General features: G+C 36.2%; 1 protein-coding gene across 1 annotated transcript; it reads right to left on the minus strand.

Moving 5' to 3' along the window:
- Positions 1-30,531: 30,531 nt before the first annotated feature.
- Positions 30,532-31,412, minus strand: LOC140862577 (uncharacterized). Its single transcript, XM_073265604.1, has 2 exons — positions 30,888-31,412; positions 30,532-30,762 (listed from the first exon to the last, which is right to left on the minus strand). The coding sequence occupies exons 1-2, from the start codon at positions 31,410-31,412 to the stop codon at positions 30,532-30,534; spliced, it is 756 nt and encodes a 251-aa protein (XP_073121705.1).
- Between the last annotated feature and the right edge of the window lie 40,677 nt (positions 31,413-72,089).

The following is a 72,089-nucleotide window of genomic DNA, read 5'->3' on the forward strand; positions in this document are numbered from 1 at the left end:
GAAGGTGGAAAGTGATGTGGTTGGATGCCGGGATAGCTGGGCCCGGTGACCTTCCCGATAATGTATATGTTATAATGAGCTTATGGATCCAACATCGAGTGTTGGTGAAGTGGCAGCACAGAGATGGAAATCCCATCCCCACGTACATTGGTTTTTTTGATTGATCAATCGTTAAGTATGAGGCCACCGACATGGATACGACCTGTTAAGAATTAAGAAATTAAGACATGCCAATTTATGAAACTTATTAAGTATGATGTTTATGATATAGTATGATGATGATGTTTATGATTAATTTATACATGTTATTATGCATATATTTTTAAGATCATGCACGTATAAATATATTCACGTATTTTATATGATGTGCTTGTGTGTGGTTTCATGTTGTTACATAAGGATAGAACGTGCTGAGCCTCTAGGCTCACTAGATTTAAATGGTGCAGGTGAGCATGAGAATAATGAAGAGAATATGGTCCCGACTGGCGGCGAGGTCGTATGAGCATCCAGACAGCTAGAACCCGTGACCATAGCTCAATTTATGATATTGATGTTTTAAGAGTAAAACAAATATTCCGCACATGTTTTATTATTTTGAGGTTGAGAGTATGCATGGATTTTTATATTTGCCTATTTATGTTCAAGTTGCATGTATTTGTTGAAGAAATTTATTTAAGTATTTAGTAATGGGATTTTTAATGCATGGGATTTTTATCATGATTTAGTAATTAATTTTATGTATTTATTTGCATGTAATATACTTATATATATATTTTTATATAGTGTATATTAAGCTGTGTAAATTTATTTTAAGTATGATATATATATATATATACATGTATGGACATGTATATATGTATACATCACTAACCGAATTCGACGGTCATTGGTGTAGCCTAGAGAATCAAACAACTGATCGATTTCTTCTAACCAGCTTTCACACCCATTGGAATTTTTAGTACTTCTCAGATTTGGTGGGTTAAACGACTGAAACCTCATCAGTAATGTTTCCATCGGTGTCGGAGTGACATCAATTAAATCGGTCGAAATACAATTCTGTTCAATCAGGGTTGTTGTTGATCATTTCCTGCTCAATATTCGTCGAGCAAAGTATCTCATATTCATCAGAATTAGGACAGAATTATCTCAAATTTAATCATTTCGTTTCCATAATCTCGATTCAAGAATTCACTCAATCTCATGAGTATTCGATCCGCATTTATAATGTAACATGCTTTACTATTTAAACAAATAATCATGCTTTCTAATTTAAATCACAAAATCATGTAATTCAAATAATTTCTAAATAATAAATTATGCTCGCATGGAATTCAAATAATCAATAAAGAATTCAATCACATGCGAGAAGAATTAAATCAAGCGGATACCACTTAATGTGAGGACCTTGATTCTAATCAACTAATAAAAATAAATCATTCAAAAATCGACAGAGATTCCGAAAAAAAGGTAGATATTTTTTTAAAGGCATGCACAAACCCCGTGCACCCTCCGTGCATAGGTCCATGCAAAACAAATGCACTAAAAACCCAACTCTCTTTTTTATGTACAGACCCCATGCTCCTTCCGTGCCCGGGTCCGTGCCCATCATTTCAAAAACTTCAAGATACTTCCTCGACCAATTTTCACACGGACCCATGCACTAAGGCATGTCCGGGGTCCGTGCATGAACAAATTCCAACCTAAACAAAATTAAAAGGTACACTGACCCTGGCACGGATGTGGCACGGGGTCCGTGCCCTTGCATAAATTCTGAAAAATAGAACAGGCAGCAGAACATGCCAAATCCAACCATGACTCAAAACTAAAACTACAACATAATGGTCGTCGTTTGAGGTACATGTCCTTTATTCTTTTTTGTTTTATTCATTGAGGAAATTTAATGTACCAAGTTTGGGGGGTTGTTGTCAAATTTTGAAAATTTGTGCTGAACGTTTTGCTTGTTTTGCTTGTTTTTAGATTAGTTATGTTGGTTTTGTTAGGAGTTTCTGTGTTGTGTCAAGCAGATGGATGGCGTTAATTGGAATGAAAATTGTGGTTGCTGATAGCGCTTAGTCGTGTCGCGCCCAAATTAACCCAACTCAGATTAACTAAATAAACATGTAGTAGCGAGAGTAGGGATCGTTCCCACGAGTAAAGTGAAATTTATTTGTGTTCTTAAAAATACTTAAAATAATTAAAAGGGGTTTGTTGGATTTTATAAACTACTATGCAATAACTAAAATAAGGAAGATCAAATAAAGAATGAGACTTGGTATCGGTCGACTACACCCTTGAAATTATTCATTCGATCATCGATTCGCTAAAAATAATTAATTCACATTGAATATTCATCATTGGAAATTTAATTCCTGTTTCACCTTAATTTTAGTTAACTAGACACCAGCGTTCTAAGTTAACCCTTACCCCATAAATTAACTCAATACCAGCGATTAGATTTAAATCCACGGTAGCATTTAAATAAGTAAAACTTATGAATCTAGACAATACATGCACCAGCAGATGTATTTAATCTAGTCAATTTTTGTTCCTACGATTTAACAAATTCAACATCAGAAAATATTAATCATAGTTGCTTCACAAATTAGATTATTCAAACAATTACGGATTTGAATTCTAATTTAGCGGTAGATTGTACGAAAGAATTATCAGGTGATCAATCTAATAATCAAACACACAAGCATGAAATAAATCAGAACAACTCTTGATACTCAAATTGAATTAAACACTAAAAAACTGAATCTCACAAATATAATTGTTGGAGAACGGGGCGCAGATCAATCAAGATTGATACCCGGTGCAGCGGAAGTTTAAAAATTTTATATGGAACGATTCCATAATGGGTATCAAAACTTTACGATTAAATTGTGTGTGTAAAAATTAAATAACAATTATAAATTTTTACCTCCAATCTCGAATCGAGATTATGGACACCAACAGATTTCTCTGCTCTTGTTGTATATCCCTGGAACTGATGGACGAACTGTTCTTCAATCAGGTCCACGAACGGATATTTAATCCCTCTGATAGATTGCACTAGAAAATCTATCAGAAGTTTCTACGAAGAGATTAACGAATTTGATCCGTTAAACCAGACTGTAATTCAAAATTCACAGACTGGATTTTACCGAGCAGAGGGGGAAGGGGGGGCGGCCACTACTGAGAGAAAATCACTAGGTTTTCGAAAATTTGTGACCTGTTGTATGTAATTTATGTACTGCAATAACTTATTTATAATGTAGGCCGCTAACAGCTTAGGGCCCATTAGTCATAAGTTCAAGCCCGACAAGCAAAGCCCGCATGTTCAGAAATTAATATAAAATTCATCATGACTTCGATTGATAAACCGATTTCACCAATGTGCACAGAAACCATTTCTGCACCTTTTAAAGCCAAGATAAATTTTTCTGAATCCGAATTCAGTGGTTTCCAAAAATGCCCATCCCTATGTCATTTTAGGAAATCTCACTCCTCTACTCATAATTAAGAAGTCCAACTTCTTTGTTCATTAAATTTAACTCTTGAAATTTAACTATCTCAACGGGGATTAAAAATCCATTACTCTGTGTGACCCTCAATGGTTCAGGGATACAGCTAGCCGTGGGCTCACAACTCCTTGTGACTCGGAACAACAATTTCCGACTTGCCCATCGAATCATGGTAAGAGCGCCTAGCAACATCGCCCCATGATTCCCTAGGTATCACTGATAGTGCCTGCAAGAACAAATAGATTTTGGTTAGCGTACAGTACGGTCCCTTCATCCATATATCCCGATCGAATCAACAACCATTGGTATATCGAGAGTCGTTCGAGATTCGATAACTATGCAATACATCTTGAAGATCAAATAGTGACATCGCATGTGTTACTAAGAAACCATTTCTTAAAACACATCATGTACTCTGGCCAGAGATTCGTCACACTAATATCTCCTCAGATCGCATAGGATATCCACACTCGCAAGTATGTGGTGAATCCTTGACAACAAAGCATCGACTCCTATATGTGTTGTAACTGTACCCAATCCCGACACCTGATGACCCCAATAGAGTCGGTAAACGAGTCAAAGCACAGTACTAGCATATAGAGTCTCAATGATGTTTCAAGTAATAAGGACTAATGGTGTACAACCAAAACCGCGGACTTTATCAACTCGATAAGTGATAACCACTTGGAAAGTCCGGATAGGGTAGTTCGATCATTCATCATATGAATATCCATTTGCATGCTTCGAACATCTCTATGTTCCCTACCAATGAAACGTGGTACTCTGCATCGCAAATGCTAGTCTCAAACTCGACCGATCCTTATCCTTATTATCGGACGGCTCAATCGACTAGGAACAGTTTAGAATATACAGTGACTATAAGATGTGTTTCATGATAGACATCCCCATGTTCTACCACATCTTACATACACTATAGTATATTCAAGGTCTTTATCAAAACAACAATAGTATATCACAATATAACAATATGAAGAAAGATAAAATCATTGCCATTAATAAAAGTGTAAATTATATTAAACAAAAGATTGTTTATACAAAGAGTCATCAAAGCCCTTAGCCACAAGTTGGCTCACCGGGCACCCACTCTTTCAATCTCCCACTTGCCCTATAGCCAACTAGTCATACTACGTAGACCCATTTCTTCGCGATGTTTGTAAAATAATGGTCCTGGCAAGGGCTTAGTAAGTGGATCAGCGATATTGTCTGCAGAGGCCACTCTTTCGACAGTGATGTCTCCTCTTTCCACAATCTCCCGGATGATGTGGTATTTCCTCAGTACGTGTTTGGATCTTTGATGAGACCTTGGTTCCTTTGCCTGAGCAACGGCACCCGTGTTGTCACAGTACACCGGGACTGGACCAACAACTTCAGGAATGACGCCCAACTCTTGGACGAAATTCCTCATCCAAACGGCCTCTTTAGCAGCAGCTGATGCTGCAATGTATTCTGCCTCAGTGGTGGAATCCGCTGTGGTGTCCTGCTTGGAACTCTTCCAAGAGACAGCACCGCCATTGAGCATGAACACAAATCCAGAGGTTGACTTCGAGTCATCCACGTCACTTTGGAAGCTAGAGTCGGTATAGCCTTCCAATTTTAGTTCTCTTCCTCCATATACCATGAACATATTCTTAGTCCTTCGTAAGTACTTAAGAATGTCCTTCACAGCTTTCCAATGCATTTGACCGGGATTAGCTTGATATCTGCTCGTGACACTCAGAGCAAATGCTACATCCGGTCTGGTAGATATCATCCCATACATGATACTACCTATGGCTGACGCATATGGTACATGTGTCATTTTCTCTATCTCTTCATCCGTCTTGGGACACATAGACTTAGATAGAGAAACTCCATGACACATGGGTAGATGTCCTCTCTTGGACCCATCCATTGAAAACCGTTTCAATATGGTGTCGATGTAGGTTGATTGAGTGAGTCCTATCATTCTCTTAGATCTATCTCTATAGATCTGTATCCCTAGAATATAGGATGCCTCACCCAAATCCTTCATCGAGAATCTACCTGATAACCATATCTTTGTTGACTGCAACATCCCTACGTCATTCCCAATGAGTAGGATGTCATCAACATAAAGTACTAAGAATGTCACAGCATCCTTAACTACTTTCTTGTATACGCATGGTTCCTCCGGGTTCTTGATGAAACCAAAATCCTTTATTGTTTCATCAAATTTCTGGTTCCAACTTCTTGATGCTTGTTTTAGACCATAAATTGATCTCTGAAGCTTGCATACCTTATGCTCGCTTCCCATGGATGTGTACCCCTCAGGCTGCTTCATATAGATTTCTTCCTTAATGTCTCCATTAAGAAAAGCAGTCTTCACATCCATTTGCCATATCTCATAGTCATACCAAACAGCTATGGCAATAAGGATTCTTATGGACTTGAACATTGCAACTGGTGAAAAGGTTTCATCATAGTCAACTCCTTGTCTTGAGTATAACCTTTTGCCACCAATCGCGCCTTGTAGGTCAATACCTTACCATCAGGCCCAAGCTTTCTCTTGTAGATCCATTTACACCCTATTGGAACAATTCCATCGGGAGGATCTACTAAAGACCAAACTTGGTTTGTATGCATCGAATCTATTTCCGACTGCATAGCTTCAAGCCATAAATTTGAATCCGCATCAGAAATTGCTTCCTTGAAGTTTCTTGGATCACATCCAACATTGGGTTCATCTTGATCCCCTTCAAGAAGAAGACCATATCGAATAGGAGGTCTAGAAGTCCTCTCGGATCTTCTAGGTACAGGCGTGTCTATCAATGGTTCCTGAGGTGTAGGATCGTTATTTTGTATTTCGGGTTCTTCTCGAATTTCTTCGAGTTCCATCATCTTTCCTTTCTTATCCAATAAGAACTCCTTCTCCAAGAAGGTGGCATTCCTTGAAACAAACACCTTTGTTTCAGCAGGATAATAGAAATAATATCCGATTGAATTCTTTGGATACCCTACAAAATAACATAAGGTTGATCGACTATCCAACTTATCTCCCACTGTCTGCTTCACGTAAGCAGGACATCCCCAAATCCTCAAGTACGAATACTTAGGAGCTTTGCCATTCCATAACTCGTATGGTGTTTTGTCCACTGCTTTGGTGTGGACGTTCTTCAACAACAATACCGCCGTTTCAAGCGCATAGCCCCAAAACGAAGGTGGAAGCTCAGTGAAGCTCATCATGGATCGAACCATGTCCAACAAAGTTCGATTACGACGCTCCGATACACCATTCAGCTGTGGTGTCATAGGAGGAGTCCACTGAGAGAGAATCCCATTCTCTTTTAGATAGTCCAAAAACTCGGTACTTAAGTATTCTCCACCTCGATCCGATCGAAGTGCTTTAATACTTTTACCTAGCTTGTTTTCTACTTCAGCCTTGAATTCTTTGATTTCAAATGCTCCAGACTTATATTTCATTAAATATAAATACCCATACCTAGAATAATCATCAGTAAAGGTAATGAAGTAGGTGTGGCCATATTGAGTACCAACTCTAAATGGACCACAAACATCTGTATGGATCAAATCCAACAGATTTTGACTACGCTCAGGTTTCCCCTTAAAAGGAGATTTAGTCATTTTTCCTTTCAGGCAGGATTCACAAGTAGGTAGAGAGTTAATATCAGACATATCAAACATGCCCTCTCCCACTAGCTTGTTCATCCTCCTTGAGGAAATATGACCTAGCCTAGCGTGCCAAAGGTTTGCCGAGTTTTGGCTATCGATTTTCCTTTTGTTTTTTGTTGCCAGTTTATCAACATAATTTATTGGAACGTCTTTTAGTTTTAAGTTATATAGATCATTTTCAAGTTGTCTATTTCCAATCAAACATTCATTCTTGTAAATATTGAAAATCCCATTCACAAAATTGCAAGAATAACCATCTCTATCAAGCATAGAAACAGAATTAATGTTTTTAATCAAATCCGGAACAAATAAAACATCTCTCAAAAGTAACTTAAAACCGTTCTGCAAAATTAAATAAATATCTCCTACAGCTTTAGCTTCAACTCTGGAACCATTTCCGAGCCTCAGCTGGGTCTCACCCATTCTAAGCCTGCGACTTCTTGTCATCACCTGCAAATCATTGCAAATGTGAGATCCACATCCGGTATCCAATACCCAAGAAGTAGTATTAAGTGAAACATTTATTTCAATATAGAACATACCCTTCGCAGTTCGCAACTGCTCTAGATATTCCTTGCAGTTACGCTTCCAATGACCGAGCTTCTTGCAGTAATGGCAAACATCCTTGGATTTTTCCATGTTTGAAGCCTTTGTCTTGTACTTCTTCTCGGGTTCGATTTTCTTGGGTGGGGCAGAACGTTTCTTACCCTTTGTACTTGGCCCCTTCTTAGCAGAAGAAGAGGAGCCCACCAAGAAAGCCGGTTTATCCTTCTTTAATGTGGATTCATATGTCACAAGCATATTGACCATCTCTTCAAGGGAGGCCTCTATCTTGTTCATATTGAAATTCACCACAAATCCGTCAAACGAAGAAGGAAGAGATAGAAGTAGTAAGTCCACGTTGAGTTCATGCTCCAACACCAAATCAAGGGTTACCAACTTCTGTATGAGCCAAATCACTCGTACCCCATGATCACGGACCGAAGTCCCTTCACGCATGCGACACGTCATTAGCTCTTTTACAGTAGCGAACCTTTCAGCCCTCGATTGAGCCCCAAAAAGTTCCTTGAGTTGTACATGAATGTCAGCAGCATTCACGATGTCCTCAAATCGCCTCTGGAGTTCATCAGACATCGAGGCTTGCATATAGCATTTGGCCTTGATATCATGGTCCCACCATGTATCAAGTTTGGCTAACTCTTTCGGACTTATGTCAGCTGGTGCTTCCTTCGGAGGAGATTTTTCTAACACGTAGAGCATCTTCTCCGAAGTCAAGACAATCTTCAACTTACGAAACCATTCCGTATAGTTTGCGCCAGTCAATTTATTTTGTTCGAGGATCGAGAATAGTGGATTATGCGAATTCATCTTTATGAAATACTGAAAAGAAACAGACAAATATCAGTGATTGTTTAAGTAATTTACTAAGACATAAAATAGGCGAAATTTATTTTATGAATCTCACTCCCACTATTTTAACGATTTCACTACCCTCTAGTGAAAACGGGAAACTGTTTTCCTTAGTGAGAACATGGAGTCCAATTGACAAACTATGGTCCCGAATAATATCAGCCAACCATAATTTTCAAAAGGTAGAGCCCAATTGCTTCCAAAGCAACCTCCACGTTTTTACCTCATGTACAATAAGGGCCCAATAATATGACGCCGTTTATTGTGACATGTCAAGATGACCCATCAATATTAAGTTGTGATGGACGGTCGCCATGTGGATCCCCCAATAATATGAGCCGATCCCATGGGAGTTCCACCCAACTTACAACATGTGTCGATCCAATGTACAGCTTTCCGACGAACGGGCCCCCCCAATAATATGAGCCGGACCGTATCCGCGGGTAGCATCTCATACATTGATCGTTGATGGAAGGTAGGAACATTTAAACAAATTTAAATTTCCTTTATTTATCTTGATATCAATTTTAAATCATATTTAAAATGAGGGATTTTAATTTTGAAAATTTGTCTCATCATTTTTAAAATTTTGTATGCTTGCCGGATTCACACAATTTTGTCTAAAACATGCATACAACAATAATATCACATATTATATAGGATGATCGATTCCATTTCTAATCGACCCGTGGTTGCCAATCACGAGTCTTAGTCCAATCCTAGGTAATATGCAGTATGCAATGCAATCCTATTACATTTTGCTTCCAATTTACATTTCTTCTGTCTTTATTGTCTGCTGGGCCCACCTCCATCTTCAAATCTTCATCTCCCACTAAATCTAATGTATTTACAATAAATAACAATGGCAAGTAGGGGATACATTTTTAAGGGGTGGGAACGGGCCATAAACCAAGCCCACTTTTATTACATATGACAATTCATATTGGGCCATAAACCAGGCCCATTAATAAATCCAACAACAATAAAAACAAATGTAAATTCCTAACATACACCTACAAAATTGGTCATGGCAATCGATCATCCTTATCCAATAACATTTAATTCAAAATTAATTTATTGGATAACATGCAATGGCAATTTAAATTTAAAAGGATAAAATCATATTTCATATATAAAATCTTATTTTACATACAAAATCATATTTTATCTTTTTATCAAATAAAATCATATTTTATCTATAAAATCCAATTTTATACATAAAATCATATTTTACTCAATATATCCATAAGATCATATATTATCATCAATTGTACCAAAAATAATTAATTTCAAAATTCAATTTAACGGATAAAATATTTAAATTTTCCAAAAATTCAAATTTATCCAAAAATCAATTTTAAAATTTTCGAACTCGAACAATTCGATCCGACGCCTCGTGGACCAATCAAAAACAATCTTCGATCGGACCAAAAATAGAATTTTAACATATTAAAATTTAATTTAAAAATTAAAAAATTAATTTTTCCGCGGGCCGCCCGGGACATTCCCGGGCTGCCCGCGCCCTAAAGGGCTCGGGCCGGGCAGCCCGGCTGGCCCTAGGGCAGCGACGATCGCTGCCCATGGGCAGCGCCGTGCGTTGCCCGGGGCAGCGACGATCGCTGCACCCCCCGGGCAGCGATCCAATCGCTGCCCGGGTTTTTGCCCGAAATTTTTTTTTTTTATTTTTAAATATTTATTTTGTTTCAAAAACCGAGGCTTAAAAAATTTTTGTACAATCGATTAATTTAATCGCTTGATCTGAGCAACCTGGCTCTGATACCATTGTTGGAGAACGGGGCGCAGATCAATCAAGATTGATACCCGGTGCAGCGGAAGTTTAAAAATTTTATATGGAACGATTCCATAATGGGTATCAAAACTTTACGATTAAATTGTGTGTGTAAAAATTAAATAACAATTATAAATTTTTACCTCCAATCTCGAATCGAGATTATGGACACCAACAGATTGCTCTGCTCTTGTTGTATATCCCTGGAACTGATGGACGAACTGTTCTTCAATCAGGTCCACGAACGGATATTTAATCCCTCTGATAGATTGCACTAGAAAATCTATCAGAAGTTTCTACGAAGAGATTAACGAATTTGATCCGTTAAACAGACTGTAATTCAAAATTCACAGACTGGATTTTACGGAGCAGAGGGGGAAGGGGGGGGCGGCCACTAGTGAGAGAAAATCACTAGGTTTTCAAAAATTTGTGACCTGTTGTATGTAATTTCTGTACTGCAATAACTTATTTATAATGTAGGCCGCTAACAGCTTAGGGCCCATTAGTCATAAGTTCAAGCCCGACAAGCAAAGCCCGCATGTTCAGAAATTAATATAAAATTCATCATGACTTCGATTGATAAACCGATTTCACCAATGTGCACAGAAACCATTTCTGCACCTTTTAAAGCCAAGATAAATTTTTCTGAATCCGAATTCAGTGGTTTCCAAAAATGCCCATCCCTATGTCATTTTAGGAAATCTCACTCCTCTACTCATAATTAAGAAGTCCAACTTCTTTGTTCATTAAATTTAACTCTTGAAATTTAACTATCTCAACGGGGATTAAAAATCCATTACTCTGTGTGACCCTCAATGGTTCAGGGATACAGCTAGCCGTGGGCTCACAACTCCTTGTGACTCGGAACAACAATTTCCGACTTGCCCATCGAATCATGGTAAGAGCGCCTAGCAACATCGCCCCATGATTCCCTAGGTATCACTGATAGTGCCTGCAAGAACCAATAGATTTTGGTTAGCGTACAGTACGGTCCCTTCATCCATATATCCCGATCGAATCAACAACCATTGGTATATCGAGAGTCGTTCGAGATTCGATAACTATGCAATACATCTTGAAGATCAAATAGTGACATCGCATGTGTTACTAAGAAACCATTTCTTAAAACACATCATGTACTCTGGCCAGAGATTCGTCACACTAATATCTCCTCAGATCGCATAGGATATCCACACTCGCAAGTATGTGGTGAATCCTTGACAACAAAGCATCGACTCCTATATGTGTTGTAACTGTACCCAATCCCGACACCTGATGACCCCAATAGAGTCGGTAAACGAGTCAAAGCACAGTACTAGCATATAGAGTCTCAATGATGTTTCAAGTAATAAGGACTAATGGTGTACAACCAAAACCGCGGACTTTATCAACTCGATAAGTGATAACCACTTGGAAAGTCCGGATAGGGTAGTTCGATCATTCATCATATGAATATCCATTTGCATGCTTCAAACATCTCTATGTTCCCTACCAATGAAACGTGGTACTCTGCATCGCAAATGCTAGTCTCAAACTCGAGCGATCCTTATCCTTATTATCGGACGGCTCAATCGACTAGGAACAGTTTAGAATATACAGTGACTATAAGATGTGTTTCATGATAGACATCCCCATGTTCTACCACATCTTACATACACTATAGTATATTCAAGGTCTTTATCAAAACAACAATAGTATATCACAATATAACAATATGAAGAAAGATAAAGTCATTGCCATTAATAAAAGTGTAAATTATATTAAACAAAAGATTGTTTATACAAAGAGTCATCAAAGCCCTTAGCCACAAGTTGGCTCACCGGGCACCCACTCTTTCAATAATAAAATCAAGGGTTTTGTCTTCCTTAACCAAGTACAAAAACTAAGAAAGAATTAAATCTAAGAAAAGAGAAGAACTTAGCCGCCCAGCCGTCTCAGAAATCTGCTCATCTGCGTCGATCCCCCCTTTTCTGCGGTCTAAAATATGTATTTATACTGCTTTTAAAATCCCATGAAATAAAGCACGCAAAATAATATTTTAAATTTCCGAAATTCAATTTTTTTAAATCTGCGCCATATCTCGCTCGATCGGACGAAGTTAGCGGATCGAGCGAGAGAATTACGCCAACTCTCCCCGATATTTCAAGTTTCCCGCTCGATCGGGTAAGTTCCGCGGATCGAGCGGACTCTTTTACTCTTAAATCTGTACACAAACAGCACTCGCGCAGCTGCGCTCCTTCCTTGCGCAAACGCGAGTCTGCTCTTTCTTCATTGTTGCGCGATAGCGCATCCAACAGAGCCCTTCACCATCTTATTTGCGCGTTTGCGCTCTCCTATGTGCTAACCACAAGCGCGATTGCGCTCCAAATCTTCAATGCGCATCAGCCTTTATTTCCTTCCTTTCTACAATAAGAGCCCTTCGTTAGAGCGATAGCACTCCTTCAAGGGCACTTCATTAGAGCTGTTGGGTAGAGCTGTTCGTTAACAGCTCTAACGAAGGGCTCTACTTTTCCATCTTCTTTATTTGCTTCTGTTCTTCAATTCTTTTGCACTCCAAACTTTCTTCATAAAATGTTGTTTCCTACACAATAAATCCGGGAGCATGTTATGTAGACATGATGCATAAAATATAAACAAAATACTTAAATCAACTAAATAAATGCATGCTAAACGACAGTAAAACTTCATTAAAATATGCAACTAAAACATACCTATCAAATACCCCCACACTTAATCCTTGCTCACCCTCGAGCAAGTTATGCAAAAACAAAATAAAACGGAACAAACACATAAGCAAGGACGAATAACGCATGTCATAGCCTCAGAGAAAACCACATTCATCTAAAACAAGTTTATAGTTACCCTCAATCATCAATGATACACCTACAGTCGAATGCGAACGTGTGTGTGTCATGTTACCCCAGTTACATGCAACTTCAAAAGAACAAAGCTTCAAGACTATTCGCCAACCTATAACAATTCAGTGCAAGCCTCACCATCAAGAACTCTCCTCCCAACAATCCTTCAACACAGCACAACTTCCTTGAGAATAATTACGCACCGTCGGATTTTGCACCCGACATTTTTTTAAAAGTCCCAATAATTACCCGCATACTTAGCTATAACTAGATAGAAATCGAATTTCAATCCCCTCGTCTATAGCCCAGATGGAACTACAATCCCATTAGGTCCGCAAACTTAGCTATGAAATAGTGAATAGAATTTCATTCACATTCCAAGCCCGGATGGAATCGTGATTTCAAAATGTTTTCAAAAATTATTTTATCCCATTTTACCCGCAGACTTAACCATAAGCAAGGGCATTAGGATTTCAATTCCTTACTTATAGTCCGGATGGAATTAAAGTCTTTTTTTTTTTCAAAAGATTAACCTCATGTAATCCGCATACTTAGCCACCAACAAGATGAATAGGAGTTCAAACATCTCGCTCGCAACCCAGATTGAGTTAATTGGTTTTCAAAAATTTGTTTCTCTTTTTCATAAAACAAAAAATTTTAAGGTGCGCCCAAGAAAGTGTATGTCATATCAAAAAAAATCATCAAGATTCAAGCACTATCATGTTCCACAAACACCTATTGCCATGCAATGGTCCAACAAACATTTACGATATCTAATACATCGCTACACTTCACCGGTTAAACATGCGTGCTTAAGAATATTCAACAATCAACCTATGGTTTCTCATATCCAATCAAGAGTACAATTTTTTTAAAAAATTTCAAAATATTTTCAACTTCATCTTCATAGGCTAGAAAGGCTAGAAATTATCCTTTACTTATGCACACAAAACACACATGAAACAATTTACGAACTATATACAGATACGAAACAAAAACAAATGCAAGGCAAAATACCAAATACTGAATGCACCCCCCCCCCCACACACACACTTATCTAAAGCATTTCCCTCAATGGTCTAGCACTAAAAACACAACACACAACACAAATAACAAAATGATAACGAGATGCAAAATTAAAACAGAACTCCCCTAGTTCAAGTGTTGGCGTTGTCATCCTCTTTGATGTCTGACTGAATAATGGAAGACTCATATTGAAAATTGGACTGCAGATGGGGCGGCTAGGCTCCTGAAAACAAAGAAAATAAAACAAACAAAACAAAACAAAAACAAAAACAAAAACAAAAACAAAAACAAAAAAAAAATAGAAATAAAGGAAAAAGACACTGGGTTGCCTCCCAGCCAGCGCTTTATTTTCAGTCATCGGCTTGACTCTCAGAAGCACTGCTCAAAGAGCGGCTGACACCCAAAATAAATGTCATATGACACCACAAATGGGTCTTGGTTCCATAAGCCCTCAATCTTGGCCAGATATAAACACTTAAAGCTCGTCACCGCAGCAACACTCCATAGCGGCTGGTAAACATGGGAAGAGAACATCTATGCGGGCTCTCGGAAGCCAACATCGTTTGAAACTGGTACTGATGGAAAGGAAGGATCATGGGGATGTGTGTATGATAATACTATCAATGACCTCATATCGATAGACTCTTGAACTTCGTCATACTCAAACTCAAGTGGTAACATATTTCCATCATACGCTATTTCTTCCAGAACATCTTCCGACTGAGGTTCAATAAGAAGAGAAGACTCAAACGCCTCTAAATCTTCAGCATGATTTGATTCGCACTCCCAATCCTGGTTCTCTGAGTCGTCATCATTAAACCAAATTGGGTTGATCACTGCTTGAGTATCTTGCTTCACTTCTTGTTCTTTGTGTTCATGGCAGATTGATCTCTTGATATTCTCCATTTTCTCCACAAGGTGACATCTATAATTTTTCAGATCTTCTACAGTTTCCACAGTCGATGCCACAAGCTTGCTCATGATATCCTCTAGCAGATGTAAGATCAACTTCGAACAACTTCCCTCCTCCTTTTGAAGCTCAAATGGTTGGTCTGTAAAATCCGGGTATTGAGATTGCGAATACTGGTAATAGTCAAACTCTGCCATATCATCCAACAGTTGTCTCATGGTATCATCATCTCGGCAAAATATTGATATACCGGTTGTGAAAGCTCCATCAATTACCCATCTTCTTGTCACTGCATCCAAACCATTAAGAAAATATGTAAGGAGAGAATATTTAGAAAAATCATGATACCGGAAGATGGTTACTAAATCTTTGAATCTCTTCCATGCTGCGTAGAATGGCTCTCCGTGTTGCAGGATAAAACTTGTGAAAACTTTTCGATTTGACATCTCAAAGTATTACACCACAAAAATTCTTGCAAAAACAGAAAAAAAAACGGTGAAAAAAAAATATAAAAACAAAAACACAAATAAAAAAAATATAAAAACAAAAACACAAGCATGAAATAAATCAGAACAACTCTTGATACTCAAATTGAATTAAACACTAAAAAACTGAATCTCACAAATATAATAAATCAAGGGTTTCGTCTTCCTTAACCAAGTACAAAAACTAAGAAAGAATTAAATCTAAGAAAAGAGAAGAACTTAGCCGCCCAGATGAATTTTCTCTGCAGCCGCACGTCTCAGAAATATGCTCCTCTGCGCCGATCCCCCCTTTTCCGCGGTCTAAAATATGTATTTATATTGCTTTTAAAATTCCATGAAATAAAACCCGCAAAATAATATTTTAAATTTCCGAAATTCAATTTTTTTAAATCTGCGCGATATCTCGCTCGATCGGACGAAGTTAGCGGATCGAGCGAGAGAATTATGCCAACTCTCTGCCCCGATATTTCAAGTGTCCCGCTCGATCGGGTAAGTTCTGCGGATCGAGCGGACTCTTTTACTCTTAAATCTGTACACAAACAGCACTCGCGCAGCTGTGCTCCTTCCTTGCGCAAATGCGCGTCTGCTCTTTCTTCATTGTTGCGCGATAGCGCATCCAACAGAGCCCTTCACCATCTTACTTGCGCGTTTGCGCTCTCCTATGCGCTAACCACAAGCGCGATTGCGCTCCAAATCTTCAACGCGCATCAGCCTTTATTTTCTTCCTTTCTAAAATAAGAGCCCTTCGTTAGAGCGATAGCACTCCTTCAAGGGCGCTTCATTAGAGCTGTTGGGTAGAGCTGTTCGTTAACAACTCTAACGAAGCGCTCTACTTTTCCATCTTCTTTATTTGCTTTTGTTCTTCAATTCTTTTGCACTCCAAACTTTCTTCATAAAATGTTGTTTCCTACACAATAAATCCGGGAGCATGTTATGTAGACATGATGCATAAAATATAAACAAAATACTTAAATCAACTAAATAAATGCATGCTAAACGACAGTAAAACTTCATTAAAATATGCAACTAAAACACACCTATCAGTTGCGTTGTGATATGGAGAAATTTATGTGGTTGTGAGTTGGGTTGTTGAATGAATGTTTCAAGAAATCATGAAGGAAGTGGAAAGATGGCCAATGCTGAAATTTTTTTGTTTTGCAACTCAAATCCATGAATCTCTACTTATATGACCAAAATTTTGAACTAATGAAACCAATTAAACTATTGAACTCTTATATACTCTGTGATTTGTGCTTTAATATGAATTTTGAACATACAGACATAGAAATGATTGAGGTGTTGTTTGGATATTTTGGGTTTGTTTTTATTGAACGAATTTTTCTTAGTTGCCCATTTTGAGCCTTCACAGAATTATATGAGTACATGAGGTACATGCTGAGAGTTTGTTGAAAATCATCGTTTACTGTTGATGATTACTTATTTTGCACTGATTGAAATTTGTATGATTTAATTGTGGATTGAGACTTGTCTAGAAATAGTTCGAACACCTCTCTAGGCGAAATACGAGCATAACTGTGATTAGAAATGATTTAGGCAATTTTTTGAAAATCTTTTGTGTCTTTCAAGCTACATATTGATGAATGTTGTCTCTAATACCTTGTTTGAGCTTATTGAAAAATGAATGACATGCGTGCAAACGTGTGATAAACCCCCATTCAGCATCATTTCAAGGTCCTACATTTACTACCTATGAATAGCCTAAACACTATTTCCTACCTTTAAGGGAATAATTTGAATGTTAGAATTTTATGTACTCCTAGTTTATATTTGTGAATATGGAATGGTGTGCTGGAAGAATTGAAGAAAAAAAAAATGTAGTAGTGAAAAGAAACAAAGAAAAAAGTGATGAAAAAGAGTTGAGAAAGTTGAGAAAAGAAAGAAAAAAATTGTTATGGAAAAGAAAAGAATGAAAAAGTCAATGAGGTGAAGAAAAAGTTTGAAATTTGAATGAAAATGAGTGAAAATTAGACATAGAGCATCATTTACTCCTTTTTTTGAATTTTTATTTCTTCATTTGTAGCCATGAGCCAGGCCTTACATTACAAGCCGATTAAGTCCTATTGACCGAGTCACAGTTGCCCAAGATACTAGTGGAGAGGGGTTGCGAGAATTTAGCCTAAAGACTGTTGATTGATACTTTTAATGAATATGAATTTTTTATCGAAACACGCACACACTATTATTCTTTGAATTAACCCGATTGTGAGTGTTTTTTATTTAATTTCCTTAACTTTGATCCTATGCTACCTTGAATGTACTCATGATCTGTGAATGTTTGAATTGAGTTTGGAGAAGAGTATTTTGAAACGTGAGTTGAGGAGTTTATAAGTTTATGAGGTTGAGCTATTTTTCTTGATAAATAATTTTTCAAGTGTAAGTAGGTTAGATGTGATTGGATTTGAAATTTTTTGAAATCAACGCTGAGGCCATTGATCCATATTACTTCTTGATGATTATTGTTGCTTGCATAAGTGTTTTGGAGTGTGTTTTGGTTAGTTTTGTTCGGGACGAACAAAAATTCTAGTTTGGGGTATTTGATAAGTGCATTTTGTGCACTTAATTTGTTTATGATATTACTTGACTTTTGTGAATTATTGGGAGATATTGCGTGAGTTGTTGTTTTTTTTTGTGTTTGTAGGAAATAATGGAGTTGATGAGTTCAAGTGAAAATAAGCCAAAATATTGGAGAAAAAAAAGTGGAAATCAAGACTTGAACAAGAAAAAGAAAATTCTCAAAGTCGAAGTAGAGGCACGCCCGCGCCTGTGAAGTAGCGCGCCCGCGCCATGTATGTAGCGCGCCCGTGCGACGGGATTTTCAGACGTAAGAATTTGATTTTGTAAGGAAACTCGGGTATTTTTGTGGGATTTTTTCTTGAACGATTTGGCGGACATATAAAAGAGAGTTTCTGACCCTAGAAGAGATCATTAGCCGCCACATACATCATAAATAATTTGGAGAGCTTGAATGTGATCTTGGAGAGAAGAACATCAATCAACAAAGATGGGCGTCGATCGACTGGACACAGAAGACCGACTACGGATTTGTTTTTTTCCTTTGAATTATATATTTATTGAATTGATGTTGGTATTTATAAACATGTTTTGTGTTTATTTAAATTTGATTATGAACTAAATTTTTTGGTCTAGAGGTCGGATGGAACCTGGTGTAGAATTTTTTATGATTTTTTGATTTTATTGAATTGAGTTTCTCTAGATTAATTGTGTTTCTAGAATTGAATGTCTTTTCAATTACTTGATCAATAATTGAATTGTAATATTTATTTGAAATCTGGCACTCGACAGAGGCGATTTTGAATAGGACCAATAGAAATTACACTGTTAATTATTTATATAACTCAAAAAAGTGTATAATTTAACAGAACTTTTAGAAGAACATTGTTTTACATAGATCACTGCAAGTAGATTCTTAATAGGGATATTGGAATTGAACTATAGTTGATATATTTTATTCGGAACTCGGGAGAGGTAATAATACACTTAAGTGTTCTTGGTTATTAATTGAAAGAAATTCAAGAAAATAAATTATTTAGGAGTGATTGTTGTCAAAACCAGGTGAAATCTAAACTTCTAGACCGTTTTTTCTCTGATTTAGGAGTGTTCTTTGTGTGCGTGCTATAAAATCCTCTGCTTATTTAAATTTTCTGTAAACCTTTCGATCATTGATTCTCCAAATAAAATTAAGACTATTTTAATTACAAATACTGAATATTTTTATTTTACTCCTCGTAGGAACGATACTTGATTCATCACTTTATTAAAACCTGACATCATGCACTTGCGGGCACAAATATCACAACATTTGAATACATGTATCATTTTGTGAACTTGTGTAATAAATTTGTTGTGACATATACCAAATAGACTTGTGTTGTAACAAGTTGGAGATTTTATACATTTGATATCAACTTTTGGGAGAACTCATATTGAACAAAGATGATGTTTGCATGTCTTAAGTTAAATTATCATGTTATTCTTTCATTGTAAACCTTATTAGATATATGTAGATAGTTGTGTATCACTTGATCAGCAAAAGACAGCAAAAGAACAGAAATCAGAAGTTCGGGCAGAGGTTATCTCGCTCGAGTGCCAGATGGTGCACTCGAGCGAGCCATGGTGGGCTTGCACCTGAGGGCTGCTCGCTCGAGCGCGCGAGCGAGCCAAGATTGGGTCCTCTTAATAAAAATAAATAAATTTTTTTTTTGGTTTGCTTACCTCTTTACTTGAACTTCATTACTATGTTTCATTGACCAATAAGAATTAAGATTAGCACCCGAGGTCCCCACAGTGTTCGATCATGTCTGCAAGTTTCATTCACGTTTTAGTCAAGTTGAGCAAGTTCAAAGACTACCAAAACCTATTTAAGCATTAGAAGTAAGTGGGCTTTTATACCTATATTCTTGATATAAGTCTTTATACATATATCTATTTTTGTGTGAGTTATGAAAAACAAAATAAATTACATATGCTTTTGAAATCTCGATCGACATGATATATATATTCATTTGACTTGATATGTTGCCTTTAATTTGTTGGTTTTTTGATATTAGATATAATATTCGAATCATGTTAGAATTATTTGAAATGCACTTTTAAGAATCGAGTTATAAGTGGCTAAGAAAATTTCCGATGATTTGATTTGATTTGGCCCAGATACGATGGGTTATAATAACCATTCCTTTGCTCTCGCCCCTTAGATGAGTAACATATATGTGACTGATCAGTAGACCATGAAAAATGAGATGATTTTCAGTGCTAAGGTTCCATAATCCGGATTGGAGGAACTTCTTGCCGAAAAAAAAAATTCAGTTGTCTAGAAGTAGCCCTAGTTCAGATAGCTAGACCAGCCGGGAAAATAGATCAATGGGGAGAGAAAGAATCTGATAAGACAAAATAGCTGACTGATGGAATAGATTTGTTGAGACTAATCGGATGCTAGAATGAAATTCAGTTTTGTCCTTGAATGTGTTATGGGACGCAAGTACTCAAATCAAGTTAGCTACAAGCCAACTCCAGTTAGCACAAAGAACGCACATGAAGAAGAGCCAATAGAAGTAGACATGCCTGAAATGCAACATACTAAGCTTATCACCAAAATGAGGAATTTTACTTCATAGATCTCCCACAAAATATCTTGTGTGTTTAGCGTAAACTAATTAGGGGTGGTTTTTTTGTATGCCGTATCAAAAATATTGGTATGAAAAAAATTCATATCGATATCGATACTGAAATTCTGAAATTTTTGTACGAAAAAAATACATATTGATACCGTATAGATACTGAAAATAAATTCGGTATTCCGAAAAAATGTCTGTATATCGAAAAAATTTCGGTACGGTATGCCAAACACTTGGTATTTTGATCCGGTATGCCAGCCCTAAAACTAATTAAGGATGATTCTGGTCAAGAGAAACTTGGTTAAAGGAATTTAGGTTTGAATTATCCAACTATTAAAAAATATGGTTAATGATAAATTTAGAGAAGAATTCAACTATTAGTGATTAATCTAATAGGAATTTTGGTAGGTAATCCTCATAGACAGAATTAAGAAAAGTCCAGATAAAAGAAATATGAAGAGAGGATGAGTTTTTTTTTTTTTTTGGGAACTTGGTAGAATCAAGTAAGATAATTAAATAAATTGAGTTCAACTAGTAGATATATTGCCAATAAGGAAACTTTTTATGGAGATTAAGTGTATCAAAATTATATATATATATATATATATATATATATATATATATATATTGGAGACTAATAAATTATTTTGTATCCGATCTTATTTAAACCCAAAATTAATTTTGATATAATTAATCTCCATAAAAAGTTATATATATATATATATATATATATATATATTCATCTTTCTGAAGCTATTTTTTCCCTTCTCAGCTAACCTATTAAATGGATATATATTCATCTTTCTGAAGCTATTTTTTCCCCTCTCAGCTAACCTATTAAATGGATTTCTCTTTTCATTTTGCCCAAAGGTTTAGACATTGTATCTATACCATATTTTGTATACATTTTTCTTTTTATTTTCTTTCGCCTCCAATTATGCATTTTGAGTAACACTTTTATTTTTTCAAGTCATCATTCATCTTGATACAATAAGTATGTTTGACAATATCGTCTTTTTTAGTTTTTTTGTTTTAGTCTACATAAATCATTTCAGTTTTATCTCTGATATTCATATCAAAATTTGCTACTTTTCGACTTCCATTTTTTTTAAGAATATATTCCTTTTGATTGTTATTATTTTACCCAACCATGTTATTATGATAAACTTTATATGATTATCAGCATCACCTATTTGCTAATATATTTTTTCACTTATAGTCTAGATAACCCAATATTTTTTTATTATTAAATATATTTATCATCCTAATTTTATTTGTTTGATTGGGTTATTCTGGCACTTTGTTTGAGCTACAAAGTTTTGTTGATCTTTATTCAACTAGATTTATCTCCTCACAATTGACTACGTTTTTACGTAGCTGATTTAGTTGTTTAACCGATATGGTTAATTTTTTTATTTTGATAATTCACTTGTCCGAGCTTTTCAAAGTCACTGCCCGTCTATATGATAAATCCATAACGCACTTCTATTAGCCAAATCATTTTACTCAGTTTCCATAATCATATTGGTTATACTAAGTTAAATTAATTTTTATTTCTTTTTTCTATCGTTAATTTGTTTCAGATATCAAAATCCTTGGTTTATGATGAAATAATCATAAATACAATCAATATTCTATTCTTATTATTCCGTGATGGAAAATATATTCAATTCCCTTCCTTCATTGTCACTTCTGGAAAACTAAGATTCGAAAGTTTAGGGTAGAATCCATTAATATTTTAAGCGATATTAGGAAACTAGGCTACATATTAGAATTATAAGTTGTATGTCAATTCTGAATTTACAAACTAGGTAATTCATGGTCTTATTTAGTTTAAGTTAAGACCATAGTCTTCCAATAGAAGAGGTGTAGCACCTAAAATCCAATCTACTAAATCGCATGCATTAAATTAAATAAATATTATGATTATTATTTTTACGTTTAATCGATTTAAATTCGTTATTTGAATTATGTGTTAATAAAATATTATTTAATTATTCAAATGATGTTAATCGTCCAACTTATTTATTTTAAATAACTTAAGTTTAGCGGTTAGTCACTTTAAATTATTTTAAATGTCTAGCTTATTTATTTAAATCTTCTTTTAATTGTTCAAATCATTTTAAAAGTTTTTATTCCGCTTTTGTATTTATTTAAATTACTTTTAAACGTTATTCTAGTATGTTTAAAATTATTTTAATTGCTCTGTTTATTATTTAAAAATTTTATTTATCGATGCGACATCAAAATATTTAAAGTGTTGATTTTAATTTCTAAGTTAGTGTTTAAATTCCTTTAGATTCCTATTTGTTTAATTATTAAGTTAATTATCCTTGAGATTCTTGAGTCCAGTGACTTTCGGTTCCGGCATACGGCGATGATGGGTTTTGGGAAAAGTTCTACTTTTAGCTAGAATTTATTTACGCATAAAAACAATAATAAAACTCAAAATTTCTGCTTTTAATTCTCAGCGATGAATAGAGAAACACAAAATCATCAATGAGAAGGTTGATGTTTATTGCATTGTGATAGAATCCTTAATAAATCCACTCCTTTACTAAACTGTCATGGACATATGAAAAATAGCAAAACTGAAAAATAGCAGTATCCAAAAATTAAAATATTACGAGATGAGAGATTCAGCAATTTAGAAATTAAGAAATAAAAGTTAAATCTCAACATAAACATTTGATTTTTTTTTATGCTGCAAAATTCTCAAATAGATGGAATCCTTTTTTGTGCTCTCTCCTTCAGAATTTTAAGTTTAGGAGGTAGGACAATCATATAACCAATATCAGCATGTATATTCCATTTATTAGACAACGAAATAGGGTGAAATGTTACTTTTATGTCAAAGTTCATGTAATTGTCATGTAATAATATTGCAAGCACAATTCATACATGTACATATATAGGGATGTGGGTCGAGTTCGGTAAGTTTTGGTTGAGTCGAGTGCCAGATATGTCAGGTAGCAAATTTAGCTACCCGAATCCGATTTGAAAATATCTCGTAACCGAAATTGTTGGGTAGTTTCCCCCGACAGCGGGTACCCGAAAATTGAAGTTTGTATTTTAAAAAAAAACTATTTTTTAATCTGAAACATCACAAATCGTTTTCTCCATATTCCACAAAATATATCATGTCTGAATTCAGTTATAAAACCTACATTTATAGCACGTCACTTGCACAAATGAATCCAAAAAGTAAAAGAAATGGGGGAGCGGTAGTGGAATGCTTTTGAGTTTTGAGAAAAGAAATGACAATGACAACACCCAAGCTTGGTATAGATTGCTCATGTCCAGCCGTTCACGAGGGTGATGAACACTGAACAAGAGTCGAAACCCTATGCCACATAGAGTGAGAAAAAGAGTGGAGCAGAAGAAGTAGGATGAGTGGAAACACTCAAAACCCATCAAATGTTATTGCTTATTGGGTTGGGTTGTCCGATTTAATGGTATATTGGGCCGGGCTTTGTGGGAATATCTAACAGTAGACCCAAAACCCACCAAATATTTTTTTTTTTAAAAAAATAAAAGTTGGATACCCGATATCCGATTGGGTACAAGAAAAATACCCGACACCAACCCCACTTTCAATATGTATCGGTTTGGTCGGGTCAAGTACCCACTACCCCGACCCCGCGGGAATTATAGATGTGTTTTTTTGGATAATTATAGATAAGTGTTAGAAATTAGTTTATTCTGATATATGGGTTAATTATGTATATTTGAATAGTACCGTAAAAAACAATTTATGTATATTTGAATAGTATAACGACAATTTCCCACATTGTTAAGGAAATTAAACCTTGTGTTTTTAGGTAGCTAGGTTGATTAACTATCTATTATGAAACCATATTAGATATAGGTGTTTTATAAATAGTTTGTGTTTATTTTAAATTAAAATTTTTAAATATGATATAATGACTTAAAATATATAATTTGTTGATACATTAAACATGATGAATGACAACAATAAAATAATTAAAACATAATAATGTTATATTTATGAGACAATATAAATATTTATAGTTCTCTTACCATAACACCTAAAAAAGTATTGCTTGAATGTTGAAACATGAATTTTGGAGCGTGGTATTTCCCAAGTTAATGATCTTTCAATATCTATCATGGGGTTATAAATGAGAATTCCGAAAAATATTACCCGCAGGCTGGATCAAATTCGATTGCCTTCATTGTTTTGGTCATGTGAGGTCTTCAAAATAGCATCAAATCTGTATTATTTGTTCATATACGTACGTAATTATATTATAATCGTATTCAACTTAGTACGTAATATAGAAATAAACTAATATAGGGGAAAGTGTCATTAAATTTTTTTTTAATTCTATAAAATTTGACAGAGTTTTTCCATATTTTCGACTATCCAAAAACCACAAGAAGAAGTTTAAAATGGATTACAACCTAATATTCTTCCTAATAGCACATATTATACACACAATAAATGTAAAACTAACCACCATTCCATCATGACAAGAAAATCCATTATATTTCACCCTAGCCTTAAATCCGACATTCATTCAACGTGACAATAAAAATATATGTAAACACAACTTTAAAACGCAAATCCATATTGATAGGATCGCTGGGGTGTTTAGAAGCGAGGTTTGAATAAACACTCACAACAAATTCTCCTCTAAGGTAATTTTGATTGGGTTAGCAACTGAAGTGAAATATTCTCGAGTGTCAATATAAGTTTGGCTAACAAAATAAGTACGGAAAGAAGAATAAATGATAGAATTAGAACAATATGAAATGAATGGGTAACTGAAAAATCAACACAAAAGTGTTTCTAGATGTTCGGAGAATGTAATAACTCCTACGTCACCCCTTCTTCCTCTCAGGAAGGATTTCACTAGAAAGATTTGAATTTTACAAACTCTTTGATAAATCTCAGTTCAATTTGGACTTAAAACACTGTCAAATTGAAACTCCTAGTACACTCAACTAAATGAAGAATGGTATACAAACTGCTTCAAAATACAATGATTTAAAAAGTAAATTCTATTTCAATGTGATCCTCAATGATCAGATACAAATCTTTGTAAAATGTGATTTGAGTACTTCATCATTTTAGCTTGAATTAAATCTTGAATGCAAAATAATAACAGTAGTTCGAGAATTCAAGAGGGCTTTCAGAACTGATCTCCAGTTCTATTTATAGGATTAGATCTACAATGGTCACATTCTTCAAAAAATATCTGTTACTAAAAAGGTAGTAATTTATTCTTCTTTTGTCCACGTCATCATTTCCTGACTAAAGTTACAATGCAGTGCACTTGATACTGCAGGCGACATTAGATTACGGAAAATTTTATCCACTTATCTAGCTAACACTCTGATCTAAACTGAATGTCCTTAACAGAATGCTGGTTGGACCTTGATTAATGAATTCATCAAATATTCTTTAAATAATTCAGTCGAGTTCAAATTCAGTTTGAAGCTTGTCCAGTTCGGGTAATTTGTCTAGTTCGAATAAATTTAGTTTAGATCATGGATAAATTTAGTTCAGTTCAGTTTGGATAGTTCAGTTTTTGCCTTAAAATATTGTTAACACTAAGGATGCACTTAGTAGATGTGATTGGATAAATAAAAAATATGGTGGGTAGGTGGATTATTTATGGGATTGTATAGATAATTATAGATGATGATAAAAATTAAATCTGTTTGGTATGTTTTTTATTTTAGTGATAAAAAAAGTGTAAATGTTATTAGATGACAAAAATACCCTGTCCTTCAACTCCAAATTACCATCCGCCCACATCTCGTTCTTTCAAGAACTCTATCCACATTGCCACATCTGTCTGTTGGTTCTTCTTCCTTGGGCAGCTCTAGGTCAAATCTTCGATCCGGGAGAGGTAAATTTTTTCCTTGTACCTAATTTTTTTCATGTAAATTCCAGATCTAATTTGTGTTCTAGAAAATTTTTGTAATATCTTCATTTACTCTTCAGCCCTTCAAATTCATGAGAAAAGTGTGGTTGAACTTTGTGATGCCAAGTGAAATATCTCTGTCAAAGTTCTGGATAGTAGGTTTTTCAGTGCGATTACCTCCGAATTCGACCATGGTGAAGTTTACCCATCTCTTGTTTATGCCTTCAAAACATGATATTTGGGATTTCTGATTTTTACAACTACTTTCTTGTTAATTACAATAATCACTCGTTTGAAAATAGGCAATTAATTTATAAAAAGTCAATTTGAAACCAAAAAGGGGTACTCTACGATGATGATATCATTACTTATCTAATCACCACTTCATAAATCTCTTATTGTAGCCTAGAGCATATGTTGTTTATGCAGGGGAAAAATCGGGAGTGTACGACCAATGGTCCGAAGCAAGTGCACAAGTTACCGGCGTCCCGAACACTTGTCACAAAGGATTCGACAGTAAGTGTGACGCCCGGGGCTGAAGAGGCAGGGATTGATCGCCGGTGCCAAGAGGTTGCACGGACAATGAGCGGCTCCTGGTAGGCTTCTAGGCGGAGGAAAACATGAATGAACCGATCCCGTGCCGGAATGAGAGGGGATTCTGAGACTATGTAGGTATGAGACTACATAGTTGAGGAGGGTTTAAAAGATTTCATATGTACTGCTCATATCAAGAAGGTGCATCTTCTTTTCGGAAGCTCATCACATAAGAACTCCAAAGTTAAGCGTACTTGACTTGGAGCAATTATAGGATGGGTGACCCCCTGGGAAGTTTTCCAGGGTGCGTGTGAGTGAGAACATAAGCACGCTGAAAAGACCCATCTTGATACAGTGGGGAGTTACAAATGGTATCAGAGCCGACCTCTCTTAGTACGGTATGGTTCGGGGACGAACCAAGCGGAAGCTGGTGGGCATGTGACGCCCGGGGCTGAAGTGACAGGGAGTGATCACCGGTGCCAAGAGGTTGCACGAACAATGAGCGGCTCCTGGTAGGCTTCTAGGCGGAGGGAGACATGAATGAACCGATTCCGTGCCGGAATGAGAGGGGATTCTGAGACTATGTAGGTATGGGACTACATAGTTGAGGAGGGTTTAAAAGATTTCATATGTACTGCTCATATCAAGAAGGTACATCTTCTTTTCGGAAGCTCATCACATAAGAACTCCAAAGTTAAGCGTGCTTGACTTGGGGCAATTATAGGATGGGTTACCCCCTGAGAAGTTTTCCAGGGTGCGTGTGAGTGAGAACATAAGCACGCTGAAAAGACCCGTCTTGATACAGTGAGGCGTTACAAATGGTATCAGAGCCGACCTCTCTTAGTACGGTATGGTTCGGGGACAAACCAAGCGGAAGCTGGTCGGCATGTGACGCCCGGGGCTGAAGAGGCAGGGAGTGATCACCGGTGCCAAGAGGTTGCACGGACAATGAGCGGCTCCTAGTAGGCTTCTAGGCGGAGGGAGACATGAATGAACCGATCCCGTGCCGGAATGAGAGGGGATTCTGAGACTATGTAGGTATGGGACTACATAGTTGAGGAGGGTTTAAAAGATTTCATATGTACTGCTCATATCAAGAAGGTACATCTTTTTTTCGGAAGCTCATCACATAAGAACTCCAAAGTTAAGCGTGCTTGACTTGGGGCAATTATAGGATGGGTGATCCCCTGGGAAGTTTTCTAGGGTGCGTGTGAGTGAGGACATAATCATGCTAAAAAGACCCGTCTTGATACAGTGGGGAGTTACAGTAAGAGAGAGGTAGAGGATGCGTTTGAGTCCTTCCGAAAGATTTAGTTTGATTCTCCTCCTTCTCAACAGCATCAAGGTTCCACGTCCACTCCATCTCCAGGTTCTAATGATGATGTGCTCCGAAGTAGGAAATTAGCTCGATTACTTCAGGAGAAATCTGATCTAGCTCGTGAAATTGCAAGTAGATCATTCAAAATGGAGAAGTTATGCGCCGAGATCAGAGCAATATTGCAAGAAATGCAGGGAAATTAGATAAATTAGATTCTTGTAGTGCTCGTCTGTTGCGTTTTGCGTGGTTACGACTATATTATTAGTACTTGTTTCCTAACATTCTTTATATTGATCTTTTCACTTTCGATGTATTAGGTTCTTATGTGATTTATCCTATGAAGCGTAATATAAGTTTACCATCTACTAAATATTGTGTTTTCCATACACTTTCGGTCTATTAGGTTCTTAAGTTTGCATGTATCTATTGGAGCTTCCGTATTATTATCCTCCAAATTATTTCGAGTTTATGATCATGTTTGATAGTTTGAAGAGGGGAATGAATGGAGAAAGTGCATTTCACAGGTAACAAATTTTAGGAATTAAGTCTCTCTTTCCACACTAACAATTATTTCATGGTCACAATGAAGTTGTAACTGTTTGGTATTATTATATTTCGAGTCATTTAATTCTACTCAACTACCAAATTTAGTATGCGCCTATGTCAAAGAAGATTTGTATATCTTAAGAACCTGTTCATCCTCAGAAATCTTCTTTTCAACACTGTTTGATAGACTTGTATTAAATTCTAGTATTTAGGTTGTAAAAAAATATATTTCATTCTCTTTAAATACTCTGTTGTGCCTCAGTTGTCTACTGCTATAAATTAAATTCCATCTGTGTGCTTCTATTTTGTGTTCTGGTTTCAGCTACATGTCTGTGCATATGAAAATGGGTTCTGAAGAGGCTGTCACAAGCCAATATCATGTACCAGTGCTTGATATTTGCTCTGATGATGAAATATAGGTGATCGAAGTTGTTGGGAACTCTAGCCAACAAAAGAATTCTGTAAGTATGCTGCAATCTCCATCAAGAGAACAGAAATGTGTTAAGAAATGTAAGGTCTTTCATCCTAACAATGCTGCATATGATGAAGTTAAGGAGGAAAGTAGCACTTGCAAACGCAAACTTGAATATCACGGCCTGGAAAAACAGAAGAAACTGGATAAAGATGAAGATCCATCAGTAATTGTGATCGTGCTTGACACTATCGAAGAAATTAGTGGCTAAGTTCTGTGACGTTTATGCATAAAAATCTCTTGCCCCACCTTTTTGAACTTGTGTCAGTGTACTAGATATTACACAAACTTTTGGGATACATTATGTGGGGCAGGGGTTATATTATAATACTTGTCGTCTGAAAAGATGTGTTATAGCTTGTTTGTATTTGTACGTGCAAGTTGTGTGTTATTGTGTACTACTATTTTATATGTTATGAAAAGTTGTGTTTGTTTTATAAATATGATAGGCGTATTGTTTTACCAAAAAGTTGATGCACTAGTAACTCTTCGTTAATGGTATGAGCGACATGTCGTCATCCCCACTTGAAGTTCTCTTGTTAAACTTAATATTATATACATAAGTATTCTAGTAAAAAGTTTATGTCCATGCACGATCAGATTAAATGATGCATCTTCTATTTTGTAAGGGGTAATAAGTTTATGTCCATGCACGAGCACAGTCAGTGATGCATCTTCTAATTTGGTAAAAAGTTTATGTCCATGCACGATCACATGAACTCAAATTCCCAACTCAATCTAATCCGCATGCCACATGTATGGAAACTACAAGCTACGATTCTTTTTCTTTTAAACCAAGGAACAAATTCATGTATCAAGAGACAGAAACTTCACGAATACTTGAATGAGGAAAGATTGAATTCTGCCAGGGGTACAACCCAAATACATAGTTCAACCATGGTGTGGTTGAGACTTTTTCAACAAGCAAGCAATGATCTACATATGATTTAGCACGACACTAACCTCTAGGAACCATGAAAGAGTTGTCTCGATTCAATGCATCTCTTAAGACACTCGCATCTGCTGTTGAGCCCTCCCAACTAGTGAGAGCGTATACAAAGTTCATGTTGAGGTCGCATACATCCATCACGTTAACCGCAATAGTACCCTTTCTGGTTTTATATCTTGTCCTATACCGAGCAGGTACGTGTACTGAGATATGTGTTCCATATAACGCCCCAAGGCATCCCTGAAATTACTCGAAAATAAATATCACATCATTATCATATATGTAGAGTATTTACTAGAGTTTAGAAAAATAACATAAATCCTACCAGGCTCATGTTGTGCATGTATAATGAAAAGTGTCAATACCTTGAACCATTTCCAGTTCTCATCGGTGCAAGTCTCTTCAACAGGGACAGGCTTAACTAGCAGCAGTGGATGCAACTTCACAAGTGCTCGCATTACTTCGTGGAAATGTGCACTAATTGTTTGTCCACTACGAATGTAGTCATGTCCAATAACACAGTTCTTTTTATGATGAGCAAGAATTGACAAGAACATAGCTACTTTCTTTTCAACCCATACATATCTCAAGTCCACTAGTCCGCCAACATTAATTAGTAAAAAACAAAGGCGTCCAAATTCATTGCGGTTCATTCTTAAGTTCACTACACATTGAACATATCCTACTTCAATTGTCCTATGCAAGTGGTTAAGTTGGGCATTTAATCTCCCGATCATGGTGTACGTTGCAGCTGCTGGACGATTGAATTGTCGCGGCTTGTCCAAATATCTCATACGTTGTCGGATTAAAAGACTTAACTTTAGAAAATTCCGGCATAGCATTTGTAACACCATGACAACGAGAATAATGTTTTTACGTTTTCTGCCCATCTTTATAATGAGTACATGAGGAAAAGTTTAGAAAGGACTTACCCCATAAAATTAAAAATAGTGGTTAAATTTTTTATCTACGAATGACTAATTAAAACGCAGAGATGAAGCAAATAAATCTAGCTACTGTAACTCAGTAATTATATGCAACAATGGACATACAATTTCTACTATCAAACACCTTCATACAAGGTGTAACACGACACTGGACTATATCCATCTTCAACATAGCACGTATAAAAAAATCAATATACAATTTTTGTATAATAATACATCAAGAGCGTTGATTTTCTAACCTTGATTTACCTGGTGTTAAACTCCACGAAATCAAAACAAACAATAATGACCCAGTCAAGATCCCATACAAATAACCGAAGTGGGTGACATGAATGAAACATAAAAATCCTCGAAACATGACTAGCCTAATGTTTTGTAATATATCGGACACTAAATTTTTGTTCTTTTGGAACACAATTGCTCAAAGAAAAATTATTCACATACCCAAAACAAGAGAGTGAAGAAATAGTCCCAGATCTATGGTATGTGTGGGGACCTCGGGTTGCTAATCTAATTTTAGGGCAATAAACGATTAATTAACAAGTAATCAAACAATACATGACTAATAAACCAAGAGCTAAATTTTTTTTTTTTAAATTTCGGAGCCTCGCTCGATCGGTCAAACTTCACCGATCGAGCGAGCTAAAAAAATCAAGCTCTCGGGTCTGCATCCATATTGGCCTCGCTCGATCGATGAACTTCTGCCGATCGAGCGGCCAAGAAAAATGGATTTCTCTGCTTGCAAAATACAGGCCTCGCTCGATCGGTGAAGTTCACCCGATCGAGCGGGCACCCTGTCCAGAAAATAAAAATGCAACTTTGCTGTACAATTTGATTCCAAATCTCATACCAACTTCATATAAACTACTCAACATGATTCTAGATATTTTACATGCATTCAAACTAATATCAAGTGATCTAGAATACATGAATTCTCAAGTATAAATCAATACTTGGCAAAAACAACATATACAAAAGTTCTTGCTTTCTAACATGTTTACCAAATCATAAATACATGTCACCTGCTTAAAACCTGAGTCACCACATGCTATGTCTCTTCTTAAGCTATCCAAGCCAACTCTAGCTTGATCTTGCCCCAACCTGATGCAATGCACACATACAAACAAAGCAACAGCCGGATAACTCCGGTGAGAATAAATCTCAGTATGAAAGACATGCATCTTCATCAGTTAAACATATAATTCATTCATATCATGAACGTTACATAATAACATAACATGCTAGCATTTATAAACGCATATTCTAAAACATAGAAATCTCTAGGTTAATGCATAAATGCAATGCATGTGCCAAGGAATAGGCTATCAAATCAGATATCAATAAATCGTAGTTTTGGGATCCCGGGGAAATAAAATCTTTAACCGACCACCGACTCTCCCAATCGAGGTGGTGTTAAATCTCTCAATTCCCCTGACTTTGGTGCAACTATAGTGAGTCATCTAGCTCTGGAAACATAAATATATATTCCGTGCCATGAGTCATCTGACTCTGGAAGTAAATCTACATTCCATGCCACTCACTACAGTTCTCCAAACGTCATCTGCACTCTAGGCCATTCTGCCCTCTGTGCTTTTCAGGCTAGAGTTCAAGATGAATGCAACATGTTCTGTATGCATTAAATATACATAAGCTAAAATAACATCTTGAACACATCAATCATATCATCATATGAGCATATAATCACTCAACGATACTGACAAATCTGTAAGTATCACATATAATACATAACCATGTTCAATACAGAAAATACTATAAATCAAAGAAGACAAGTAAACATTTACATAAATATTCTGGGAATTCAAGAAGATAGCTATCTTGAATAATCTATCCCATCTATGTAAATGTAAACAATAACATATATTAAAACATGCATGTATGTGATTTTAGGCAACTCGATAATCAGAAACAATCTCGAGTTATTCTGCCCATCCTATTAATGTCTATTCATACCTGTATTCTGATTAAAAAATCTGCCACTCTGTCAATTCTTGATCAACTACAAGCTATCCAAATCTGTCATCAACTGCTGCTCATTTCAATCTTTGCTAATTGAAGGTGTTCTTGATTCAATCTTAAACACTTCAATTCAATTCATTAGAACTCAAACTCGTCGATTCGACTTCGATAATCTTCAATTCAAATCTGAAATAGATTATAACATATCTAAACATCAATTTCCAATCTGAATCGATGATTCTCTAGAGCTTATTCAGTTCAAATCTTGCTAAGACAATCAGAATTCAAACCGACGTCGCAACTATTCGAGTCCGATAAATCTTTCGATTCAAATATCATCATATCTACATTCTAAACTCAATCTCATATTCAATTCATCCACAATAAACTTGAAGATGAGCTCTAGACATTTAGAATGTATATCAATTCAAAATCTTGAATCAACGGTGTAACGGATCAAAACCGGAAATTCCAACAGCATAAACATCATCTTGTTAATCATTTAAGCTCAATATCATCACCAATTCATCCACTTATACACGTGACCAGCAGCTCTTAAAAATTCAGATTGTACAAAATTCTTCAATAATTCAAAAACATGTCCAAACGACGATATTTTCTCGATCCGTCTTAGATATGCTATCGTCGTATATACTAGAACACGTTTATACAATCAAATCATAATTCTAACAACATCATAAAATTCAAACATGGTACAACTTCGTAAAACTTACGTCAAAACGTAGCACTCGGAGCCGTGATCGTAAATATATGCTCAATCAAAAATTCTACCGGGCGGATCAAAAGATATCGAAACTTAAAAAATCGAAAATGGCTTTGGAACCCTTTTTTCCCCCCTTCTCTCATTTCTGGACTGCGAATCTGATGCCTTCCCCTTCTTTACACGTTTTTAAGGCCAAGTTGAAAGGCAAATTGCACTTTGGTCCCTGAACTTTGGCCTAATTGCAATTCAGTCCCCAAACAAGCGATTTAATTCAATTTCAATCCTAAATAATTTAAGAATATTAGAATTTAATTCTAAACTCTAAATATTCTCAAATTAAATATTCTCGGATTAAAATTAAATCATTTTGGACCTTATCGCAATTTAGTCCTTGAATTGCTCAATATTTGCAAATGGGTCCTTGCTCGGATTTCATCCTCAAATTAAATCCTTGATATTTATAATCTTGGAATTTACATATTAAATTCCATAAATATCAATTCAAATATTTTTTAATCTTTTAATTTAATAATTCCGAATATTAAAATCTTAAAATCCTAAAATCCAAAAATTAAATATTTCTGACCCGTAATTGAAATCTCAAATTTCTTAACTTCTTCAAATAAATATTTTCTCATCTTCGGAATTTAAATTTCAAATCCCGTAATTAAAAACTTAATATTTTTGGGCCTTACAATTCCTCCCCTCTAAGAAATGATTTCGTCCTCGAAATCGCATTCGATCTTACTGCTGATTCTCGTAAGCGTATAGCTAACTGAAGTAATACTTACTTCAATTCTGTGAGCTTTAGATATCTATTTTGATATCTTCTCTTCTATCGTATCTTAATCTTCTTTCTGATTGCTTCTGCAATCATATCAATTCTTATTAACATATAATCACGGAGTCAACTTATATCTAAGTTGCTCTTTCTCGTGATCTAACTCTGCACCAGTTAGTCTGTCTTGCTTATAATCTTATTGACTTCGGTTGTATCTGAATTGAATGCATATACATATTCTAGCTGATATTCTTCAGCCAATGCATATGGATAACAATTCATCTATCTGACAATTCGAGTATTAATCAATAAGCTAGATCAATTACTCATCAGAATCAATTCTGAAATTTCTTTCTGAACCGAATGATGACTGGGAAAATAACTTCTTGACTGATCATTCTGTTCAGGCTTCAAAATCTATATCTGTTGCTCATTTTCTCATTCTGTCTATGCTGTTCTGTTCTTATTCTGTTCAAAGCAATCTTCACATTCTTTATCATTTCTTGACTCATATCTGGTCTGATAGCTGTTATTTCTGAAATATTTTTTCAATATAAAGACAATTTTGTGTTTCTGATCAATCAATCATCAAAATACTGTCTTTATATCTATCAAATAGCTGTCACAGGAATCATAGTAATCACATGGCAAAGAATCAATCAACTAGTACCGAATCTAGTACTATCGTTCTGAGCATATCCTCGGAAATCTGGATAATCACATCTGATAGTCCACTAATCAGAGGATGGTATAATGAAATCTCATACAACCAAACACTCAGAACATCTGATAATCAATGCCACAATCTAGAAAACAAATCTAAAGTCTCTATCTCGCTAATAGATTTCAATAATTCCTGTAATCTGATCATCTTGCTAAATGCATAACCAGTATCGCTTTATGTTTGTATCATGTCTAATACAACATATTCGTGAATCTGTCGATATCTACTACAATCTAAATTGCAAAATCATGACGATTCGAATAGATTCGAACTAAAGTCTTTTACAACGTTGATCTTCTTTCAACTCTTATGTAACTAATCTGTTACATAAACCACTTGCGTTCTTCTTTTCTGCTTCTTTTACTGGAATTTTAGTATTGGTACTGTCAATTCTGTCGTATCTATTTTCAGTTCTTCTTCCAATACTAATTTCCAAGTACTGACTACGTGTAAGTCATACATGTTTAGACAACTGAATGGATATTCAATCTGTTGTCATATACCTCTTTCAGAATCTGATATTCCATATCTAGAATATCTGGCATAATCAAATGATTATTCACCGCAAAAATTCATTTTTTGTGCTTTGCTATCTTATCTCATATCTTAATCTAGCGTTCTCAATCAATATTCTATTGCTTGATCTTAGATCAATGTTACTTTTATCGTTCCAAACCAATCGAGTTTAGCTTGGATCGTAACAATTCTGATCGTTTAAGTATCTATCAAGCATAAATATTCAACAAGTACAGATCTGTACCCAATAAATCCATCAATTATCTAAAACCCATAAATCTTGCTTCTAGTCTGAATCTGCATTTCTATCAGTTACGAGCCAAATACATCAAGTTACACTGAATAAACACATCAAATAATCAATAATTCTCAAATTTCAAATCAAAGGAACTCGCTCAAGGAAATGTCAGTCAAAATCAAATATTCTGAATGACAGCGAGTGAATCAAAGTAGACTCTAGCAAAGAATAAGAGTCAATCAACATCAATCGAGGTCAAATAACACAACCTCTGAATCGATATCAAGAAATTCAAGAATCATGATTTCTATGATGTAATAGCTTTAGCAAAATTGAAGAAAAAGCTCCACTGTAACTGATTTTTCTTATTCTCTATTGATATGAGTTCATTTATTAATTCTTAATTCTCAGCTGACAATATTCGAATATACTCTTTTCGACTTAACTTATTGTCATAGAATTAATCATCATTTCGATACTACATAACTCGTTTTTACTCAATCTTCTAGCTGTTTCTGAAGTTCTTCAGTTTAAGTAATGCTCTTCTATACAAGTTGTCATAATACCATTGTACTAGACACCACTCTATATAGAACTGCATTCATGTCGTAGAAAGGTCGAAATATGTCATTAAACTATTTCTGTACATTCTAACCACTGACATAGCTGTCAATTCTAGGTTAATTTTGTACTAGTTCAATATATCGACTAGACGTCTACTGACATTCTTCCACGGTCAAACGTGATATAACCAGTACCGAAATAACAAAATCTACTTTCTGAAACTCATATCATAAATTGCTAGTCATGTCTATTTCTTTATCAGTGCACGACTTCAATCAACTGGTAACTGATACTCAGTTATTGCATTAATCTCTATAATGCATTCTAGCTTAATATCTCACATCTGATATCATCACATTCAATCTGATTTCCTCAATTCTGTATTTCATCTTCTATGACTAATCTTACAAATGTATTCCATCTACTCAAAGGCAAAATTTCAGCAAATACGATTAATACAGGCTCATCAGATACATATTATCGCATAGCAAATCACTGATATATAAATGTATGCTATGCAATCAATATATAAGCGGTTAACTAGAATTAACTCACTTACCTGTAATATTCTTATCTGATACAACTTGAGCCTCATTTTCTGTACTTGCTTATCGCTTATGACATTATCTGTCATTCAAATTTTCTCTTGATCTGTTTCAGCTGGGGAAGTTATGCTTACATGTCTTCATCTGCTGGCGTTTAGACTAAATCAATCTTTGCTGTTATTGTCACTATCGCTTGCTTCATAGCTATACTATTATGCAAGTTGTAGTGGAGGTGATGATCATAGGTTTTCATAATTACAGAGGCGTGAATAAAAATTCAACTCTGCCTCGTACTACCTGTTCATAATTTCGTTCTTCCATTACTGTCTTGAAATCAACTTATGCTTCTAGTATGCAAAGTCTACTGTTCTATCTTCTTTAGCATATACGGAAAGAAACAATTCTGTTTACTTACCTGCCAAACAATTTCAGTACTTCTTCTGGCAACTTCACCAACTTCTTTCTAAGTCCTGAAGTTGATATAAAATCAAGATGATTCTATGTTCATCTGAATATTCTTCTCTTGAACAACTGATCCAGCTCTTCAAATCAACTCCTTTCTAGACATAGCATATTCTGTATCTTTCTGAGTTGATGATTCATAGCTTTGGAGTTTTTCAACTCACATACTCCTCAGTGCATTCGGCTCAAAAACTTACCTCAACACTGTTCTGTTCTGTCTACGATTCTGTTTTGTTTGAGGTTCTCATGCTATCTACATAATCTGTCTTATTCGATAACAGAAGCAATATATATGGCAGAGATTATAACATACAATGTCAGTATAACATACATATAATCTCATGCTTCTGAATAGAACACATGCTTGCAAATTCTCATGTTTTTCAATTAATACATGCTCGCAACGAATTCATTTATTCTAATGAATTCAAGAAATCAGGCATACATATCAACATATAAGCATGTAATTCTATTAGTAAAGCAAGCAGTGGTAATCAATACTCATCATCGCATACAATGCTGTAAAGCAAGTAAAGCATACTCATGCAATAATATAAATGCATGCGACTCAATCTACCCAGCTCAACTTCTATCTTAGTCCAAGAATTTACGCTCTGATACCACCTGTTATGGGGACCTAGGGTTGCTAATCTCATTTTAGGGCAATAAATGATTAATTAACAAGTAATCAAACAATACATGACTAATAAACCAAGAGCTAAATTTTTTTTTTTTTTAAATTTCGGAGCCTCGCTCGATCGGTCAAACTTCACCGATCGAGCGAGCTAAAAAAATCAAGCTCTCGGGTCTGCATCCATATTGGCCTCGCTCGATCGGTGAACTTCTGCCGATCGAGCGGCCAAGAAAAATGGATTTCTCTGCTTGCAAAATACAGGCCTCGCTCGATCGGTGAAGTTCACCCGATCGAGCGGGCACCCTGTCCAGAAAATAAAAATGCAACTTTGCTGTACAATTTGATTTCAAATCTCATACCAACTTCATATAAACTTCTCAACATGATTCTAGATAATTTACATGCATTCAAACTAATATCAAGTGATCTAGAATACATGAATTCTCAAGTATAAATCAATACTTGGCAAAAACAACATATACAAAGGTTCTTGCTTTCTAACATGTTTACCAAATCATAAATACATGTCATCTGCATAAAACCCAAGTCACCACATGCTATGTCTCTTCTTAAGCTATCCAAGCCAACTCTAGCTTGATCTTGCCCCAACCTGATGCAATGCACACATACAAACAAAGCAACAGCCGGATAACTCCGGTGAGAATAAATCTCAATATGAAAGACATGCATCTTCATCAGTTAAACATATAATTCATTCATATCATGAACGTTACATAATAACATAACATGATAGCATTTATAAACGCATATTCTAAACCATAGAAATCTCTAGGTTAATGCATAAATGCAATGCATGTGTCAAGGAATAGGCTATCAAATCTGATATCAATAAATCATAGTTCTGGGATCCCGGGGAAATAAAATCTTTAACCGACCATCGACTCTCCCAATCGAGGTGGTGTTAAATCTCTCAATTTCCCTGACTTTGGTGCAACTATAGTGAGTCATCTAGCTCTGGAAACATAAATCTATATTCCGTGCCATGAGTCATCTGACTCTGGAAGTAAATCTACATTTCATGCCACTCACTACAGTTCTCCAAACGTCATCTGCACTCTAGGCCATTCTGCCCTCTGTGCTTTTCAGGCTAGAGTTCAAGATGAATGCAACATGTTCTGTATGCATTAAATATACATAAGCTAAAATAACATCTTGAACACATCAATCATATCATCATATGAGCATATAATCACTCAACGATACTGACAAATCTGTAAGTATCACATATAATACATAACCATGTTCAATACAGAAAATACTATAAATCAAAGAAGACAAGTAAACATTTACATAAATATTCTGGGAATTCAAGAAGATAGCTATCTTGAATAATCTATCCCATCTATGTAAATGTAAACAATAACATATATTAAAACATGCATGTATGTGATTTTAGGCAACTCGATAATCAGAAACAATCTCGAGTTATTCTGCCCATCCTATTAATGTCTATTCATACCTGTATTCTGATTAAAAAATCTGCCACTCTGTCAATTCTTGATCAACTACAAGCTATCCAAATCTGTCATCAACTGCTGCTCATTTCAATCTTTGCTAATTGAAGGTGTTCTTGATTCAATCTTAAACACTTCAATTCAATTCATTAGAACTCGAACTCGTCGATTCGACTTTGATAATCTTCAATTCAAATCTGAAATAGATTATAACATATCTAAACATCAATTTCCAATCTGAATCGATGATTCTTTAGAGCTTATTCAGTTCAAATCTTGCTAAGACAATCAGAATTCAAACCGACGTCGCAACTATTCGAGTCCGATAAATCTTTCGATTCAAATATCATCATATCTACATTCTAAACTCAATCTCATATTCAATTCATCCACAATAAACTTGAAGATGAGCTCTAGATATTTAGAATGCATATCAATTCAAAATCTTGAACCAACTTCGTAACGGATCAAAACCGGAAATTCCAACAGCATAAACATAATCTTGTTAATCATTTAAGCTGATAAGTGTATTTTATACACTTAATTTATATATGATTTTAATTATTAATTGTTTGTTTCGAGCAGATTTATGTGGGTGTTTTGTTGTTTTTGTGATTGTAGGAAATTATCGAGATTTTGTGAATTATGAAATTTTGAGGAGAAAAATATGAAGTTTAGAAGAGAAAGGAAAAGAAAAGAAGAAAGAAGAAAAGAAAAGAAAAGAAACGTACAGACAAAGAAGAGGAATAGTGATGGGCTTCTCTATTGGGCCTAAGTATAGCGCTTGATGAAGTGCTAAAGAATGGAAGAGAAAGAGCTAACGCGCAAGACACACATGAAGGCGAAAAGATTGAGAACAGTATCTTATACGCGGGCTCGTGATTTCTGGACAGGCGTTTGTCGCGAAGTCTGAGTTTGGAAATTTTAATCGGAAGGAAATTTTATAATTTCTTGGGCTTTTGAGTGGGCTTTGTGAGACACTATAAAAGGGAATTTTTCATCTGATTATGCGGGAGAGCCGCCACAACAATTACACAGGAATCAGAGATTTGATCGTGACTTTTATATTATTCTGGAGCTTCATCGTGAAGAACGAAGACGGAGTTTGATCGACCGGACACGGCGTCGACGACGGATTTGTTTCTTATCTTTTATTTTATTCTGAATATGTTTGAATTTATGAATTATTTTTTTATTCAGAATTTTATTATGAACTAAATTTTTAGAGTCTAGAGGTCGGATGGAACCTGGTGTAGACGCTTTCATGAATTTTTGATTTTATTGAAATGGATTTCTTCTAGATTAATTGTTTTTTTCTAGAATTGATTGTCTTTTCAATTATCTGATCAATAATTGATTTGTAATATTTATTTGAAATCTGGCACTCGGGAGAGGAGATTTTGAATAGGACCAATAAAAAATACACTGTTAATTATTTATATCGCTCGGGAGAGTGTATAATTTTAACAGAGCTTTTAAAGAGAAAATAGTTTTGAATTGATCACTGCAAGTAGATTCTTAATAGGGATATTGGAATTGAATTGTAGTTGACATACTTTATTCGGCACTCGGGAGAGGGAATAATACACGTAAGTGTTCTTGGCTATTAATTATTTGAAATTCATGAAGATTAATTAATTAGGATTGATTGTTGTTGAAACCAGGTGAAATCTATACCTCTAGACCATTTTTCTCTGATTGAGTTTAATCTGATAGTTGTGTGCATGCTATCTAAAAACATTCTGAGTATTTATTTTTATTGCAAAATTCTTGATTATTGGTTTTCTAGATAAAGTTTAGACTATTTTAATTACAAGTACTGATTATTTTCATTTTACTCCCTGTGGGATCGATATCTGATTTAATCACTATATTAAAACTTGACACTCGTACACTTGCGAGGAAATTTCACAACAAGTTTTTGGCGCCGTTGCCGGGGAGTAAATTTTGATTATTTTTTAGTCTTGTTACCAATTAGTCTAGATTTTAATTTAGAGTTTTTTTTTATTTTATTTTTTACGTTACTAATTAATTTCTTCTTATCTTTTAATTGCAGTTTATGCGACGATCTCAAAGTGCTAATTCTCTACTGTTTGATCCGGTGATCGAGCGCACTGCACGTGCTTTAAGACGAGCTAGAAGAGAAGAAATTGAAAGAATGGCTGAACAAGAAGAAAATCAAGCTCCCCTAGTGCCAATTAGAGATCATTTCAGACCGACGATCCAGGCTCACTATTCTGGAATCGCTCGAGGAACTATCAATGCAAACAATTTTGAGCTGAAGCCTGCATTGATCAACATGGTTCAATCGAACCAATTTAATGGGAGTGCCACAGCTGATCCTCATCTGCATCTCAGGACCTTCTTAGAAATTACTGATACGGTAAAATTTAACGGGGTTCCTGAAGATATTATTCGCTTACGCTTGTTTCCGTTTTCTCTCAGGGATCAAGCCAGAAGTTGGTTGCAATCACTGCCGCTTGGAAGCATCACTACATGGGAGGGGATGGCAGAAAAATTTCTTGCGAAATATTTTCCACCTGCCAAAACCACCCAACTGAAGATTGAGATCAGTACCTTCCAGCAGATGGACACTGAACAGTTATACGAGGCGTGGGAAAGGTATAAAGAATTATTAAGACGTTGTCCTAACCACAATTTTGCAGATTGGGAACAGATCGAGTGGTTTTACAACGGACTGAATGCGCCTACAAGGATGAATGTCGATTCTGCTGCTGGAGGTACTATATTTGCGAAGGATCATGTTCAGGCTTATGATATGTTAGAGCAGATGACGGTCAATAGCTTTCAATGTCCATCTGAGCGTATGGGAGTCAAAAAGCCAGCTGGACGGTATGCAGTGGATCCTCTCACGTCCATCACTGCTCAATTATCGGCACTGACTATACAGGTAGCTGCATTGAATAAAGTGAGTGCTGCAGAACCAGCAGGTGTGCGGAGTGCTATGGATGAATCTCACTATCATGAACAAGCCCAGTACATCAATCAAAGAGGTTATGGAGCTTTCAGAGGTAATCCTGTCCCTAATACTTACAATCCTAGCTTTCGAAATCATGAAGATTTTTCTTATGCTAACAATACTAATAAGTGTGATGGTAAGTTGTCTTTGGAGGATGTGGTTAGTACCTTTGTGCAGGAATCAGGTAAGAGGATGGCAAGAACTGATTCTCGCCTTGACAGCTTGGAGACGCACATGACCAACATGGGTGCTGTGTTGCAATCCATGGAAACCAGCATAGGGCAGTTGGCGAACGCACTGAAGGACAACAACCGCGGCCAGTTCCCTAGCAATACTGAGGTAAATCCCAAGGAGCAGTGCAATGCCATAGAGTTGAGGAGTAGAAAAGAAATTGGAGTCCAAGAACCTGCTATGAAAGAGGAGAAAGTCGAGAAAAAAGAGAAGGAGCCTAAACTGGAGCCGAAACCGATGTACAAGCCTCCACTTCCCTACCCGCAAAGGTTCAAGAAGAAAGCATTGGACGAGCAATTTTCCAAGTTCTTGGAGATTTTTAAGAATATTCACATCAACATTCCCTTTGCTGAAGCTTTGGAGCAAATGCCGAATTATGCGAAGTTCATCAAGGAGATGATGTCCAAGAAAAAGAGACTGCTAAAAAACGAGGTGGTCAATTTGACTGAAGAGTGCAGTGTGGTGCTGCAAAAGAAGATGCCACAAAAGCTTAAGGATCCAGAGAGTTTTACTATTCCTTGTTCTATTGGCTCTTCTTATTTTAATAATGCACTTTGTGATTTAGGGGCCAGTATTAATTTAATGCCATTATCTATTTACAGGGCCTTGGCATTGGGAGACATGAAATCAACTAAGATTTCATTGCAATTGGCGGATAGAAGCATTAAATATCCACTAGGAATTGTTGAAGATGTTCTAGTCAAGGTGGATAAATTCATCTTTCCAGCGGATTTTATGGTATTGGATATAGAAGCAGATCATGGTGCTCCCCTGATATTGGGGAGACCTTTCTTGGCCACTGCTGATGCCAAGATAGAAGTGAAGAAGGGTGCGTTGTCGATGGGTGTGGAAGGCGAGAGAGTGATTTTCAACTTATTCATGAAGACATCTAATCCATCCATCGAAGACTTATGCTTAATTGAACCGGTTGTGAAGTTGGAGAGATGTCAAAGAGCTGATTTTGCAGTTGATTCATCGAAGGAGAAAGCGCCAAATTTACTACCAAAGAAAGTCACGAAGAACAAGAAAGCAAAATTTAAAAGACGGTTCATGGAATTTATTTAGCGAGTGAAAGAGAAAGGGAAGAATTAATCCGGTGAAAGTCGGGCTGACGACTATAAACCAAGCGCTTTTTGGGAGGCAACCCAAAATCTTTATTTTTTGCTTTAATTTTTCATTTTAGTTAATTAGTTAATTTTAGTTTTTTTTTTAAATGCATATTATTTGAGAATTTTGGAGGCCTGATATTACAAAAATTTTAAATTTTTCAGGATTTTGACTTGTGGCAGCGGCTTATGCGCGCTTGCCCAAGATTTGAGGCGCCCGCTCAAGATTTTGGAGTTGATAACAGAGGCTCATGCGCGCCCGCCTGACCTCTACGCATAATTAAGTGCACAACACATGAGCTATCACGCTCACCATTCGCGCATAACTCAGCACTATCGCGCATCACCTTCCGCGCTCCCTTCTTGCGCTATCGCCCTTCCCATTAGCACCTCCCATAGCGCGAACGCGCTTCACATTTACCATCAGCGCTAGAACAAAGCGCCATCGCGCTCCAAGTTCCCCATTCAGCGCCTCTTCATGCGCTAATCTCCTACCACTACAGCGCAAGTAATCTGCACCACAATCCAAGCGCTAACCACCCCACCATCAGCGCTAGAAAATGCGCTATCGCGCAACGGAAGCTCCCATCTGCGCCCTTCATAGCGCTATCGCGCGTTCATTTCTCCCTTCAGCGCATCTCCAGTCTCTCCAGCTGCGCAGCTATCTAAAGCTATCGCGCTCCCATATTTCCCATCAGCGCAGCTCCATGGCCATACAGCTACTGGATCACGCACCAAACCACTCCAGCTGATACTCCTCCTTGCGAACATAACCTCTTCAACGCAACCTCCTCTTGAGCAAACGAATTTTCAGCAGCAATACCATGCATGATCGTGTTTTACCAGCTGCTCCGTACATGCGATAGTGCACTTCCAACATCGTGCTATGTGTTTTTTTTTTTTTTAGCTATCTTGCTTGCTATGATTTTACTTTTGAGTGTTATATTGTGCAGGTATTATTTTCAGGTTCATTTGGATGTTCACGTGGTGCTTCTCAACCATTTTAACCATGGCATTGTGGCTATGAAACTATTGTACATGAATATGATTTTGGTTACATCGAGTACTGATGCTCGGTGTTGAAGGTACGATTCTTGTGTCCCTTGTTATTTTTATTGTTTTAATCATTAGGGACAATGATTACATTAAGTTTGGGGGGATGAATCATTTTTTGCAATGATTTAGTTGATTAGTTGAGTTTTATAGTGTGCTTCATAGAAAAAATTTTTGTTGTTTTTGTTGAGTTGAGTTGAAAAGGAGTCAAGAAAGATGTGGATGCATGGATGATGGAAAATATTTTTTGTGCTATCACTGAAATCTATGATTGTCTACCTATCTGACAAATATTTTTGAAAAAATGGAACCAATTGGATGAACAATTTCCTATATACTCTGTGATTAATATTGAATCTGATTTTTGAGACATACAGACATAGATATGATTGAGGCATTGTTTGAAATTTTTGGGCCTAATTTTCATTGAATTTATCCTTAGTTGCCCATTTGAGCTTACACTTGTATAAGTACATTGAGGTACAAAATTCTGAATTTGTTGTGAAAATCATCTTTAACTGCTGATGATTATTTTTTTTTCTTCACTGATTGAATTTGTATGATTTAATTGTGGATTGAGACTTGTCTAGAACTAGTTCGAACACTCTTCGAGGCGAAATACGGGCAAAACTGAGATTAGGAATGATTTAGGCGATTTTTCTGAATTCGTTTGAGCCTTTCAAGCTACCTTGTAATGAATTTTATCCCTAGTACCTTGTTTGAGCTTTATTTGAAAATCGAATGGCATGTGTGTAAACGTGTGATTAAGCCCCCATTCGTCATTATTTCAAGGTCCTACATTGACTACCTAATTAGCCTAAATACTATTTCCTACCTTTAAGGGAGTAATTTTAATGCTAAAATGTTGTATGCTCCTAGCTTTATTTGTGAAAAAAGGATTGGTGTTGTGGATGAATTGAAAAGATGAAAAAAAAAGGTAGTAGAAAAAAGAGTTGAAAAATGTGGTTGAAAAAGTTGTGAAAGAAAGAAAAAATTTGTGAGAGAGTTGTGAAAAAGTTGAGAAATGAAATGAAGGAAGAAAGAATGTGAAATTGTGAATGAAAAAGGAGTTAAAGTTAGATTGAGCATGAATATGAATTACTCCCTATTTTGAATTCTTTTCCTTCATTTGTAGCCATGAGCCAGGCCTTACATTATGAGCCAATTAAGTCCTATTGACCGAGTCTCAGTTGCCCAATATACTAGTGGAGAAGAGTTGCGAGAATCTAGCATATGGATTGTTGATTGATGCTTTTAATGATTATGAATTTTGATCGAAAAACGCCCACACTATTATTCGTTGCATTTACCTGATTGTGAGCGTTTTTTATAATTATCCTATTTTTGATCCCTAGCTACCTTGAAAAGTCCTCATGATCTATGAATATTTGAATTGAACTTGGAGAATAGTGTTTTGAATTTGAGTTGCGGAGATTGTGAGTTTATGCGGTTATTATTTTGTGATTGGCTAAAACTTTCAAGTGTTAGTAGGTGTGACATGATTGGAATTGAAAATTCTTTGAAATCATTGTCGAGGCCATTGCTACATAATATTTCTTGACTATTCTTGTTGGTTTGATAGAATGAGTTTTTGGAATTTATTTGTTTTGCTCGGGACTAGCAAAAGTCTAAGTTTGGGAGTATTTGATAAGTGTATTTTATACACTTAATTTATATATGATTTTAATTATTAATTATTTGTTTCGAGCAGATTTATGTGGGTATTTTGTTGTTTTTGTGATTGTAGGAAATTATCGAGATTTTGTGAATTATGAAATTTTGAGGAGAAAAATAAGAAGTTTAGAAGAGAAAGGAAAAGAAAAGAAGAAAGAAGAAAAGAAAAGAAAAGAAAAGAAATGTACAGACAAAGAAGAGGAATAGTGATGGGCTTCTCTATTGGGCCTAAGTATAGAGCTTGATGAAGCGCTAAAGAATGGAAGAGAAAGAGCTAACGCGCAAGACACACATGAAGGCGAAAAGATTGAGAACAGTATCTTATACGCGGGCGCGTGATTTCTGGAGCGGGCGTTTGTCGCGAAGTCTGAGTTTGGAAATTTTAATCGGAAGGAAATTTTTATAATTTCTTGGGCTTTTGAGTGGGCTTTGTGAGACACTATAAAAGGGAATTTTTCATCTGATTATGGGGGAGAGCCGCCACAACAATTACACTGGAATCAGAGATTTGATCGTGACTTTTATATTATTCTGGAGCTTCATCGTGAAGAACGAAGACGGAGTTTGATCGACCGGACACGGCGTCGACGACGGATTTGTTTCTTATCTTTTATTTTATTCTGAATATGTTTGAATTTATGAATTATTGTTTTTTTCAGAATTTTATTATGAACTAAATTTTTAGAGTCTAGAGGTCGGATGGAACCTGGTGTAGACGCTTTCATGAATTTTTGATTTTATTGAAATGGATTTCTTCTAGATTAATTGTTTTTTTCTAGAATTGATTGTCTTTTCAATTATCTGATCAATAATTGATTTGTAATATTTATTTGAAATCTGGCACTCGGGAGAGGAGATTTTGAATAGGACCAATAAAAAATACACTGTTAATTATTTATATCGCTCGGGAGAGTGTATAATTTTAACAGAGCTTTTAAAGAGAACATAGTTTTGAATTGATCACTGCAAATAGATTCTTAATAGGGATATTGGAATTGAATTGTAGTTGACATACTTTATTCGGCACTCGGGAGAGGGAATAATACACGTAAGTGTTCTTGGCTATTAATTATTTGAAATTCATGAAGATTAATTAATTAGGATTGATTGTTGTTGAAACCAGGTGAAATCTATACCTCTAGACCATTTTTCTCTGATTGAGTTTAATCTGATAGTTGTGTGCATGCTATCTAAAAACATTCTGAGTATTTATTTTTATTGCAAAATTCTTGATTATTGGTTTTTTAGATAAAGTTTAGACTATTTTAATTACAAGTACTGATTATTTTCATTTTACTCCCTGTGGGATCGATATCTGATTTAATCACTATATTAAAACTTGACACTCGTACACTTGCGAGGAAATTTCACAACATAAGCTCAATATCATCACCAATTCATCCACTTATACACGTGACCAACAGCTCTTAAAAATTCTGATTGTATAAAATTCTTCAATAATTCAAAAACATGTCCAAACGACGATCTTTTCTCGATCCGTCTTAGATATGCTATCGTCGTATATACTAGAATACGTTTATACAATCAAATCATAATTCTAACAACATCATAAAATTCAAACATGGTACAACTTCGTAAAAATTAAGTCAAAACGTAGCACTCGGAGCCGTGATCGTAAATATATGCTCAATCGGAAATTCTACCGGGCGGATCAAAAGATATCGAAACTTAAAGAATCGAAAATGGCTTTGGAACCCTTTTTTCCCCCTTCTCTCGTTTCTGGACTGGGCGCGGAGAAAATCATGAGAGCAAGAATGAACTGGGCCAGCCCAGTTCATTACAAAAAAGGGCGCCCTTTTTTGTAATGAACTGGGCTGGCCCAGTTCATTCTTGCTCTCATGATCTTCTCCTCCCTGGTGGGGAGTTTTTTCCCTCTCCAGGATTCGAACCTTGCACTCCAGGTCATAAATGCAATGTTTTCTCAATCCTGATACCATTGAGCTAATGGTATCAAAGACTGGCCTCTCCCAGTACGGTGTGGTTCGGGGATGAACCAAGCGGAAGCTGGTGGGCATGTGACACCCGGAGCCAAAAAGTCCTAGGGCGGTACATGGTCCGCAATATGGGTGGTTAATACCTGAAAGATGGAAACCCCACCAAAGAATGGGCGACGGGTGACATGAATGAACCTTTCCCACACCTAAATGAGAGGTACAAAAGATTTGATATGTACAACTCATATCAAAAAGGTGCATCTTCTTTTCGGAAGCACATCACATAAGAACTCCAAAGTTAAGCGTGCTTGACTTGAGGAAATTATAGGATGGGTGACCCCTGGGAAGTTTCTCAGGGTGCGTGTGAGTGAGGACAAAAGCACGCTGAAAAGACCCGTCTTGATACAGTGGGGCGTTATAGGGAATCTGATGCCTTCCCCTTCTTTACACATTTTTAAGGCCAAGTTGCAAGGCAAATTGCACTTTGGTCCCTGAACTTTGGCCTAATTGCAATTTAGTCCCCGAACAAGCGATTTAATTCAATTTCAATCCTAAATAATTTAAGAATATTAGAATTTAATTCTAAACTCTAAATATTCTCAAATTAAATATTCTCGGATTAAAATTAAATCATTTTGGACCTTATCGCATTTTAGTCCTTGAATTGCTGAATATTTGCAAATGGGTCCTTGCTCGGATTTCATCCTCAAATTAAATCCTTGATATTTATAATCTTGGAATTTACATCTTAAATTCCATAAATATCAATTCAAATATTTTTTAATCTTTTAATTTAAGAATGCCGGATATTAAAATCTTAAAATCCTAAAATCCGAAAATTAAATATTTCTGACCCGAAATTGAAATCTCAAATTTCTTAACTTCTTCAAATAAATATTTTATCATCTTCGGAATTTAAATTTCAAATCCCGTAATTAAAAACTTAATATTATTGGGCCTTACAGTATGAGAACGAACGATAAAGTACACAAGTCCCCCACGACAAATTATTCAATACCTCAAAGAAGAGTGTGAAGAAATCGTTCAAGATGTACACCTTCAGAAAGCCATCGATATTTCTTTGCACTGTCAGAAATGAGATTGAATTTTGTTTCTTGAATGGGGTGTTGTTGATGTAGTAGGTGAGGGCTGAAATGGTAATTTGACCATACTTGTCCTGAGTACTGTACAATTCGGGAGAAATTATACTAGCTTGCAAATGGGTTTTTTTTTTCCTACCATTTCAAGCTGGTACAGTGATTTATGCCGGGCCCGTAGTTATCCATGTTGTACCCAAAAAACGAGTCAAACATGTGATTATTTTATAATCACACGATTTCGATCCTACCAAACACAGCCTAAAACTTAATTGATCAAACAATTTATCCCTTTTTTATGTTTGACAAAATCATACATACTCATTATATTAGGCATATAACTTACCGAATTGATTTGAACTCAACAATATAAAACTTATGATAAACTGATAAAATATAGATTGAATTTCTGATAGATATATAGATTAACAAAAATATCTGATAAAAACTGAATTGTTTGTGTAGCGAACCAACCCGGATCCACTACTAATCAAAGTTAAAAGCTTAAATAAGCATGCAATAAAATTTAATCAGAGATAAATTGTGGAAACTTAATTAATTCTGGACCGACAGAATACAACCGGATAAAAATCAGTATACAACCCAATTGAAATAATTTAATAACCTATCTACTACTCCTGCAGCTCTTGCTTGGTCATCACCGAAACCCCAAATCTTGTTACAACACCTGTAACTTTCCCGTTGAATGGGGTGTCCAGAAAACACAGAAAACACTGGACGTGAGCGTTAGAGCTCAATACGCTAGTACGGATAAACATACACATGTGATGCGTGCAATATGAATATGTCTGGGTATCCGTATCTGGGATATAAAATCCAAACTGCTCAGACTGTCGCCTAGGATATGAGCAGTACCGACCGGGGAATTAAACCACTGGGTACATGCACTCAATCCTAACTGGACGTGGATCTAGAATGTCCATAGATCACTAGAGTCGGCGCTACCCGTCGGTCGGCAGGACTCTCAGTGTCACAACATCCTAACAAGGGCTGAGCGACCCTACACTGGCTCATCTCAAAGAGACACATGCTCAATATGATATGCACATGCAATATAATATTGCAAGGCAGTAACATGAAATAATGACACATAAATGCAACACATAAGCATGCATACCCGCTGGCAATCTCAGTCAGTACTTACGTACCTTACTAAGGCAGTCCTAGCAGCATCCATCTAGGTTTCAAGCCTACCATCCAGTACTACAATTCAAAATACCCATGCATAATCTATTATTATGTTCTAAAATACTTAACTATGCTATTAAATAATACCTAGTTTTTTTAGAGATCCAAAGTTATTCCTGTGTCCGTCATCAGCCCGCTGATGGCGATAGCCCCCAAAACTTAGGCATAGCTCCTATACTATCTCCGTAGCGCTCCGCCACTCCCGAACCTCCACTTAGGACGCCTAGAAAGCCATAAAATGCCTAAAAGAAGCTAGGAACGAGAGAGAGAGAGAGAGAAGAGGGAAATGAGCGAGTTTGAAATGACCCTCGACATCCCTATATATAGACAGCGATCGGAACCTCCGATTGCAAGATCGGAGCTTCCGATCATATAGAAACTTCCGATTCATGCTTCCGATCTGTCTCCGCAAATGACATGTCGATCAATAGCTAGCTGCCGACAGTCCGATCGGAACTTCCAATCATGTTCGGAGCTTCCGATCTTATAGACGTAATTTCTTACATAATATTTCGAATAGCAGGCATTTGGTGACGATCGGAGCTTCCGATTGCAGTTCAGAGCTTCCAAACTAGAACAATGGCTCCAATCTGTTCGGACCTTCCGAACCCTATTCGGAGCTTCCGATCTGCTCGATTATCAAAGCTCTTACTGGACCAATTTTTATCATTCTGAGTTCATTTCTCAACTCTTTAAACCCATTAGAAAATCCCTAATCATGTTTTACATTTCTTAAAAATGATTACTTAATTAATTACCACTTAATTGTTAATTCTGGATACGGGTCACTACAGTTTGATACAAGTATAGATTGTGTAGATAAAATAATCTCTCAAAATATTTTGTCTATCCTTTTTTTGTACATAGAAAGTAGAACTTATAAACTGAAACTCTTATCTTCTTTCATTACTGTGATGGCTTTGTCCATGACCTCTTTGGCTCGGACTAGGTCCTTTCTGACTTTGTCTTGGACCTCTCTGACTGCTTTGGACTTGACCTCTATCTTCCTTATAATCTTTTTGGCTTCTTGACATTGGTTTCCCCTTGTGGCTTACTTCTCCCTTTTTGTCAACATCAGTGGTCTCTACATATCGTTTTAGAATGTGAACAAATGATGTCATCTGGATGGAAATAGTGTCAATATTGATAGATAGATAAATAGATTGGAATGAACATAGTTAATATTTGAAGATATATTTGAATGGACTGCATCAACCTTCTATGACAAAGCATCATGTGAACTGGACAAATGAGCTGTTGAGGCCAAGTTCTTTTTCATTGAATCTAGTGAAGTGAATGTGTAGCGACCCTACCCGGATCTACTACCAAATCAGAGTTTAATAAAGTGCATTGACCGCGTTAATTTGTGTGAATAAATTCAACTGGCAAGCGTACCAGGTCAAGTAATAATATAGTGGACAAAGGTCCAAGCGTCGAACCCACAGGGACATTATAAAAATGATTACCAAAATATATTTATTTCTACCTAATCTAGACTAATTAAAAGGATGATTTCAGATTTTTAACTAACAAATAAAATTGCAAATAAAATTAAAAAAACTAAAACGGAGCTGGAAAATTTGGATTTAACTCAAATTTGGTAAAAGTTCGATCAAGGACTCACGTAGGTACCAGAAAATTCATGTAACAAGCAGTCGATTTAAGACATCAGACTTAATCTTAATTCACAGGAATTTTCCTAATTTGTTCAAAGGACTATTTTTAGAACAATCAAACCTATTCAAATATTGATGAAATAATCTTTCGTAATTCTAATCAAATTTGAATGCATAACGAACTGTGAAAATTCAGTAAACACCTAAATCGCATAATGAAACCGAATTCTATTTCTAGTCAGTTTTACACTATGTTGAAAATCAAAGTGATCAAATTCGAAACCTCCTCTGTCGACTTGGAATCGATTAACAAGCAAACAAATAACTGGCCAAGAAATTTGTAAGACAAATATAAATTCGATAATCAATAAAATCAATCAAGTCTGAAAATCTCAAATAAACAAACGAGTTTTATACATAAATTATCTGGCCCAATCACGTGGCCTTGATCGAAAAAGAAAACTACTCAAGAATCAAATTCATAATTCAAACAAAGTTTTAATCATGAATTTGAAAATAAAAATAAGAAAAGAAGAAGAAACGAGAAATCTTCTCTCCCAAATTGTAGTAGCCTCCGTCTCTGAAAATCTGGAACTGAAACCCTTATTCTGATGATTAGATTGGTATTTATATGCCCAAGGGTCTTCAAAATTTAGTATCCTTCCCGAGCAAGAATTTCCTTTTTAAAAAACTCTGCACGCGTATCTCACTCGAGCGAGCATAGGGTCTCGCTCGAGCGAGCCATCTTCTGCCCGAAGGTGATTTTCCACATCTTGCTCACTCGAGCGAGCATAGCCTCTCGCTCTAGCGAGCAACATTCTGTCTCGGATGCTTTTTTGGATGTCTCGCTCGCTCGAGCGAGCATAGACTCTCGCTCGAGCGAGCAAATTTTTCTGCACCGCGCGATGAGTTTGAAAAATTCATATCTTGATTTCTAGCCGTCGGATCGAGCTGAAATTTGGACAGCAGCTTTAAAACATCATGAAATTTATTCTGAATGGTGGAGATCGGATTTGGATCTCTCTAAAATTAAATATGAATTTTTGATCAAGGCTGCTCCGTAATTCACTCTTCAAAAATCCATTTTCCTACAAAATTAACTGGAGTAGTGAAATACACACATGTACTAAAACATATAAAAACACATAAAAACAATATGAATGCACACAAAAATATAAATAAAAATATCACAAACTAATGCATACAAAATGCACTTATCAACACCCCCAAACTTAAACCTTGCTCGCCCTCGAGCAAGACATACCAAAACAAGATGCAAACAAAAACATAAGTTAGGACGAGTCAAGAATGTGCAAAACCTCTGAGAAGTTCAATCACAAAACAAAATCATCGACATGCTCTCAACTTTTCATCGTACACCTTTGGTTTAACGTGAACGTGTGTATGTGAAATGTCATTCCAGTTTCATGCAACTTAGACCATATTCGTCTCAAATTTGCTTAGCGACCTATGACAATTTAGTGCAAGTTTCACTCTTCAAGTGCCCATTTCTTCCAACGACCTCTAGACATACCCACCTCCCTTGAGATAATGAATTACACACCTTCGGATTTTGCACCCGGTATTGCTTTAGCCCCAATAATTACCCGCTGACTTAGCTATAACTGGCTAGGATACGAAAAATCATTCTATTTTTTCTTTCTAATCCCCTCGTCTATAGCCCGGATGGAGCATCAATCCCATTTAACCCGCATACTTAGCCTTAAATTTAATTTTTTATAGGATTTTAATCCTTTCAAGGCCCGGATGAAATTGTATACAAATGTTTTTTTTCTAGGTACGCCCAAGATCATAAGTGTAAACTAGAGCCTCATCAAAATTCATAGAACACAATCAAGATCCACAAACCACATATTGCCGTGCAATGGTCAAACTGACAGAAACTTCATCAAATATTTTGCTACAATTCACTGGTCTAACATTAGTACTAAAAATATTCATGGTTCAACCTACAGTTTCTCATGTCAAGTCAAGAGCAAAATTTTTCAAAAATAAATTTTTTTCAACATAAACTTCATCATCATTGGCTATTACGACTCATCCCACTCATGCAAGACAACACAAACAAACAAAAATAAACAATATGAAAACAAACATGAAACATGACAGATGCAAAACAAACACACAAATGCAAAACTAGTCTACCCCCCATACTTATCCAAAGCATTGCCCTCAATGCTCCAGAACAATGAACAGAATGCAAACAAACACACAATGCAATGAAAAACAAAAACACAAAGAAAACAAAAATAAAACTCCCCTGGTTTTTGATTCATTCTCTTCCTTCTTGACATAATCCTTCGGGACGGTATCAGCATTCTAGAATATCGGCAGGCACGACCAACTGGCATGGGAAAAAAAACAAAACTCAAATATAAACAAAAAAACAAAATAAAAAACAAAAGCAAAAACACTGGGTTGCCTCCCAGTCAGCGCTAAATTTATAGTCTATAGCCCGACTATACTCCTCTCTTGAGTGGCAAAATTCAAGGTGGTTTATCCATCGTTTGTGAAAAACTCGAATCAGTCCTGCACTTGCATGCTACATCATTAAAAATTTTATGCATTTGACCAATTCCTGCAGACAACTGCAGTTGCTGACATGCATCAATTTCAACACCAATCCCATCAATCAAACGAATAGCAGAACAAGCTTTCAAACTTGGGCTCTCAGTAGCCGACTTAGACATAGTAAAAACTACTTGTTCATCGTTCATTCTCAACACCAACTCTCCTCTCTCAACATCAATCAACGCACTACTAGCAGCAAGAAAAGGGCGTCCTAGAATAAATGGAACCTCTGAATCCTCTTCCATGTCAAGGATAACAAAGTCTACAGGATAAATTAAATTATCTATCTTGACTAGGACATTCTCTACAATCCCTCTCGGATATTTAATAGAACCATCAGCAAATTTGAGAGATATAGCAGCAGGTTCAATATTTTCTATTCCTAGTTTTCGAGCAATAGAATATGGCATTAAATTTATACTCGATCCTAGATCACACAGCACATTATCAAAAGACAGACTTCCAATATGACAGGGTATAGAAAAACTCCCTGGATATTGAGATTTGATTGGAAGCTTCTTCTGCATCACCGCCGAGCACTCCTCATTCAGTGTAACCTGTGTTAGATCATTCAATTTCTTCTTGTTTTTCAGCAGGTCTTTCAGAAACTTTGCATATCTCGGCATCTGAGCTAAAGCATCTGCAAAAGGTATGTGAATATGTAGTTTCTTGAAAATTTCAAGAAACTTTTTAAATTGTGAATCAAATAACAATTGCTTAGCTCTATGGGGGAAAGGTAGAGTAGATATATCAAAATTATCATTAACTTCAAATTTTGAAGTCTTACCTTTCTTACCTGCCTTGGAGTAATTTTTAGCACGCACATCCTCTTGAACTTCAGGATTTTTCGTCCTTTTGGTGGTCTGCTCCTCAGGTTTGTCAGTTTGTGATCTCGTCACTACCATAATCACATTCACGCCTTTGGGATTGAGCTCAGTGTTGCTCGGTAGGGATCCATCAGGACGAGTTGACAATTGAGAAGCGATTTGACTCATCTGACTTTCCAACCTCTGCATCATAGCTTCTTGATTTTGTAAGCGAGCCTCAGTACCCGCAACATATTTCATCATTATTTCCTCGAAGCTCGGCTTCTTCTCCTCTTTCTTGGGCTGCCAGTTCTGATTATAATTGTTGTTGTAGGAGTTGTACGGTTGTCATCCTTGATTTCCTGTAAAGTTAGCCGTTTCAACTTCAAACAAATTTTGCTCATCTTGCAGATTCCCTTGAACTGGCGCTGTTTTCATGAGTGCGACTTGGTGTGTGAGAGCGTCGATCTTTGCATTCAGAGCCATTAGAGCATCGACCTCTAGAACTCCGGATTTCTTTTCTTTCTTCACATCCGGCCACCCAATATTGCTCTCTGCCATATTGCTGATGATCTCCCATGCAGTTGCAGGCGTTTTCCTGAACAAGCATCCATTAGCAGTAGCATCCAGCATTGATCGAACCGACTGATCGGCTCCATTATAGAATGTTTGGGTCTGCTGGCTTTGAGTAAGATTATGCTGAGGACATGTCCTCAACATCTTTTTGAACCTGGTCCATGCCGCATGTAGAGATTCTCCCTCCTTTTGCTTGAATGATATAATATCAGAGAACAACTTAGCCATCTTCGTAAGAGGGAAGTATTTCTTTAGGAATTCTTGGACAAGCTCCGTCCAAGTAGTAATAGAACCAGTCGGCAGGTCATCAAGCCACTCCAAGGCTTCGCACTGCAAAGAGAAGGGGAATAACCGCAGTCTCACTGCATCCGATGTTACCCCATTAACTTTGAACGTGTCGCAGATCGACAGAAAATGCTCCAGATGAGCGTAGGGGTATTCCATAGACGTACCCCCAAATCTAGCTTGTAATTGGATCAGCTGAATTGTAGAGGGATTCAGTTCAAAATTGTTCGCCTCAACAGCGGGGCGAACGATGCTAGATCCATAACCTTCAACTGGCGGCCTAATAATATCCCAAACAGTACGATTGTCCACCATCTATCCTAGCACCTGAAAGTTACAAAGAAAAGAGAGGAATTCAGAATTTAATAAAAAAAAATTAAAATAAAGTCTAATCTCAAGAGAAACAAAAATTCTGATATCAAAACAGTCCCCGGCAACGGCGTCAAAAACTTGACCGCGTTAATCGGTGTGAATAAATTCAACTGGCAAGCGTACCAGGTCAAGTAATAATATAATGGACAAAGGTCCAAGTTTCGAACCCACAGGGACTGTATAAAAATGATTACCAAAATATATTTATTTCTACCTAATCTAGACTAATTAAAAGGATGATTTCAGATTTTTAACTAACAAATAAAATTGCAAATAAAATTAAATAAACTAAAACAGAGCTGGAAAATTTGGATTTAACTCAAATTTGGTAAAAGTTCGATCAAGGACTCACGTAGGTACCAGACAATTCATGTAACAAGCAGTCGATCTAAGACATCAGACTTAATCTTAATTCACAGGAATTTTCCTAATTTGTTCAAAGGACTATTTCTAGAACAATCAAACCTATTCAAATATTGATGAACAAATCTTTCGTAATTCTAATCAAATTTGAATGCATAACGAACTGTGAAAATTCAGTAAACACCTAAACCGCATAATGAAACCGAATTCTATTTCTAGTCAGTTTTACACTATGTTGAAAATCAAAGTGATCGAATTCGAAACCTCCTCTGTCGACTTGGAATCGATTAACAAGAAAACAAATAACTGGCCAAGAAATTTGTAAGACAAATATAAATTCGATAATCAATAAAATCAATCAAGTCTGAAAATCTCAAATAAACAAAAATTTTTATACATAAATTGTCTGGCCCAATCACGTGGCCTTGATCGAAAAAGAAAACTACTCAAGAATCAAATTCATAATTCAAACAAAGTTTTAATCATGAATTTGAAAATAAAAATAAGAAAAGAAGAAGAAACGAGAAATCTTCTTTCCCAAATTGTAGTAGTCGCCGTCTCTGAAAATCTGGATCTGAAACCCTTATTCTGATGATTAGATTGATATTTATATACCCAAGGGTCTTCAAAAGTTAGTATCCTTCCCGAGCAAGAATTTCCTTTTTAAAAAACTCTGCACGCGTATCTCGCTCGAGCGATCCATCTTCTGCCCGAAGGTGATTTTCCACATCTTGCTCGCTCGAGCGAGCATAGCCTCTCGCTCGAGCGAGCAACATTCTGTCTCGGATGCTTTTTTGTACGTCTCGCTCGCTCGAGCGAGCATAGACTCTCGCTCGAGCGAGCAAATTTTTCTACACCGCGCGATGATTTTGAAAAATTCTTATTTTAATTTATAGCCGTTGGATCAAGCTAAAATTTGTAAAGCAGATTTAAAACATCATGAACTTCATTCTGAACGGTGAGATCGGATTTGGATCTATTTAAAATTAAATATTATTTTTCGATCAAGGCTTCTCCGTAATTCACTCTTCAAAAATCCATTTTTCTACAAAATTAATCGGAGTAGTGAAATACACACATGTACTAAAACATATAAAAACACATAAAAACAATATGAATGCACACAAAAATATATATAAAAATATCGCAAACTAATGCATATAAAATGCACTTATCAACACCCCCATACTTAAACCTTGCTCGCCCTCGAGCAAGACATACAAAAACAAGATGCAAACAAAAACATAAGTTAGAACGAGTCAAGAATGTGCAAAACCTCTGAGAAGTTCAATCACAAAACAAAATCGTCGACATGCTCTCAACTTTTCATCGTACACCTTCGGTTTAACGTGAACGTGTGTGTGTGAAATGTCTTTCCAGTTTCATGCAACTTAGACCGAATTCATCTCAAATCTGCTTAGCGACCTATGAAAATTTAGTTCAAGTTTCACTCTTCAAGTGACCATTCCTTCCAACGACCTCTAGACATACCCACCTCCCTTGAGATAATGAATTACACACCTCCGGATTTTGCACCCGGTATTGCTTTAGCCCCTATAATTACCAGCTGACTTAGCTATAACAGCCTAGGATACGAAAAATCATTCTATTTTTTCTTTCTAATCCCCTCGTCTATAGCCCGGATGGAGCATCAATCCCATTTAACCCGCATACTTAGCCTTAAATTTAATTTTTTTTTATAGGATTTTAATCCTTTCAAGGCCCGGATGGAATTGTATAAAAATTTTTTTTTCTAGGTGCGCCCAAGATCATAAGTGTAAACTAGAGCCTCATCAAAATTCATAGAACACAATCAAGATCCACAGCCACCTATTGCCGTGCAATGGTCAAACAAACAGAAACTTCATCAAATCTTTCGCTACAATTCACTGGTCTAACATTAGTGCTTAAAAATATTTACGGTTCAACCTACAGTTTCTCATGTCAAGTCAAGAGCAAAATTTTTCAAAAATAAATTTTTTTCAACATAAATTTTATCATCATTGGCTATTATGACTCATCCCACTTATGCAAGACAACACAAACAAACAAAAATAAACAATATGAAAACAAACATAAAACATGACAGATGCAAAACAAACACAAATGCAAAACTAGTCTACCCCCCATACTTATCCAAAGCATTGCCCTCAATGCTCCAGAACAATGAACAGAATGCAAACAAACACACAATGCAATGAAAAACAAAAACACAAAGAAAACAAAAATAACACTCCCCTGGTTTTCGATTCATTCTCTTCCTTCTTGACAGAATCCTTCGGGACGGTATCAGCATTCTAGAATATCGGCAGGCACGACCAACTGGCATGGGACAAAAAAAAACTCAAATAAAAACAAAAAAACAAAATAAAAAACAAAATCAAAAACACTGGGTTGCCTCCCAGTCAGCGCTAAATTTATAGTCTATAGCCCGACTATACTCCTCTCTTGAGTGGCGAAATTCAAGGTGGTTTATCCATCGTCTGTGAAAAACTCGAATCAGTCCTGCACTTGCATGCTACATCATTAAAAATTTTATGCATTTGACCAATTCCTGCAGACAACTGCACTTGCTGACATGCATCAATTTCAACACCAATCCTATCAATCAAACGAATAGCAGGTAGCTGGAGTGATTAAACCCACACGTCGGACACTTGGGTCTGCATTTTCTTGACTGTGATGACGGGGTTCCCTTTGCTTGACTGCTTGTCATCAGGTAGCTGGAATTCTTGGTCCTCTTGAACTGTTGGCCATGTGGTTGTTGTGGACTAGGCATGGGACACTTGAGCTTACTCTCATCCTTACAACTTTTTATGTAATTTTCAGCCTTGATGGCATCCCCCCATCAAATTCTCAAAACTGTTGGTTTCAATAAGGACAAGGGAAGATTGAACTCGGCTGTTCAATCTTTTCTGGAATTGATGTATCTTCAAAACTTTATCTGCCATGATTGTTGGACAGTAAGTTCCCAAAGCATGGAACTTGGATGAATATTCCACCACAGACATCCGGTTTCCAAACTAAGCTTTCAAACTCGGACATCTTTTGCACTCGAATGGCAGGGAAATACTGTTTCAAGAATGATTTACGAAATCTTTGCCAAATGATAGTTCACGTTTCTAACATGGCTAGTGCAACTCCTTCCCACCATTTGGATGTTTTACCCACCAAGAAAGGTGTAATGACTTCCACCTTGAACTCTTGTGGAACCTCAAACAGTCGGAGATGATTTTCTATCTCCTTCATCCAGTTCTACCCAACCTTTGGATCATAACTTCCATCAAAGTTCGGAACTCTAGCCATTCTAAGGGACTCATAATGCTGCTTTGTCCCATTGTTTTGTGCTGGAGACGGTGTTGGTTGTAGAGAGGATCTTGGTCATTTCTGTTTGGACGGTCTGTCATTTCTTACAAAGGGACAAATGTCTATGGGTATAGCTCAAATAGAAACAAAACTTTGGAAAAAAATGGTCAAGTAATAGATCAAAATGTAAATATGAAATCAATGGATACAAATTATTGTTTATTTCAAACCCAAGCACAACTACAACAACTGAATTCCAAAAATTGTAAAGGAATTATATATGAGACAAGACTTATTACAAAGGGTTGAGTTTCAAGGGTCAAGCTATATAAAATCAAGCAATGGAATACGAGTTTCTAAGGTTCAATTTGCAGAATAGAAACAAAACTTAGAAAACAAGATGATTATGAAATTGTTCAAACTCAAGTATGAAATCAATGGATAACAAATAAATTGTTGTTGATCTCAAACAAAAAGTGCAGTCACAACTTGTTAGGATCGAGTATGTGTGGAGAGAGAGGGGGGGGGGGAGGTGAATACACACTTATAATATTTCAAAATCTTTTTCAAAAAATTTCGTGAGCAGTCTTAATAGTGTTAACTATCAAGACTATTTCCGTTATTCTCAAAAGCAGTTTGGACTACTAGAAAAGTGCGAATAAACAGTCTAAGTGCCTTTGAAATATCTATATATATAAGAATGAAAATAACTTGTGCAGATAAGATAAATGAGAAAGATATTATGGAAGTTCGAAGAAAACTTATTCTATGTCTCCCCTTCTTCCACTTAGGAAGAAATTCAATAGAAGACTTTGGTTTATACACTCCTTTGTATACAAACCACTTCAATCGTATGACTTATCTTTTGCCTAGATCAAAATTCCTAGTACACCACAAAACAGGGAAAATTGTTTTTTAGTAATGTATGTTTGTCACTTTGCGATTTTGGTCCTCTATATTTTTAGATTTTAGTTTTAGTCCGCTATCTTTATTGTTTTGGCAATTTTAGTCTTTTTTTTTATATGGTTCTGATGTGGCAGCAATGCAGTGCTGATGTGGAGCTGACGTGTATAGTGCCAAATAAGCATTTTCGAAAAAAATGATTGAAATTGCCAAAAATCAAAACATACAGAACTAAAACTGAAATATGAAAACATAGAGGACCGAAATCTCAAAGTGACAAACATACAAGACCAAAATTCCAGTTTTCCCCCACAAAATAAGACACAAAGTCTTAACAACAACAAGTGAAACAAATATAAGCTTTAAATGAATCCGTAGATTCAATCTATTGAGCAACTCTTCTTCAACACTTCGTGAATGAGCAGTTGAGATTGTCTTGATGCCCTTGATGATCCTTTGCAATGATCTGATAATTAGCTTGTATATTTAGGCTTGGTGAGCAAATGATATATGTGAATTCAAAGTGCTCCGAGAGATAGCTTTTTTGTGTTCTTTGTATTTCTTTACTAACTCTTCACCGAAGCTTTTTATCTCTTATTTATAGTCATCTTTTGCAATGTTCTTCTTGATGACTTAGATCTTTCTCTCTGAACTTTCATGTTATCATTTCGATAACCTTTATAAATTTTTTCTAAATGCGAAACGAGATCCAAGATAGATGAGAATCAATCCTTGCGGCTTATTAATGTGGTTAATAAATTCTCTCTTGGAAATCTTCAAATATAACGAATAGTATTCTTGAGCTGACGAGAAACCTTTAATTCTTTGAGCATTTCAAAAAATCAGATGAGCAGTTCAGGTAGTTCAAGGATTTGTGCAGTTCAAACTTTGAGCAGTTCGAACAGTTATCTGAGCAGTTCAGGAAGTTTGAAGATACTTTTGAGCAGTTCAAGCACTTTTACTTGTTTTACAAGATTTGGCTGTTCAATTTGTGATCATTAAAATTAAGGGTCCAACAATTTCTCCCTTTTTGGTGTTGACAAAACCTGTGAACTCCTTCTAAGAAATTAAAAGATAAAATAGTTTTGATAACAACATATAAAAGCAGTTAAAAAATAATTATACAGATTATCAAACAGTTATAACATCAAGTAGTTTTATATCAAAATAAATAATTTTGAAACCATGAAGCTTTTCTTTTTTCGGAACTACTTCCAGCTTTCTTTTGCTCAGCCTTTTTATTAGATTCTTTCTCTTAAGCCTTTTTCCTTGATTCCTCTTCCCCTTTTTTGAAATCACCCTTCTGTAATTGAAGAATAATCTCATGCAATTGAGTACCAAAATTTGCTTCCATATGAATTATTCTGGCCTCAATTAGTTTCTTGGATTGATGAATTTGAGAAGATAAATCGGCAGCAGTAAGAGCTGTTTGTTTTGCAGCATTGTCAATCTTATATTTACTGTCAATTTCCATAGAAGTCAAATTGGTCAAGTATTTTAGAATTGTTCTTCGAAAATTTTCCATGGCATATGAATAAGAAGCATTTTTGGTTTTTGTCTCTTTGACCAAAATTCTGATGGACTCCAATTGAGAGTATACTACATGATTTGACGTTGGGATATCTTCAGGTAAAGATTCAGATTCTGTAAAAAATTTATGAGAAAGCAATTGTTTTCCTGTCAAGATAGGAACCTTATCTTGCTTTTCTGCAGATTCAAGTTTTTCTGATTAGGAAGAAGATAACAACGCTTTATCCATCAAAGGAGGTATCAGAACCTGTTGTTCTGATGTCTCTGGATTTTTTGATTGTAGAGACTTAGGAGTGGATTTAAGCATTGGAGAAGGATCTCAGACAATTTCAAGTACTGGAGATTGAATAATCAAGGAGTCATCAACCATCTTGGTTGAACTAGATGGAGATTTTTCTGTTTGCTATGTAGTAGAAAAAAGAATATCTTCCTCTGTATGCATCTCCTTATTGTCAACATTCTTCTCAGGAAGTTCCAGTTCTAACAAAGATTGAACAAATTCATCAACAGAGTTTAGTGAAACCTCTAGAATAGGAAGTTCAGCAGCTGATGCACCAACAGTGAGATTTTCAACAGTTGGAATGTCACTCGTTGAAAAAATTTCTTCAACAATTATACCAGATGAAATATTTTCTTAATCAACATACTCTGGAATGGATTGTGGAGCAATTGATGATTTGAGATCATCATCATGTGTTGGTTGAGCTGTATCTGAGTCAGTTTCCTCAGAATAAAAAATCCCTTCTTCAAATTTTTTCATCATTTCTGTTCCTTCATCGTAAACAGCATGAAGATGTTATCCAATCTTCAATGATGGTAGATGCAAATCCTTCCTCTTCATTTGAATGACCATAGAAAGATGATGAGCATCCATTTTCAATTGAGAAATCACAGCTGCATCATCAGGAGAAGTTGGAGCAGTTGGAACAAAATTTCCCTTTTTTCTTTGGATTACATTCCTTAAAAAACTTTCGCGGAGTTGTTGGTGAAACGACCCAAAAACTACTGCTAAATTTTTTTAAATATACCTTATATTTTAATATTATTTAATTATCTAATTGTGAAATTTTTATGCATGATATTTTTATTATGATTTAGTGATTAATTTTATGCATTTATTTGCATGTAATATATTTATATATATTTATATAGTATATATTAATGTCTGCAAATTTATTTTAAGTATATATATATATATATATATATTAATACAACTCACTGTATCAAGACGAAACGTTTCAGCGTGCTTATATCCTCACTCATACGCACCCTGAGAAACTTCCCAAGGGGTCACCCATCCTATAATTTTCCCAAGTCAAACACGTTTAACTGTGGAGTTCTTATGTGATGAGCTACAGAAAAGAAGATGCACTTTCTTGATATGAGTAGTACATATGAAATCTTTTAAACTCTCCTCAAATATGCAGTTCCATACCTACACAGTCTCAGAATCCCTCTCATTCCGCTAGGATCGGTTCATTCATGTCTCCCTCCACCTAGAAGAAGCCTACCAGGAGCCGCTCATTGTCCGTGAAACCTCTTGGCACCGGCAATCACTTCCCGCCTCCTCAGCCCTGGGTGTAACATGCCCACCAGCTTCGCTTGGTTCGTCCCCGAACCATACCGTACTAAGAGAGTTCGTCTCTGATACCATTTGTAACAACCCGCTGTATCAATACGGGTCTTTCCAACGTGCTTATGTCCTCACTCACACGCACCCTGAGAAACTTTCCAGGGGGTCACCCATCCTATAATTTCCCCAAGTCAAGCACGCTTAACTTTGGAGTTCTTATGTGATAAGCTCCCAAAAAGAAGATGCACCTTCTTGATATGAGTAGTACATATGAAATATTTTAAACTCTCCTCAACTATGCAGTCTCATACCTACAAAGTCTAAGAATCCCTCTCATTCCGGCAAGATCGGTTCATTCATGTCTCCCTCCGCCTAAAAGCCTACCAGGAGCCGCTCGTTGTCCGTGTAAACTCTTGGCACCGGCGATCACTCCCCGCCTCCTCAGCCCCGGGCGTCACAGTTGGAGAATGAAATCTTTTCTAGTCATAGCCTCAGCTATGCTCTGAGTTTCAGCCCAAGTGAGAAATAAATCTTCTAGCTTGCTTAGACGGCTAAAAAGCCTTTCTTTTTGAATGGTAGAAAATATAGTATTTTTCTTGTGATTTACCCACTGATAAAAAATAAGTATCCTCTTCTCAACAGTTCGATCCACTAAGGAAACGGTAAGATCAATAACTGATTGTATTGCAGAGAATTTTGTAGGAGTCACATCAACTTTTTATTTTCCCTTTCCTTTGAGTTCTGGAAGACTGGAAGTCAAAGTAGTGATGTTGGACTCAACAATATTAATCCCTGAGAGATTTTCATTTGCAGGAATTGGAGCAAGTCAATCGAAGAGGTTCTCGATTAGGCTTGACCAGTTTCAACCTTTTATAAGCTAAATTCTTGTGTACTGGTTTAACACTAATTGAATCAACAATAGCAACCTTGTCAAGAACATCAAGAGTGAAGCAGTCTTAGGAGATTTTTGTTATGAAAAGACAGAAATGAGAGGAGTTTCATCTGAAATGGTCTCATCATCGGAATCAAGCACAACTAGTTTTCTATTAACTAGTCCCTTTTGCTTTTTAATAGACTTGGATTGTAGTAGCCCGGTTCCATTTTACAAGTTTAAGGGATTTAAATGTGATTAAAGAATTTTAATATGATAACACGAACCAAGGATTTGGGTTCAGAATGCCCGAAAATTTGTTAATGAGCTTCTTGGGCTCGGGTAGATTGAAGGATCCGAACTAAGTTCGGAGGGTCCGAACTAGAACAGTTTAGAGGGTCCGAACCAGGACAGTTCGGAGGCATGATCAGAGTTTGGAGGAGGGTAAGATCGGACGATCCGATCTAGGGATCGGATGGTCCGAACTCTCCCAGGACAAATGTAAAAAGAAATTCAACAGGTGTATCTGACGTAAGAGATCGGACGATCCAAAGAGGGATCAGACCGTCCGAACTTGTATGCATGCGACGTGGAAGTCATGTATAGATCGGACCAGTCGAACCGGGGATCAGACTGTCCGATCGAGGCCTATAAATAGGGGTCGAGTTTGCCTCATTTGAAATCATTCAATTTCTCTCTTCTCCCATTATGCTTTTATTTTAAGGACTTAGGGACTCTTTTTTTAAGATTTGGAGTAGGAAATAATATTTTATATAACGGGCAGTTTTCGTAGTAGCGGCCAGGCGGCGGAGCTCTGGCGAGGTTCCAGGGGTCGTAGCTAGGCTATGCCCAGGCTCTGGGGCATGTGACATCAGCGGGCTGACGACGGACAAATGTATGGCTCTGGTTTCTTATAGTAAATTGGGAGTAGGCTTTAGTTTAAATAATAATTTTAGAGCATGTAGGCGATGTTTGGCATGCTAGTTAATACATGGTATTTATGTATTGTAGTGCTGCATGGTAAGCTTGGACCTAGAGGGGAGCTTCTAAAATCTGCCTTAGTAAGGTACATAAGTATTATTCGTGATATCGAGATTGAGTATGCATGTATTATGTGTTTGCATGGATTATGTGATTGCATGTTTTATATGCCTTTATATACAGCATGTCATTACTGTATTTTGCATACATGAGCATATTGAGCCTTTACCTTAGAGGTATCCTGTTGTAGAGTGCTCACCCTACGAGTTTGGGGATGGTTGGATACGTAAGTCTTGTGTCAGGTCACCATGATGGTTGGACACTTGTACTAGTATCAGGTCACTATTATCCATTGGGTATATGAGCCACCTCCTGAGGCGACGACGCAACATGCTATATACCCTGGGCCTAATCTATGAGCTAGTTTCTTGACCTGAGTGTCTTGGTACCCAGTTCATTTGCTTTTATGCGCATATAATAGTGTATACTCATACTCTCGTACTGAGCGTTTAAGGCTTACTTTCGGTTGTTTTTTGTTATCTGGACACCCCATTCAATGGGGCAGATGCAGGTTGTTATTCCCGAGGTCAGGGAGATTAATTGGTGACCAAGGCTGGATGGCATGGTTGACCACTAGACTTTACTTTTTGGTATTGTTTTATTTTAAAAGTTTTGCATTTACTCTGATTAAGATTATTTATTGATTAATTGCATGCTTAAGCTTCTAATTAGTAGGTGAACACGGTGCGGGTCACTACATTTATGGTATCAGAGTATGCAATAATATTCTTTGAGACATAGTATTACTTTTTGGGTTATCCTTTGTAGGAATGCGAGATTGATTCAATAGCAGTATCAGGAGTTGGAATAGCAGGATACCTAGGCTTTTCCAATATCGTCATTGCCAAGGTCGCCAGCAGAAATTCGTATTATGTGGATCCCAGCTGGATGGAGCTGGAAGAGAAGATTCGATTTTCAACGCTAGACGCTTCTCAGGGTTGAATGGAATGTGTGACATGTAGTCATCAATTCAGCTTTGACCAAGGAAGCCATCCAGAATACTCTTCACTAGTAGTTGGAGAGATTGTCAGAAAAATCTTGTCTCATCTACCAGATAAGGAACCCAACAATATTGGAAAGATCCGGTAGATTAGCGAGATTTAATCTTTTAGATCTTGTAAGGAAGAAGGTCTGCTGACATGATTCTTTAGAGTGTGGCAGATGGGAAACCTCATGTTCAAGATCAGTAGTCGAAATGAAAGATTTTCGCAGAATTTAAATACTGTATTTCAGTTGTAATTAGATGTATTAAACATTTCAGTTATTTTATGTACTCAGTTATTGTTGTATTGTACATCTTTCAGATTAATCTTTTGATTAAGTTATTTTTTACATGAGATTGTAATAAAGTTTTTATTAAAACCTGGATTGGTGATTCAAGTATTGTAATCTTTTGGATTATCATGATTATATTGAATAAAAGATCAGTCATTTGTTTAAGCATGTGTATAATTAGGATTGAATTATGCATGTTTTCGGCTGTTTATGTAATAGGTGATTTTCCTTGGATAACCTAGTTAATCGATTGACTGTGGATAGTTCCATGGGTGATGCGATTCATCAGGAGGCACGAATGCTTGTTCTAGGCGGATTTCCTTAGAATAGTTGGCTGTTTTGACCTTTTTTAGGTTGTTGCCTTGTGATGATGTATTTTCATCAGGGTGTCAGGTCAAGTAATACCAAGAGTTGTGAACTGTGACCAAGACTAGACAAGAGGAGGAGCGGCCCTTGGTCGGTATTGCTTTGGAATTTTTCATACTTCAGGGGTTGTTTGGAAGCCTTTGTGCTCCAGGAACTATATAGATAATGCTACTCAGTCTGGGTTTTGGCAACAGTCACAACAAGGTATGACTTTGGATTGGATAGATACAGGTGTGGTATCAGGGTTAATTATCGTCTGTTTTTCGTTAGAGATATAGATTTTATCATGTCAGAATTAGTCTTGAAAGGAATTTTTATTGACAAGTAATCGTTCTGAGCAGATAAGTTTCGATCTTTGATTCGGGATTTTGGGATTTAATCCAAGAGTTTAGTTGAATTGGTATTCGACAAGATTGAATTTCAGATTCTTGCAGACTCGAGATTTGAGTTGTGCTTCTGTGAAATTATGAAATTTTTCCTTGACCAATGATTTTGGTCCAGATAGAAATGTCGTTCAGTGATAATTTATCAGAGACTCAGGGATGAGTTATGTTAGGATGCAGATGACTGTCGGGTTTTGAGATGGTATAATAAGTGCGACCTTTTGCCGGTGTACTCTGGAAGGATTCTTTTATTTCAGTTTGGCATTATAGGAAGACTTACCTCAGTCTCGGTGTATGTATAGTAATAGCAATTGGTATAACTATCAAAAGGATATTCAGATTTTATTTGAGTCTTCTTTGGGTTATTCTTGGTGCTGGGTTAGTGCCATGGAATGTGATTAATTATCGTCTGACTTTGTTAGAGATACAAATTTTAGTTTCAGTTGATAGAATAGTCTTGGAAAGAATTTCTCGACAAGTGTATATTCTGGACGGATAGTTTTCGCACGTGATACTGGAGGAGAACCAAGATGTTTGAATAGTATTGTCTGATTCTATCAGAAAAGTAATTAATGATCAGAATTATGATCATCATGATAATTGGGATTCTAAGTGATGGGATAAGTGTTTCCTGACTAGGAACATTTTGCATCATAAGAGTTTGAGATCTATCAAATGATTGAAATAGTTAGTTAGACTGGTGCAAGATTAGTGCCCAATGACTATTTGTGACTATAGTCTGAGGTAGTCTGAGGTAGACGTAGTTGTTCCCAAGAAATATGCTAGTTCGGCTTTTGGATTTCCTTCTGCTTAAGAAGAGCTGATAAGAAGTTTTATTTCTAATTTATCTATTGTAGATACAGATGTTGTAACCCCGTGATGGGGGAGGAAAATGCTCTTTTGCATAAAGAACAAATGAAATTATTTATTACTTGGTGATTTGGAACTGAACTATAAGATTTCTAATCATTGTAAGAAACTGATAGGATGAGTACAATACTCATATTAGTTCTCAGAAATGTTTCTGCAGTATTTCTGGGATTTCATTCCAGGAATTGATCTAGCAAGTGTTTGAATTTCAATGAATACTAACAGGATAACATCAAGTGTTTAGACATGGGAAAATAACAGCAGCTGAGATCTAAAGTCATCAGGTTTAGTGGGATTGTTGTCACTGATTTTCTGGGATGTCTATTGGATGTGTTAGGCCATTGATATGTATGATTCGATGAGATCGAGTTAGGGGTTAGCTAGATTTTATTGATTTAAGGACTTTTCCAAAGAGGGACGAAACAGTTTTGTTCATCTAGTAGCGCAAGTCAGAATTCAGTAAGCAATTATTATTATTCGTGGCAGAATAATCAGTATTCTCATATTCAGGTGTTATCTCAAGTTATGATATAGATGTTATTATTTTAGTACTAGGGATTGTACTAATTGACTTGTGATTCAATAGAATAAATATTGATATTTCCAAGAAGAGAACCTGAAGGGTTCAGGAAATCAGAAATTGTGGACAACGACATTGTCGCATGTGTTATGACAAGTGTTAGTCATTAGTATGAGAATCCTTTTGATGTACAAGGACTTGTGTACTCAGTTTAGGTGGAAAGGTATAAAACGCTTTGTTTATCAGTATGTTCCCTAAGTATTAGGTGTATCAACAGATCTAGATTGAACATCGACAACATGGAAGTGTGTATCATAAGTTATCGATTCCTGAGTAAAAATTGGAGTTCTCACGATGGACTTTGTGACCCATTGTAACACCCCAATTTTATCTTAATTTAGTTTATTTGAGATAATCGGATATTACAAAGTTCAAGAGCCGACTTGATTTGATCAAGGTCTATTTTGAAATTTTCGGAAATTTTAGGGACTAAAACTCAAAAATGGGATTTGTTATATTATTTAGTCTTGGATTTGTGTTGACTAAGTCTCAATTCTTCCCCCTCATCTCCTCCATCACGTTTCTCCTACATGGAAGCTTGGGAAAAGACATCTTCAAGCTTTTCTTCTTCGATTTCTGCTCGATCCGTCCGTTAGAAATTATTTTCGAAGGCAGATTCACGATCCCGGCAGCGAGAGCTTTGTTCTATCGTAAGTTTTTCTTCGATCAGTTAGACTTCTATTTTTAGATGTTTTTAGAATCGATTGAGTTTCGGTTATGTCGTTCTTGAGATAGTTCTTATCGATTATTCTCAGTCGATTTTGAAATAGAGCGTCGTCCGGAATTGTTATGATTTTTTGAAGCATATTTTGAAAATGGAGATTTTGAGATGTGTTGGATTTTTTTTGTTTTGGATGTTTTAGCATTGAATTGAGTTGTTTGCAATGTTGTGCTACTGTCTGTGTTTCCGGTTTGATCAGTTTATAACCGTTATGCCGCCGGTTTGAGCTTTTGGATTTTGAACCATTTTAATTGTTGAACTTTTGGCTATTGTGTTTGTTCGTCGTGGTTGATCATCTTTTGCCTCCGTACATATTCGTTTGAAGTTTGTTGAGCCCAGAGTTAGCAGAAGTCGAACGTCGAAGAGATTTGACGAAGAGCGGTAAAGAGTTTACCTTGAGCCTTCGTTGTTTTAGGTTGTATAGTTTTTGATATAACCTCTTTTTGTAGCTTATCCAGAGTTGGGGCTATTCGAGTCGAAAGGTACAAGCAGACATCATTTTAGCGGGATAACATACTCAAGACAGTTGGTTCTTGAGTTTCCCTTAAAATCACATACTTGCATCAATACTTGTTCTAGAATGGGGAACTTGTATTTTGTTGTATGAACTTTTGTTATATGACTTAATGCTTTACATTTTTCTTAT

This window comes from Henckelia pumila, chromosome 4 (genome assembly GCF_033568475.1).
Source record: "Henckelia pumila isolate YLH828 chromosome 4, ASM3356847v2, whole genome shotgun sequence".
Taxonomy (NCBI): domain Eukaryota; kingdom Viridiplantae; phylum Streptophyta; class Magnoliopsida; order Lamiales; family Gesneriaceae; genus Henckelia; species Henckelia pumila.

Coding starts and splice junctions, on each gene's coding strand:
- LOC140862577 (XM_073265604.1), bottom strand. CDS start 31,412: ATGGGCAGAAAACGTAAAAACATTATTCTCGTTGTCATGGTGTTACAA. Junction 30,763..30,887: donor AGAACTGGAAATGGTTCAAG/GTATTGACACTT, acceptor GAGTAATTTCAG/GGATGCCTTGGGGCGTTATA.